This window comes from Orbicella faveolata, unplaced genomic scaffold (assembly GCF_042242905.1).
Source record: "Orbicella faveolata isolate gen_17 unplaced genomic scaffold, um_ofav_v1 contig_13, whole genome shotgun sequence".
In the NCBI taxonomy this organism is placed as follows: domain Eukaryota; kingdom Metazoa; phylum Cnidaria; class Anthozoa; order Scleractinia; family Merulinidae; genus Orbicella; species Orbicella faveolata.
Genome location: NW_028301540.1, coordinates 12,910,196 through 12,981,880, shown reverse-complemented (window position 1 = coordinate 12,981,880; position 71,685 = coordinate 12,910,196). Strand labels below are relative to the sequence as shown.

Here is a 71,685-nt window from a genome sequence, read left to right as displayed (position 1 = left end):
TGCTGTTTTGTTCTTCGAACGGTTCAGATCGTTTTCACTGTCACGCAATAAAAAATAATAATAAATCGAAAACTAACCAATGGAAAAAGCTAAGAAATTGTGATGTACGCTATAGAAGATAACTAAATAAGACACTTCTCCAAGTTTTAGGCCTGTGCGTTTCCCCAAACTTCAGAAATTCGTCGTAAATGTTTCCCAGAAATTTACAGAGCCCAGTAAGAAAACGCCATGTTGGTACACATCCGTGGTACACCAATATGGCGGCCGGAATATAATGTAAACATCTGGAAATTACTTTGGCTTTCCAGGCGACTGATCATCAGTACTAAACAAACAAGCATTTACATAAGCACTTTTCCTAATGCTCTAACTTCTAAAATGGCTCAAAATCATGAGATAAGTATATATTTTTCAACAAACTCGATCGTAGCCTTGTGTCACGCAACCTACATAACCCTGAAATTCAAAATGCCCTGGTTTCCAAACGAAGCACGCTAATTGTAAACAGATATAAATATACCGCCTCTTATACCTGATGAGGATAAAAACACGTCACGTGAAGACGATCTATTGAATTAGAAGTCTTAGAAAAACACATACTTGTAAACATTCTCGAAATCCCGGTGGCGATAGTATCACGCATCTATCAAACGGCTAACTTGTCAAAACGAAGCTCAAGCCTTAGCCTTGCTTGGTCATGAAGCTGAACTTCATAACTATAGCTTGGAATTTTGGCTTCTTAGAATACTCAAGTAGTCATTTCCGAGGAATTAAAGCCAAAATACGACCAAGGAAAAATTACAAAATAAATTTGCTCAAATTTCCAGTGCTACACACTAGGTGTTTTACAGAGTGTTGAAGCGTTGTAGGCTTGTGGGTCTACTCAGGTGACAGCGTCTTCCTTAATAGTTGCTTCAGCTTCTTGCTTAATAGTTGGTTAGATTTTAATTTAAAACTTTAGACGAGTGGCGTTAATGGTTGATAAAATGTGATTTAACTATAACACCGAAACATCAATGTTTAACAGAGGAGGATATGTAGCGTATGTTGCACTGATCAGAATTTTACTGAGAATTGCAAAGAAATGCAAGCCAAGTCGTGTTTTGATGTTTGAGTGGTGATATTCATAACATCGTAGTTAGAAACAAAATTTAGTTGAAAGTATGAAAGAAAGCAAGTTGTAAGCCATTGTGAAGGTGAATCAATCAACATGATACGAGCGTAGGACAAAGAAAAATTCTGAGTCCCCGACAGGAATCGAACCCATGACCTCCCGAACACCGGGCGGGCGCTCTATCCACTGAGCTACGAGAACTCATGGAGAGCAAGGTCATTTAACTGAGTTCATTTAAGACAGGTGCATACTGCTAGGATCAACACTATCGAAGTCATCGTGAGTAGTGATAAGTTAATAAAGATGGTGAATTTTAAGCTCGGTAATGAAATGTGAAGGTGAATTAATCATTAAGCCATTATAATTATAAGATGACTTTAATAAAAACATCGGTATTCACGTACGTCAATTACCTATCCACACCATCCCACCATCCATGTCATTCTTTATTTTTTTAGTCGCGACCATTTGCGGTCCCTATCGGGGATCATTTCCGGTCCAGGATCATTTGCGGTCCAATTTGGGGATCATTTGCGGTCCGGAATCATTTGCGGTCCTGGGATCATTTGCGGACCCGTACAGTACGTCAGTGTCCGGAGAGGATACACAAATCTCTTGCGACAAGTGCTCATCTAGTGAACGCAACACCTGGTTAGGGATCAGCAGGTGTTGCGTTCACTAGATGAGCGCAACAAAATCAAACTACATTGGATTTTGTTATTGTAAACCATGACCAGCTTGATGGTTGTGTTGCTGGAGAAGCGCGCTAATAATCCATTGGCAAACAACGTAACCAGTCTCAGCTTTTTCATAGCGTCCCATAAGGAGTGCTTAGAAGATTGCAACAGTCTGTCTTCAACAAATGCTTCAAACCGCTTTTGGCCCTTCTCTGCGTAGCACAGTATATCTTCCTTTGCCTTTTCAGGCACAAGAGCTGACGACAACGCACTCTTCAAGGGAGACTCACCTGTAAATGGGTTGCCTTCGCAGTGCAGCTCTATCGACTGGCGCAGTTTCATGGCGTTTTTCGCGTTCTTACAGCAACATCCCAAGAGAGCTGATAGTGCTCGTTGCGCTCAGAAGCTTCGGACACTTTAGTAAAGCGTTTTATTGCTTTACCATACGGTAGATATGCAGTGACGTGACAAGAAGGTGATCCAGGGCGGCTTCGTCTTGACTTAACCTGAACATGCCTCCGTGGCGCTTTAATACTTTGATTTCCTGTTCTAGCGTCTGATCTGTGAACAACCTCGTGAACGGGATCTCTGACATTGCTACAACAAAATCCTCGGACTTCAATGCCTCATACGTCATAAGGTCCTCATGCTCGAGTGCGTTCATCTGCGCGAGGTGGAATGGCATAAGCTGAGCGCAGTTGAGGAGATCGTGCGCGAAGAAGTGCTTTATCAGGCATTCCATTGCTGCCAGGTAGCCTTCCCAGTCCCCTGAGCGGCAAGCATGATTGAGCTGTAACAGGTTGTGCAATTACTTGAGGTACTCTATCATAAATCGCGCACGATTTCAATCCCTTGTTCTTCACGGTCTTGTGGTTTGACATTTTCAGAGTACCAGGGCTGGATGTCGTCATATATGTTAACCATTTCTGGACTACGCTCGTGGAGGGCCTCTTTAAAGGATACGAAGATACGAATAGAGTGTTTCATTTTATCCAGATGTTCACCACTCTCTACGTTAGCCTTGCCTAAATAATTTCCATTACAAACTTGCCACCGAAAGGAAAATACTAAACTTTATTATGTCCATCACTGTGCTTCCTTCGCTCACGATTTCGATTTGGCACATGTGAAATGCCACGTCTAAATCAAATGCCGCATTTTTTTCATTTAAAGCGACTCAAATTGGTATTTGACTCGGCGCATATGAAATTCGACGTCTAAACCAGGCCTAAGTGGAAAAAAAATAGCCGTAAAACTCCAAACTCTAGGCGTGTTTCGAAATTTTAAGCCCTGAAAAGAAAATCGTCAGTTCGAGCAGCACATGTTATCATTCGTTACTTAGGGTGCATTTCTTCGTTAAGATCATTCCCCATTATTGCACTGCGCATCCCTACTGCGCATAATTTCACACGTGATTAGCGCGTGCGCATTAAAAAATGGCGTCTTTTTCTTTACGGCTGGACCTCACCATAGGCGCAAATCGTCATTTCCTCGAAAACGAGTACGGGTACCTATCATTTTTTTCTGTTGTTTTGAATTGAGTAATAAATTTCTCTGTGTAAAATAAATATGAATCAATTCTCGGTGTGGAACAAGAAACAATTGTCGGAAACGTGAATTTCGCAAGCAATTGTGACTATAATCATGGTGCTATTATAAGGATTTATTGGGTACAAACAAGGTGCTGTTGCTCCTAAACGAACATGGGGACCCCTCATTTTTATTTCAAAATTTAAGTTCCTATAATGTAAACAATCAGTAGGCAAAGTTTGACAAAAATCTCAGTGCAGGTTCTTTTTCAGTGGAATGACCTTTAGAAAATCCAAGATTGGAATGTTAAATCCGAAAACGAATTTTGAGTTTCTTTACTAAACAGATCAATCCGAGATCACTTAGATCATGGTGCATCAAAGGAACCGAAAAATCCTTGCACAGAGTAGATTCTTCGGTCCCTTGATCCGAGAGATCTTGGGTTACTCTGTTTAGAAAAGAAACGCAAAATCCGTTTTCGGATTTAAGAATCCAATCTTGGATTTTCTTAAAGAAACGCACCCTAAAAGTTTATTTAAAATGCACTGTTTTCCTTTAGAAGTACGAGAGTTCGAAAATCCAAGATGGCGGATCCAAGATGGCCGCCACCAAAATAGTAGGTAGTTAATCCTGACGTCATCGCTGGTTGCCATGGTAACCAATCTAAGTCATACGACGAACGTCATGAAGAGCAAGCTTCGTGTAAAGTTTGCTCCCCGTACCTCGAATCTAAGACCAAAGACATTCGCAAAACCTAATTTTGCATCTACTTAGCATAAATTAGCATAAATTTAGTCATTGAGGAGCCAGAAACATGGGAAGACGGAATCGGAAAATTTGAACCCCATCGGATTCTTATTATTCGACCCAAAATTAGTGCAAAATAGCGAAAAATTTAATTTCGGCACGAAAGCCCTATGGGAGCGATTTTTCGGACATACCGGACCGCACTATTTTCTCGAAATTGACTTTTCACATAAATAAACAGTTAAAACATGGGGTACGTCTGTGCAAATACCATATGCTAATGAGGCAAATTTAACCCTGTATGGTCTCAGCTCTCGTAAGCAACCACCTCCCGTAAGCGACCACTTAGGCTTGACATTTTGGGTGGTCGCTTACGGGAGGTTCGACTGTATTTCTGAATAGCTAATTTATTTAACTATGCTCCAATTGGACTTAATAGCCACATAAGTTATTTTGTTTGGTGTAAAGTCGTGGTGTTATCAGCTGGACAATGCAGAGAATAGAATCAACATAGTTCCTTGAGTTGTCAGTGTAAACTGCAGACTGCGGACTGCAGATTGCACCGGGGGTCAAATGCAGAGTGCAGACTAAGGGGCAAATGACAGAATTGATAAACAGTTAAATAACTTTCTTACCGTTGAGATATTTGAGGCGGATCCCCTTTTACCAAATGTATAAGCTGATGCTCACTTGAGCTGCGATAATCTTTTGCCACCACCAGTTTAACTACTAAGGTCGTCAGGTCCTGGAACATGGAAGAGGTAGTAGTAAAGCTAACTTCAAGTCCAGAATCATTCCCAATATAACGAACATTTGACTGGTTTATTCCTGAGAAGGAGTCTCTTGCCGCTGTCTGTAGGCCAGAATAGTTGCCTTCGATCTCACCATAATACCAGGTGAAGTTCATCCTGGAGTAGTTACCTGGTCCAGCGACCGGGTCATAGGAAAGTGATGCATTCATCGTGATGTTTTCGTTTTGTCCTCGGATTACTTCGGTACCACCATAGATGATAGCGATGAGGTTAGGTGTTGTTTGGTAGGACTTTCCATCTACATGTAAACACCATAAAATAACAACTTTCATTAGTTTACGCATAGTGTATGTATTGCTTCAAACATAAAGTCACGTGCACCTGTAAACATTGGGCACAAGAGTCAAGATCCAGCTATTGCAACCTGCAAAGCTCTTGAAAACGGAAAAACAAAAATTGATAAAGCAAATTTTTCGACCTACATAATTGAAACATATCTAAGAAAAGAGAATTAATAAAAAAAATACAGACAAGGAAGAAGGCAACAATATCTACTTTCGATTTAGGCTGTGTTGATAAGTATCACTCAGAAAATTGTTCTGCAGGTACGCTTGAAAATTTTACCACGGACCTCTAGCTATTATGGTGCTTTTTTTACGAACAAAATATTGAGAGGATATCAGCAATGCTTTCTCTAATAAATTATTGTTCTATATCATGGATCAATTTAAAAACTGTAGAAATCAAACTTGAGCGTGAAAAATTGAGGTTTAAAGTATCATCCATCGATGTTTTGGAGCATACATGGCTTTCGTGATACCGGCGATACTCATACATGTAGTTTGATAAAACTAGACAATGAGGAAGCAGAAGAACACAGAAAAAAGGCTTGACGAAGTATGGGAAGTAATTCCTATTAGGGAGCTTAAAGGAGAACTGAAGGCAAAAATCAAGTATTTTTTCCTATTGTTTAGACCTAGTATATTAATGTTTTGAACTTTTTCTTGCCATTTCGACCTTTTTTGACTTAAAAAATAGTTTTTACTGTGATTTTAGGCTATTGGTACTGCGCCTCAGAATGGATGGTTCAGCGGTCACTTTAGGAGTCCTGACGTATGGAAAGGAGATACTTAAGGACAGAAGCAGTGTTTTGAGTGATGTTGACCTTGTTGTTTAGTGTAGTAGAAACGATTTGCGACATTTATGATGGAAAATGCCTTTAAGCAGTCCTCTACGTTTGTGATATCTTAACTGGAATGTTTCAACTTGAACATGGAAACGTAAGTCAAAATTTTCGCCCGCAATTAAAACCATCTGCGAGCGTTCGATAGAAACATCCGCCGCACGAAGTATGTTACATAGGATTATTTCCTCCAGTTATTTTAATCAAGCCTACTTATTTTGCTTTTTCTATTTTGAAATTCACCTGGTTTTGAATAATTATTTACTTAAATCGTTCTTATTATAGTAAAAGAAGTCAAATCAATTTCGACAGCTGTAGTTGGTGAATATGTTCTTAGCTTGAAATAAACATTGGACTTGCCAGGTCTATTCTCCTGTGTCTGTATTTGTGTCTTTTTAGTTAACTGCATAATTATTTATTTATTAAAATACTGGGCTCGATTTACAGTGCACGTCACGTGCCTTTCGCAACTGCTAATGTCTTATCGCATCTTTTTCGAATATTTCAGGCAGATTTTTTTGCGGTCTTGCGTCAATTGTTTTGGTATAAATAAAGCGATCTATTTTGCGTAAGACTCACTACTCACTGTATGTGCATATCGAACGTTTCCACTGCCGTTCCGTCGTAATGGTGTATTGTTGTGCTGTTGGATGCTCGAATGATTCTCGATTTTTTCGTTCAGTGTTTAATAAAACAATTATTAGCTCACGGAAGAAGCGTCCTTTCCTCTCGAATTCTTTTCCTCTGTTAACAAACTCTCTGGTCTAAGCAACAGAGGTGCTAGCTGCTGCCCCCTTCCGGCTTTAAATAGATCTCCAAAGGCTCTAACATTGGCATGCCAAGTAGTTTGAACCGTCCTTTTCTTTCTTACTTCTGTAAAACAATTCTTAAGTTTGTCACAGAGGTGTTTGGTATCTTACGACGCCAAGGACTATTCGTGAAAAGCTAATTTATAGTCTACAGTTATAACTTTTACGTTTACCTTGATCTAGACCTATTCAGTATGTCTGTCGGTGTTAGAACTATATGCTCAACTCGAAATGTGAAAACAGAATATTGACTGGTAAATCATGGTCATTTCAAAGTTCAGTTGCCTTAGAAACATGGCAAGACTTTTAATGTACTTGCAATAACCACTGTACGGAGCCCCCAATAGGACATTCACCAAAAATTTTTGAGATGGAAAAAAACAACTTATAAGACGACTTATGACTCGTCCAAGACGACTTATCCGTCTTTTACGTCTAAGGCGACCTATAAGTCAACTTATAACTTGTCTATGTCGACTTATAACTCGTCTATGGCGGCTGATAAGTCGACTTATAACTCGTCTATGGCGACTTATAAGTCGACTTATAACTTGTCCGTGGCGACTTATAAGTCGACTTATAACTCGTCTATGGCAACTGATAAGTCGACTTATAACTCATCCATGACGACTTATAAGTCGACTTATAACTCGTCTATAGCGACTTGTAAGTTGACTTATAACAAATGTGGACTTGTACCACGTGAAGGCATCTCCACGTGACCACACTTAGTCGGTTCGAAGGAGTGCATTCTGGGGTGTTGTTTACGTTGTGCTTGTAGCTTTGCTTTACCAGGTCGTGGTCGACCACAAGCCTTTGTCACATGGACCGATAACCGATATTACGTCCACTGCATTGAAGCTCTCGCTCTATACGATTTACAACTGTTGAAAGATTGGATACATGTTTCCTTCTTGTTAAACCTCTCCTTGCAAGAATTCGCCTCAACTGCCTGGAACTCAGGTTCTGGTCGTGTATCAGCAGAAGACATGAAAGATTTTCCTTTTGTTGATATCCTAGATTAAAGTAATGTTCACTGAGTTCGTTTCGGTCCTCAATCTTGAATCTTGATTTGGATTCTCAGTTCAGTCCTCCGTCAGCTACACGGCTATATAAAAGGTAAAGTCTGCATACGAGCCAAGTGGCCCATCAGGCCGGAGCTTATCCCGGTTTCTGTAGCATGAGGCGACTAGGGGTATTTCTACTCCCCCCTGGATGGGATGCTAGTCCATCGCAGGGTTACCTCCAACATTAAGTTCGCCGGTACCCATTTATACACCTGGGTGGAGAGAAGCACTGTGAGAGGTAAAGTGTCCTGCCCAAGAACACAACACAATGTCCCCGGCCAGGGCCCGAACCCGGACCGCTCGATCCGGAGACGAGCGCAGTAACCATGAGGCCACCGCGCCTCCCCACACGGCTACATGGGAAGGGACAATTTTATATAAATCGACTTATGAGTCGCATAGATGAGTTATAAGTCGACTTATAAGTCGTCATGGATGAGTTATAAGTCGACTTATCAGTTGCCATAGACTAGCTATAAGTCGAGTTATAAGTCGAGTTATAAGTCGCCACGGAAAAGTTATAAGTCGCCACGGACGAGTCATAAGTCGACTTATAAGTGGACTTATAAGTCGGCATAGACGAATTATAAGTCGACTTATCAGTCGCCATAGACGAGTTATAAGTTGACTTATAATTCGTCTTAGACGTAAAAGACTGATAAGTCGTCTTGGACGAGTTATAAGTCGTCTTATAAGTAGTTTTATTCCATCTCAAACTTTTTTTGGTAAATGTCCTATTGGGGGCTCCGTACCCCATTGTACTGCTGGAACGTTTCATTTTTATCAGACTTGTCATCTTAACCGTCACCGTGGTTACATCACCCTACATAAACATGATTTCCTCCATTAAAATTTTTTCGGTAGTAAAATAAGAAATTTCAATTTACTTAGGTAAGGTTGCACGTACCCAGGGAATGAAGGTGATAAATTTTTCATAGAGTGATTTATATCTGAGTAAACTAGATTTCTAATTAACCGCGGTTACAGTACGCGAGGTCATTTTTCCTGAGAAATACAAGGATTCCCTGGGTAAAGTCATCTTTTCACTGATGTAACTGATTTTACTTTGGGAAAATTCACCGACATATATGTTGGGTGACTGAGAACAATCATAATTACCCCGGGCAAGATCGTACGGTGTGTTGTAGCGGTGCCACGTTTCACTGATAAACTGTCTATGAGAAATTGAGTTTTAAATTTTGGACAGTGCATGCATGCACAGTGCGTGGTCGGCAAATTAACCTTCTGTCAGGTACACCGTGCATGTGTGAAGATTGGTAAGCATGGCTTCTGTTCGGCCTCGGAAGTTAAAAAAAAAGCAACAGTTAATGTAGAAAATCTCAAGTTTTCATTAATTTCTGTCCGTCCTTCCTTTTTGTAGGGTACCTTATCTATATTTTTGTTCAGGCTTGTCATATTAACTTATTCTGTCTTATTTTGTTTGACGTTCTAGGTTTCCCGGCGTATCTAATCGAACGTTGGGTAATCGAACCCAGTCGAACACTAATCGTTCAACTCAAAATGAAAATTGGTCAATCAAACAAAATAGAACGTTCGATTGCTGAACGGTCGACAACCGAACAAAATCGAATGCTCTATTTCGGAACGGTCGACAGTCGTACTCATTCAAACATGCGATTACCGAACTCCCGTTTGTTTGATTTTTATGTTTAGATTTTAACACTGATAAAAAACGAAGTAATAAAAAAAGAAATGCTTTGCCCTATTATCAAACAAGTGTATATTTTGCGGAAATTTTGTACGATGAATCGTCTCCCTAATCCCCCTCCCCCCCCCCCCCCCCTTGAATCCAAAATTTGTTAGCAATTTGATAGGACGATTGTCACATCTGCATAATACCCCATAATAGCCACGTTGGTCGAGGAAAATTTCTACTGAGCGTGGAATTACTGCTAGTTTTCAGTGAACCCTAAAATCCTAAAAAAATGTCGAGAGCGTCAAAAACCCGAAATGATATCCAGGAGACTCGGGAGGAGACTGCATGTATCGAAATGACATTTGCTGTAAAAGGTTATCAAGAATGTCGTTTTAGTGTTGATGTGGGAGAAGAGTTTCGTATTTTTAAGATCAGTTCCAAAGCAGTATATGAAATGGTGCAACTTCTGTTTGAGTATTACGGCGATATTCAGAGCAGAAGCCATTTCCTTCCCACTATCATAAAAATGTAAACAATAATGCGTTTCAGTATTGAAGGTGGTTCGTTGCAGTTTTTTCTGGGCCGTACCTAACATTTTCAATTGGCGTTTTACTAACCTTCACTTACTCTGATTGATGTGGAAATTACATCAGGTTTTGGAAAAAGATCAAAGTTTGGTTAAATGTGTTTTTTAAGGTAATCGATATTTCCATGGAAACAATAAACCAAAAATATGAAAATCGGTTAAATATGAATTTTGAACGAACCAGATCTGTTATAGAAAATCTGATACCAATTTCTGAAATTACGATGTATGGCAAGGGGAACATACAAGAATAAAAAAATCTAGTTTGATATCGAATAAATCGTCAAAACATTTCAAAACATGCTTTTTGTTTAATGAAATTACATGGACTGAAAGAAGAACGCGATTTTAATGAAATTGCTCCAAAAGACATCAGAATGTGTCTTGAAGTTTTGTTTTGAAGCCATAAGAGTTTCTCAACGTCACTTTCATAATAAATTAAGAACAATTTTCGATTTTGAGCGCTTTTTTCTAAAATCTTAAAAACGGTTCGATAGATTATTTTAAAACGCTAACCATGTATGCCTGATAATGTTAAAACTCATTTTATTCCAAAGTTTCGCTTAGCATTGACACACTGGAACACTTTCAAATTTGTGGATGAAGTAGGCGCTTAAACCCACGAAAAAGATGCGTTACAAAATTCCGATATCCAAAAAGTTATGCTAAAATGTTCAGATCTATGTGTGTAACATTCTCCCGTGGTCAATACATTTCGCTACAATACCTGAATGCAAATTTGCGGGGTTTCTTTTGAAATACGGATCAAGGGGACTTTTGGCCCTTTTTTCCATGTCAGCAAAGCTCTACCTAGAGTGACAAAGAACTGGAAGGTATTGGGGAAAAGAGTAATTTTTTTCAGGAGAAAAAGGGCTGAAAATTACGCTCAAGTAATGATCTGAATATTTTAACATATTTTCTTTTTTAGATCATGATTTTTTGACGCAGCGTTTTCGTGGGTTCGAACGCCTACTTCATCGACAAATTTAAGTGTTCCAGTGTATCAATGCTAATGAAACTTTGGAATAAAATGCTAACATTATCAGGCATACATGGTTAACGTTTTAAAATAATCTATCGAGCCGTTTTTAAGATTTTAGAAAAAGCGCTTAAAAGGGAATGTCCACTAACGTAGCGCCAGTCGTGGCACATGATGAAAAATAGAAATTTTTCATATTCCTCTCAGATATAGCCTATGGTAAGCCTAGAAACGTGGTGGGATTTTTTCTTAAATATTTTTTTTAAACCTGCCAAAAAATCAAAAATTCGTTACGGTCCCACATCTGGTCAAAAACACGCAAAATGTAGCGACTAATACCTTATCATAAACTTCGCTCTGTTCAATCCGCATCACAATAACAGTCCAGTTTGAGCCTGGAAACTTATTATTGAGGGGTTTACAAGTCTTTTGAGGCCAACTATACTTCTGTGGGTTAATTTTCAAGGTCACAACGAGCCGCTTAAAATCACCAAAATTGGCTTCCTCAAATTCTTAATTATGCACACTTTTTCAATCGGCAAATTCGCTACCCGATAAAACACCGAAACACCTAAGTTTCTGACATTTCGAAAGAAGAAATGTCAGTGTAAAACCTGGTATAAAAATTATTTCCGGGCCTTTCATCAGTGCTGAGTACTAACGCTCTCAAAATCGTGATAATCACAATACTAACCTGCTAGAAACGAAAATAATAGGCAAGTGTCTGTGACCAGATGATCAAAAGGAACGTGAAAATGTCTTCTTGCATTTGATTTCCTCGGTATCTGGACTTAAACTATGGCAGAAAAGTCACGTTTAGCTCACCATCTGTAAGATATTACGTTCAAATATTAAGTACTGGTGTATTCAGAATCGTACACGATAACCATTGCGACGCGTGGAGTTCGACAAAGAACATCATCTTCTCAATGACATTCAACTAATGACTCCGAGATAATCCACCACATTCCTATCCCTTTTTCTTAAACAGCAGTCAATAAAGTAGCGAAACCTTCCAGCAGTCAGTCCCTTGCTTGCTAAAGCAAAATACTTATGTGCTGTTGTCCTCGCTCAGGCCGCACGCCAAAATGTAAATATGACGTCCGATGTCGAATTGTCTGTCACGCAATGGTCAATTCATAGGATTCTGTCACGCGTTGCCAAAAATGGATGAAAGAAAAATTAAAAGCCAATTTATACCAAAATATAAATTATAGTTAATGTCTAACCATACAACCCAGGAGAGAGAATAAATCAGGTCACTTCTAGTCACGGATCACTTCCCACACATGAGTTTATCATGTCGGATGATCCCGCTCAGCCAATCAGGATCTACCATGCACGTGAAATCTTACACTGTATAATCACATGGTCAGCCGTGCACAACACAGTTCTTGCACTTTCTCATTCGCAGAGCCAAAATTTCCCTCCCACCCTTCCCTGTTTTATCCCTCTCTCTATGAAATGAGACAAGTAGATATGTGTTCCTTGAAATACAAGTAGCTCTGGTACATGTATTAGAATACAAAGGTATTGCAGTGAGAACTAAGGTTTAAACAGTAACTCCAAATAATGACTTTATAAAGTTTGGCAATGAAATTATACAATAATAATAAACCAGGTAGCAGGTTTGCAGAGGTTTTGTAAATAATTAATAACTGTGAGGTTATTTCCCTCATTATAGTGATAATGTCAGCTTAAAAGTATTGAGCTTTATTGGTGTTTAATAAAGATGGGTTCCTGGATGAAGTGCTCCCATAGACTCTTATTATTCCTTAACCCGGGGGATTCGACCCCTAGATAGGATTATCAACTCTCCATACCCTGGAGGATTATTACTCCCTAGAGAGGATTATCAGCTCTCTCTGAGTATTCTGGGGGATTATCACCCCCTAGAGAGCATGATCACCTCTCACTCAGTACCCTTGGGGGATTATCATCCCCTCTTGAGGATTACCACCTCGTACTGAGTACCCTGGGGGACTACCACCCCCAGGGCGATCCTTACACCCCTAGGAAAAAGTGACCTAGAATTCTTCATTGAAGTGCTTCATCCCTTACCCCTTTTCCACACAAATGTTCTGGTTGTGTTGTTTGTTTATATATAATTATAGTAGGAGTTACAGGTTAGGACAGGAGCCATAATCGGGGACGGAGACCGTAAGCGTGCGCCATTTCTAGTATTGGGGCTGTCCCCATGATATGGGACAATTTTTCTATTTTTAAGAACAAATTGCGCCATCCCCTGCGGCACACGCGCGTACATGCTGCGAGGATTTGTGCGGATGTCGCGCGGGGGAAATGGCGTCCGAAATTCCCGAAATTTTTCAATTTTTTGGCCCACAACTCAACGCGTTTACGTCTGTTGGAATTTTGCCTAAGTATTTTCGTCGTAAGCTGCTCCAGTTTGAGTGAAGTAAGACAGTGTCGAATTTAGGTATGTTCCGCTTTAAGCTCATATATATCGCTGACCAAGGTGTGTTCCGATGCTTCTTTTACATGAGCAGTACATTATTCCACTTTAAATTTCACGTATGTTGAAGATTAACAGCTTTTCCATGACACAGCAAAACACTAGCTGGATATATTGAGATATAGCAGAGTTTCAGGACTTCATAGTTTCCTAGCTCCTCTTGCCACATGCTTGCGAGGAATTTGCCAGTCCATCGCGACCGAAAAGTGAAAAATTACTAGTTTGAGTTTCGCCTGAATTGTAAGCAACGATTGATGTTTTATCAAGCCCAATAACTTTACGTCCGTAGATACTGCTCAGTTTTATTTGTGTAAAAATCTAGTAAATTGTCTACTGTCGATGAATGAGAGCGCCCGCCGATGCTTGTTTTGTACAGTCAGTAAACATGACAAATTGCACTTCGGCCGCACTTTCGTGTGAAAACGTTCATCGAACTCAAACAATAACTCAATAGTTTTTATATATGTTTACGATTGATAAATGTTTGAGAATATATTAAAAGCTAAGCTGAAAATATGTGAATAAAGCAGAAATAATCAGCAAAGTTACGATGACGCTTTCTTTAATCAACTTCGAATAACGATTTCGATTTTGTTGATCGAGTTATCAAAACTCCTTGTCTATTTTCATTTTCGCAGTGTAAAATTTCACTCTGTTGAAGAAACACGCATGATGTTAGTAGCCTTCTTGCGTTCGTTAAATTGGTTGTAGCATCTCAGCACAAAAGATAGCGAAACAAATCTTTGTCAAGATTTGTTGACAATTGAAAACACCGACTCAGACTTGAAAGTGCACGAGCTGCACTATGCAAATGAGCTAATTGTACGCGTCAGACTTTCCTTTCAAAAACTTTTGCAAACTCGCCAAACAAGCAGAAACAATAAGAAACCATCAAAACAGGTTTTGGTTATGATTAAGCATTGTCTGAGAAACCCACAAATTAACTCGATACCAGAGTGTAGAGAGTTTTCTTGCTATATTCTTAAGTCAGAACAAACGCAAAGGCATACGCGTGAGCTTACAACTAGCGCGAGCAGATCTTATTATTCATTCCCAGCGCGAGATTGAAGTTTTGTTTTCGACCCTGAAAAACCCACCTTTTCCGTTAGCTCAGAGCATAAAACTACATATAAGCGCCCTACTTCTTAGTTCCTGCCTTATTCCCTGCCATCGCTGTGAAAAATACGCATGAGAATTTCCCAACTCTCACCATTTGATCACGAAACGTGACAACATCCACGCGGGAGCCCCCGACATGTGCGTGGATCCGCGCGGATATATGACGTCAGGATGGCGCAATTTGTTCTAAAAATAGAAAAATTGTCCCATATCATAGGTGCACGCGGATCCCAAGACCTACGGTCTCCGTCCCCGATTATGGCTCCTGGTTAGGAACATTAATAGAAAGATTTAATAAGACGTTCAAAGCAAACAATTTTTTTTTCAGAGGCAGAAGGACACAAACCTGACCCGTAAAATACTGCGCGGAAATTTCCCTGTCAGAGAAACTACGTTTTTATCTGTTTTGGGCTCTGCAGGGGGGAGGGGGTGGGGTGGGTGGGATTACTCCCCTCTATGGGCTATCAGAGGCATGTGCGATCCCGAAGGGTAGGCTTTTATTTTTTGAGCTGTTTATGTCTGAAAAAGGTGTAAATTTTGACCACATTGGACTGAAATAGCGTGTGCTTTTCACCCTGGCTTGGCATTGAGCATTTTGTTTTCAAGGAACCGATTATTTCCGCATTAACATTGGCAAATTTGTAGCCCTTCCCAAATTTTTACGCAGATGGGGCCTTTTCCTGGTTTGCGACGGTCATATGTTAGAGCCGCTTACTAATTTTATAGGTCTGAAAATTGGGTATCGATTTTTCCCCCTAAGGAGTGGGTTTTGGAGTTGTGTGACGTCTTGCATCTAACTATTTCATGCGAGAGATCAATGCCGAATGACGTATCGTATACTGTCGTGATTTGTACCTATTTTGTTATATAATCACAATATTCATAACTATTAACGAAATTCCCGACAAGTTTATCACTTTCAGAAAATAATAGCGAGCTACAGAAGCACAACGCCTCGGTAATTTAAGGCGAAAGTTGTCCCAAGTAGTTGAAGGTTGAACTTACATAGAGTCATGCGTTGAAAGGGGAAACGGACTTCACGTTTACTTGCTAGTTCAAGCTAGCTGCAGTCCTGTAACGGATGACGTGCGATCAATTTGTGTTGGCTGCCAAATGGGTGCCAAATGGGAGAAAAACTTCCGCGGACTTGCCTGTAAATATTGATCTCGACCAAAGTGAATGCAGGCCGTGGGAAGCCCTTACGTGTACTAGCGACTCCTTTTGACCAATACTTCAGGTCTCGAGAAAAAAATAAAAAAAGGTTTACGATGGAACTGATCTCACTACCAGAATCGATAAAGAATATCAGAGCGGATACACAGCTACCTTAAATTTTCCAAAAATTTGAGGTGGTCCTGAATCTGCTTCCACCATTTTTTTTTTTTTTTTTTCTTTCACACTTATCAAAATTTTAAAACTTGACATGCTGATTAGACTTCGATTTAAAAAAAAAAGGTTCCAGGAGCCATTCTTGAGTTACAAACCATAAATCTAAAATTAAGGGTGTTTCAAATGGGTTATTCTTTTGCAGTAAGTAATCATTTACGTCACGAAAATGGCCACCACTTGCTCACCAATGTTTAGGCATTTGTTTGATACAATTATTGTAGCATCGATGGGAGGCGGGTGGCCACATGCCGGATCGAACGGTCCGGGTTTGAGCCCTGGCCAGGGGCATTGTGCTCTCACAGTGCCTCTCTCCGCCCAGGCGTATAAATGGGTACCGGCAAACTTAATGCTGGGGATAACCGTGAGATGGACTGGCATCCCATCCAGAGGGGCGTAGAAATACCCCAGTCGCTTCATATTATATGCACAGCAACCGGGATAAGCTCCGGCCTGATGAGTCACTAGGTTCGTCTTCACACCTAACTTTACTTTACAACTAAAAACTAATCTTGATCCATCAAAGGAAATATTCTGAAAAAATGCTGCAAAACGTTATGAGCTACATAAGTACTCTACGAAAACAAACCATGCCACTGTGGGATTCATCTCGTTATAGCGATAAAATATTCTCAAAAAGCTGAAAGATAAAATTCACGCCATGAAATGTCTCTATCTTGTAAATATATTTTTTAACAATGAAATGACGAAAAGAGAGATATTTGTTTGTTCTTTGTACACTCAATACGTGACATTTTTATCACTTTATCACTTCTCGCGTGGCGCATGACACAAAGCACGTAATCGATAGCTTGCTTTACACCGCTAGGTTACAAAAATAAGGTTACGTTCAAAGCAAACAATGTTTATTTTAAAGCTATGAGAACATACCTCTGCGACCCTTCAAGCGGAAAGCAAAACGTGACCCGTAAAATATCTCAGCCCCAGAAATCGCACAAAAACTGCACAGATTAAATGGTCATCTAACGAAAAGATATCGCACAATTCAATCATAGGCGATGCAAATAAGTCAAACAATGGACTAGCCCCGATACAGCCGCAACAACGTTCAATTTTATCTCATCTGCGACACAATGTCCACAGAAGTTTCCCCTTCAATGATGTTAACAAGGGAAACAAAAAGGGTGCTTATTCGTTTTAAACAAGTTCACTTTCCACCACAATCGTGAGCATTTCAATGCATATATGGCAAGCCGTTTGTAGCAAAATTCAATCCTTGCAATATATGTTTAATCCTTTAAATAATGGTTTTATTTAAACATATAAAAAGGCACTCAATCCAATGGCAAATAAAATTTTAGGTTCAATTCAATCTTTTAATTTTCATGATTCAATCCAATACCTGGAATATTGATTCAATCCAATACCTGAAATATTGATTCAATCCAATACCTGAAATATTGATTCAATCCAATACCTGAAATATTGATTCAATCCAATACCTGAAATATTGATTCAATCCAATTCCTCGAGTATTGATTCAATCCAATACCTCGAATATTGATGCAATCCAATACCTCGAATATTGATGCAATCCAATACCTCGAATATTGATGCAATCCAATACCTCGAATATTGATTCAATCCAATACCTCGAATAATGATTCAATCCAATACCTCGAATATTGATGCAATCCACCTCGAATATTGATGCAATCTCCCTGGGCCGAGCGCGGCCAACAGGAACGAGAGTAACTGAGCACTAGAGAGCACTGAAAACATGGCGGGCGAAGGAGAACTAGATTTAGAAGTCGAGTTTCCTAAGTTTCTTGCAGACGTCTTGGATAAAACGGAAATAATTTTTGAGAATTTTGACTCAGAAGTTGCAGAAGCGCACGCCGAAGTTCTCGATCAAACCATTAGTCTGCTTAGGTAAATGAGGCATTGCTACAACCGAGACACAAGAGACAAGGAAAATTTAGATTCCATTGCTGCCGCTTTTGTAGATGTGCTCAGTGTGTTGCGTCGCAGAGCTATTACTCCGTCAATTTTTACTGCGGAATCCATTACGATAGAAAGCGAAAAAAGAGGAAATCATGGAAGACCATTTCTTAAAATTCCTGTTGAGGTGCTTGAAAATTTTTGAGGACTAGGATTCATCTGGACAACGATAACAGAGATGACTGGAGTTTCGAGATGGACAATTTACAGAGGAGTGACAGATGGTATGGCTTAGAAGATATGAGGGATTTCGACAGCTTATTTGATAAGGAACCGAAATCAGTCGAGAGTACATTTCTAACCACGGGAGTGCTACTTGATATAACTTCATTGCAGGTTTCTTTAAGTCCGATGGGTTACGGGTTCAACGGAGAAGAATAAGAGAAAGGTTAACAAAATTAGATCCCCAAAATACTGTCTTGAGATGGGGTGCGTAAATTCGCTTTGGCATCTGGATGGACATCACTCTCTGATCCGATGGAAAATACTAATTCACGGCTGTATAGACGGATTTTCTCGGAGAATAACGTTTTGGAAATGTAGTGCCAACAATAAAGCAGAAACAGTTCTTGAATTGTTTCTGGATGCCGTTAAGAGAGACGGAGAATTTTGGCCTTTGAGAGTACGAGTATATCATGGTGTTGAAAACGTTGGTGTGTGCGATACAATGGTACGGGTTAGAAGAGAGGAGAGGGGCAGCTTCACTGCAGGGCCATCAACACAACCAACGAACTGAAAGATTGTGGAAGGATGTTTTCCGTTGTGCTTCCCACTTGTACTTTTACACTTTTTATAGTATGGAATTGTCAGGCATCCTGGACACTGATAATTTAGTGCATCTTTTCACCAAGGATAAACCAAGCTCTTTGCCAGTTCACTGAAGCTTTCAACCACCAAAATGTAAGAACAGAAAAAAAAACTGGTTGCCATACCAAATGTGGCTTATCATATGATGCAGCCTGAAAACCCCCCTTCAAATGAAAAGTCATATGATTTTGAATACTATGGTGATGATACTGATGGTCCAACTCCATTAGACAGTGATAACAATATTGTAGTTGAAGAAATTGGCCTGGGACAACATGATTCAGTGCAGTCATTTGCATTGGAAAGGCTAGATCCCTTAAGAGAATCAAGTCAAATGGGAGTAGACATCTTCCAAGAGGCTCTAGAACTTGTGACAGTTCAACTTGGGCAACTGACAATTACATAATACTACATGTGTGTGGGCTGGGTAAAGGAGATTATGGCCCCACTAAAGTATTTTTGCAACTCAGTTCACAACAGAAAACCTCACCCTGTATCAAGTAAATTATTTTCTCATCTTTCTTTTCATTGTATACAAAACTAAGAAACTGCTTGAATTACAGAATGCCCAACGTCTAGTAACACAACTAAACTGAAGAGAAATCAGGGCATTTTATAACTGCCATGTGCACTTCTCTGCCTTGTAGATTTTCAGGTGCTTATCAAAACAGATGTTAAAATGTCGCAAGGTTAATTTGTTATCTTATTTCAAAAGTACCCAGGACCCAAGACTAAATTCTTGGTCCAATGGCGTAATGGCTACTAACAGGTCTCATGTCGCTACCCAAAACTAACTTTGCACCAGCCAGCCTTTTTAATACACAGTTTCACTGACTTTTTTTATAAGAGTGGTCAATCTTGGACATTTCTTGTTGCATCTAAAATGTTAATAATAATCACTAAGAAAATTTCACTCCCACAAACACGAATCCTGCTTTTCTTGAATATGCTTGTGTTCAATCTCTGATGTACTTCTATCAGTGTTACCATTTTCTTTTATCTCTGTTTAATAGTTAAATATTCATATGCTTATTGAGGCAATTATTTCCATGCAATCCACTCATAGTTTCCCTGTTTTCATTAGTTTCTATTCTCTTCAGTTTTACTTTGTCAGGATAATTCTCAATTTTGTTTTCATCCAGTAGACCAGTACTCCATTCCATCATGATTGTCACAATGGCTAGTGAAAGTGCAAAATCTATTATTCAAAACTGAAATGTGTGGCTAGTTGGCAGTAGTGTTAGCCTTGAGCCCTGGGTATCCAATAATATTCACAACAAATTGGTGCAATGTTTGTCATAGAATATCAAGAGAAACATCGTTTTTAGGAAAGAAGTACCACAGGTGGGTTAAATAATGCAAAACAAGAGACAACAACATTGAAAAACTTAAAACACATCCCAATGTTCAATGATTGCTGTCTTGTAAAATGTAAAGGTTCTTATTTCAAAAATAACATAAAGCCAGGTTTACACAAGCAGTTTTTGTGAGAAAAATGTTTGACTGTGTATATAGCACAGCAAAAATTTTGTTTACAGTTCAAAGTTTAGTGTGCCCGTAATGATTGGACAGCAGAAATATGCACAATACCAAAGACCAATGTGGTAGCACAATTTGCCACAGTTTATGTTATTTGCCACAAAAAGCTAGCACACACAGCTTTTAATAAACAAATACGTTTGTCACATAAAAAGTGGTTAACTTACATCTACAAAAGCGACAGCAATGGAATCTAAATTCTCCGTGTCCCTTGTGTCTCGGTTGTAGCAATGCCTCATTTACCTAAGCAGACTAATGGTTTGATCGAGAACTTCGGCGTGCGCTTCTGCAACTTCTGAGTCAAAATTCTCAAAAATTATTTCCGTTTTATCCAAGACGTCTGCAAGAAACTTAGGAAACTCGACTTCTAAATCTAGTCCTCCTTCGCCCGCCATGTTTTCAGTGCTCTCTAGTGCTCAGTTACTCTCGTTCCTGTTGGCCGCGCTCGGCCCAGGGAGATTGCATCAATATTCGAGGTGGATTGCATCAATATTCGAGGTATTGGATTGAATCATTATTCGAGGTATTGGATTGAATCAATATTCGAGGTATTGGATTGCATCAATATTCGAGGTATTGGATTGCATCAATACTCGAGGAATTGGATTGAATCAATATTTCAGGTATTAGATTGAATCAATATTTCAGGTATTGGATTGAATCAATATTTCAGGTATTGGATTGAATCAACATTCCAGGTATTGGATTGAATCATGAAAATTAAAAGACTAAATTGAACCAAAAATTTTATTTGCCATTGGATTGAGTGCCTTTTTATATGTTTAAATAAAACCATTATTTAAAGGATTAAACATATATTGCAAGGATTGAAATTTTGCTACAAAGGGCTTGCCATATGCATATCACACTTTTTGCTACAAATTGTTTCTTTACATTTCGAGTCATTTCCTGTTACATTATTTTGTGGTCTCATGTTTCAGCGCCGGAGTTCTGAGTTCATGCAATGATTTCAAACAGAAAAAAAGACTGATGTGATATAATCCATATCCTACGACTACTCGCCATGCTCTTATTAAGGTTACTCCAAACCTTCGCGGGGGCTACTCTTTCCAAATTTTCTTTTTTCCAACCAAATTAAAGTTCATTATTCAAAAAATGAAAATACAATATTGAAACGCGCGCGAGTTATTGGGAAAAAGAGGTTTTTTCATAAAAGTTAATAAACCGTCAACGTGTCATAATCCCTAAGAGGCATGGACTCCTCAGCGACCATTTTCCGGCAAACGGCTTAATCCAGAGATCCTATATCAAATAGTTTCAATTTGAGATCTTGTTACATGTCACGCGTCACGCGGGTTACATTTACCCATAACACCTTTTGGTCATGGTCTAATAACCATGTGCTCAACTGATGAACATTAAATAATTCATATACGTTCATGAAGTGTGTGAGGACTTCTTGAATCTTATTACATGGTGTCAGAAGTGAAGAACCCAAAGCTTCAACGATTCAGCCTGGCCTCCCGTGACTGATTATATTCAGGCTCGTTCTATAAACGCTTCGAACTCGCCGTCTCTCCCTCATCGATCGACTCATCGCGGTTTGGACTATTTTCCGAACTCACCGATCTACCCTTCTCACCGCTCTTCGATCGACTCACCGTTGTTTGGGACTCTTTTCGCCTCCGACATCATAGGTAAGGATCGACCTGTATTTGACGCCAGCTCAGAGGATCGTCGTCGAGCTGCAAATTCTTCATTGCAAACTTCAGGGATTATTGCATCATGGAAGACTACATCAACCCCTCTAAAGATGTGGACAGCGACGACTACTGGATACAAACGAAACGACCTAAAGTTATGGCGGCTCTTCGACGAGCTTTCCCTCGGGCGGAATGGGATGTACTAACCACAACCATCGACTCCCAAATCGCCTTCAGCAGTCGACGACAGGCTACAGAGAGACATTTTTGTAATTGGGCTAAACGACACCTTCAAGCATTTTCGCAGCGACCTCATCTCACGGGAGAACCTGGCTTTTCTAACCTTTGAACAAGTCATCAATAAGGCTCGGTACTTTGAGGCTGGCCTCAAAACTGAATCAGCCATCACTAAACAACAGCTTGAGGAATCAGCCCACCAGCTTACACCCAGCGTGGTAAACGAGGAAACCACTGATGCAGCACACAAGGTCACACCCAATGCCATCAAGTCCAGAACTCCTCGCCGTCCCTTCAAACAACATGGTCTCCCTGCTTCACAGTCTCATGCTTCTCCTACCTGCTTGTGGTGCGGTCGCACACCACATGCTGCTCGTCGTGACTGCCCAGCAGCTAATGATACTTGCCATCGTTGCGGCAAAAGAGGCCACTGGCAACAAGATTGCCGAGCATCCGCTGCTAGTACAGTGTACCAGGCAGACACAGGCTTTCAGTCAAGCACCGCTTATGTCATCACTCACGACATAGCGCAGGTTCAGTCTGCACCCAAAGGTATCTTTGTCGATCTGGATCTTAGCCCAACTCCCTCGCCAGCAGCAACTCGCCGCATCCGATTTCAAGTGGACTCTGGGTGTTCATGTAACACCATACACGTCACAGAGCTACAGAAAATGTCTCCTGTCAAAGTTGAACCTTCCAGTGTTCGTCTCCTTGACTACTCCAAATCCATCATCCCAACTGGAGGTCAAACCACATTGCATTGTACTCGCCAAGGCAAAATCTATGAGGTACTGGTTCAAGTTATAACTGCACAAAGCTACTATGCACCTCTCCTGGGCCTGGCTGATAGTACTCACGTGGGTATCCTGAATTATGATGTTGACACTGTAAATTAACTCCATGTCACCTCCACACGTTCTTCACCTCCTCTCGGTGAGTTGACTTTTGATTCTATTAAAGTTAACTATCCCCATTTATTTGAGGGGCTGGGTGAACTGGGAGAACCTTACTCACTGACACTCGATCCTACTATTTAAGCCCATCCAAGCTCCGCCCCATCGCTACGCTGCACCAAAGTTACCCATCATCAAAGAGGCTCTGGACAAACTGATCGACACTGGTCAACTAGTCAGAGTCAATGAACCCACACCCTGGATATCAAACATGGTGGTAGGTGAACGCCCACCATCAGCAACTAAGCCTGCCAAAGTTCGCATTTGTTTAGACCCTTCCCAGACTATAAGCAAAGCTATTCTCAGACCAGTATATCCTATCCCGACTCTGGAGGAGAACCTTCATCGTTTTTATCAGGCCAAGATTTTCTCAACTTTTGATATTAAAGATGCTTTTCAAACAATTAAGCTGACAGAGGAGTCCTCTAAGTTGACTACTATGCACACACCCTGGGGGCGTTACCGCTGGACTCGACTTCCCTTCGGCATCAGTTCAGCTCCTGAGGAGTTCCAGCGTCGCATTCATGATGTTCTCTGTGGCTTGGAGGGGGTTGTCAACATTGCCGATGAGGCCACCCATGATCATGACCGCACAGTAATTAAGCTCCTGGACCGCTTCTCTCACCATCACTTAAAGCTCAATCCCGACAAAGTCAAGTTAAAGACCTACTCTGCGCCCTTCATGGGTCACACCCTCACGCCTGAAGGACTAAAGCCCAGTAATGAGATTGTCAATGCAGTCCTGAACATGCCTCAACCTCATGACAAAGCAGCCACACGGCGTTTCCTGGGCACAATCACTTATTTATCGAAGTTCTGCCCCCGACACAGTGGTACGTCCTCTCCGCGATCTCACCCACATTGATCAGAAATTCCTGTGGGCTGACCAACACACAGAAGCTCTCCGACAAGCAAAAGAGTTAGTGTCTCAAGCTCCATGTCTCCGTTATTTTGATGTCAAAGCCCCAGTGGTACTTCAAGTTGACGCCTCTGAATATGGCCTCTGTGCTGCACTTCTTCAACCAGCCACTTATCCCTTAAACTCCTCCGATACCTTGTGGCAACCTGTAGCCTACAGTTCAAGTTCTCTCAGTCCAACAGAACAACGATATGCTCAAATTGAAAAAGAAACTCTAGCTATCGTTCATGCATTCCACAAGTTTGACCAACTTCTCTTTGGCAAATCTGATGTGGTCGTCCATAGTGATTACAAGCCTCTGGAGACAATTTTCAAGCGGCCTCTGGCTTCCGCTCCACGCTGTCTTCAAAGCATGATGCTTACTCTTCAACGCTACACATTCTGCGTTGAGTACCACAAGGGGTCAACACTCCACGTTGCTGACACTCTCTCTCGAGCCCCTCTACCCACCACCACCCACAAGCAAGTGCATGACGAAGTGGTCTATCGAGTTGAATTTGAAACAGATACCCCTCAACTTTCTGGATCTCAAGATGCCACGCTTCAGGAGCTAAGAACAGCGGTCGTCACAGACCCTGAACAAATCGCTCTGCAATCTCTTATTGAGGCTGGCTGGCCCAACGACAAAGCCGCGGTTCCCGAACTAGCACGCCCAAACTGGGCTATCCGTCAAGAACTCACCTCACATAATGGGCTCCTGTTTAAACAAGATCGCCTCATTATCCCCTCTTCTGCTCGCCCGACCATACTCCACAAGCTACACGCTGCTCACCGTGGCTTCGAGTTCACCATTCCACACGCTCGGAGTTGTGTCTTCTGGCCAGGGATCAACAACCAGGTTTCAGACATGTGCCAGAACTGTGTCATTTGTGCACAATATAAGCAACAACACCCTCGAGAACCCCTCCAACCTTACCCTGTACCCACCTTACCTTGGCAACTGGTTTCACAAGACTTATTTGACCTCAATGGCATACCATATCTGGTAACAGTTGATCACTACATTGACTTTTATGAAATTGACCGCCCCCCATCTATCCAATCAACAGCTGTAGTGCAAGCCACCAAGCAACACTTTGGCCGACATGGAATTCCACACACGTTACTAACAGATAATGGGGCCCAATACACCTCGGACTTGTTCAAAGAATTTGCTCAAACATACAAGTTCAATCACATCACATCATCTCCATACTGGTCGCAATCCAATGGTCGTACTGAAGCAGCTGTGAAGTCTGCCAAACACATTCTCCGCACAGCTAAAGATGTAGACTTGGCTCTCTTGTCAGTACGAAACACTCCCCCTTCCGGTCACACCTTCTCTCCAGCTCAGCGACTGTTTGGCCGGGCTCTCCGCAGCAATTTGCCTCAGCCGTCGGTTACATTGGAACCATCCAAGTTTCAACGCGACACAATAGTAACCGAACATTTGTATCGCAAATTACAGCAAAAGCAAGCCTACGACAAACATGCAGGACAACTCCTTCCAGACTTCCCACCCGGAAGCTACGTCTATGCTAAGCCTCCCCCTAATTCACCTTCAAAGGCCTAGATCTCTGGACAAATCATCGGCTCTGCGGGCCCTAGATCTTACTTTATCAAAACTGGCTCCAGACAAATCAGGCGAAACCGTGTTCAAGTGCAACTGGCACCTCCCTCAAGTACCATTCCCCCCCGGTTATTTTGCATCAACGATCGCATTTGATACCCGATTAATTCGCCTGAATTTCAGTCGGTCGTTTTGGCGTTAACGGCTTCTGCCGCCTTAAGAAAGCAGTTGGCAAAAAAGAATCTAATTTTATCGAACTCTACATTTTATAAACTTTCCATTGATATATAGTTTGTGGGGGTTTCCTCCAAAACAGCGCGCGTACGAATTTTTTTTTTTTCTGGAGGACACCCGCGAAGGTTTGAAGTAACATTAAAATCTTTCGATTCAGTTTTTGGCAACGCGTGACAAATTCCTATCAATCTATTGACCATTACGTGACAGAAAGTCCATATCGGACGCCGTATTTACATTTCAGCATGCAGAATGAGAGAGGAGAACAGAACATAAGCCTTTCGCTTTAGCGAGCAAGGGACTGACGCTGGAAGGCTTGACTACTTTTATGGATTGCTGTTTGAGAAAAAGGGATAGGAATGTGGTGGATTATCTCGGAGTCATTAGTTGAATGTCATTGAGAAGATGATGTTCTTTGTCGAACTCCACGCGTCGCAATGGTTATCGTGTACGATTCTGAATACACCAGTACTTAATATTTGAACGTAATATCTTACAGATGGTGAGCTAAACATGACTTTTCTGCCATAGTTTAAGTCCAAATACTGAGGAAATCAAATGGATGGAGACATTTTCATGTTCCTTTTGATTATCTGGTCACAGGCACTTGCCTATTGTTTTCGTTTCTAGCAGGTTAGTGTTGTGATTATCACGATTTTGCGAGCGTTAGTACTCAACGCTGATGAAAAGCCCGGAAATAATTTTTATAACAAGTTTTACACTGACATTTCTTCTTTCGAAATGTCAGAAACTTAGGTGTTTCGGTGTTTAATCGATGTTTTATCGAATTTGCCGATTGAAAATGTGGGCATAATTAAGAATTTTGAATAAGCGAATTTTAGTGATTTTAAGCGGCTCGTCCTGGCCTTGAAAATTAACCCACAGAAGAATAATTGACCTCAAAAGACTTTTAAACCCCTCAGTATAAGTTTCCAGACTCAAACTGGAATGTTATTGTGATGCAGATTGAACAGAGTGAAATTTATGATAAGGTATTAGTCACTAAATTTTGCGTGTTTTTGACCAGATGTGGGACCGTAACGAATTTTTGATTTTTTGGCGGGTTTAAAAACTATTTCAAGAAAAAAACACTCACCATGTTTCTAGGCTTACCATAGGCTATCTCTGGGAGGAATATGAAAAATTTTGATTTTTTCATCATGTGCCACATATTTTCGATATGGCTCGGTCCTGTTGGACATTCCCTCTTAAAATCGAAAATTGTTCTAAATTTATTATGGAAAAAGTCTTCTCGAGATCAAGAAAACGCAAACCAACAAAACTTTCATGGCTTCAAAACAAAACTTCAAGACACATTCTGGTGTCTTTTGGAGCAATTTCATTAAAACAGTGTCCTTCCTTCAGTCCAATTAATTTCATTGAACAAAAAGCATGGTTTGAAATGTTTTCGCGATTTATTCGAAATCAAACATATAGAATTCTTTTATTCTTGCATATTCCCCATGCCATGCATCGTAATTTCAGAAATTGGCATCCGATTTCCTACAACAGATCTGGTTCGTACAAAATTCATGTTTTATCGATTTTCTATTTTTGGTTTATCGTTTCCATGGAAATATCGAATACCTTAAAAAACACATTTAATCAAACTTCAATCTTTTTCCAAAAACCTATGTAATTTCCACATCGATCAGAGTACGTGAAGTTTAGTAAAACGCCAATTGAAAATGCTAGGTATGGTCCAGAAAAAACTGTATCGAACCACCTTTACTGTCGTTTTGTTCTCTTGTACATATGTATAACCGAACATAACCGACATTTAGTTTGATATTTGGACATTTTCCTATTTATTCCATTCAATAAAGGCTGACTGTGATTACTCCTGTGCGATTTAGTTATCAAGAAATGGATCCAAATAAAATTGAATTGGATTGAGCTCGATTGCGTTCGATTTTGTTCGATTGGTTCGATAATCGAACTCACAGCAAAATAGATGTTCGATTTTGTTCGATTACCGAACTTAATCGAACGATGCGGTCTTCGATTGCCGTGAGGTCGATTGAATTTTGGTTCGATTTTGTTCGATTAGACACACCGGGAGGTTTGTCAAAATATTTCAGGCTCATGGTATATTTTGAGTCATTCAGGTTGGCTATTAACACAATTGATCAATGCAACTTACCAGCGCTGGCCTTACCACCATAGCGATATTCTGTCCTCTGTAACTCATACACGAAGTAAGAGCTGCAGTTCTTCACTTTAATGATGAAATTCAAATTACCGAAGTCGTCTATACTATAACAGACTTTACGTGTCAGCACTCCTTCAGCGACTGTCGGGTGTGCACCTTTCAGCCAACCTGGATGCTCAGTACCGCAGCGATAACTGAAAACACATTTGTCCGGCATCCGATCCCCGGCAGCCCCTTGGAAACAATACCAACCCGTAACTAGGCTACTATCGTTTCTCTCATGAGGCGGTTCTGCGTCTCCTTGAGCGCGGTCTGCTTCACTGAGGACTGTGTAATTTGTACAACCATCCACTTCAAGTAAAAACAAACCAGTTAGTTAGGGTTATGACAAAATTATATTCCTTTTCGTAGGGTATCTTATCTTTATTTTTGTTCAGGTTTGTTATGTTAGCTTATTTACTCTTATTTTGTCTGATATTCTAGGTTTGTCAACCTATTTCAGGCTCATGGTATATTTTCAGTTATTCAGGTTGGCTATTAACACAACTGATCAATGCAACTTACCAGCGCCGGCGTTACCACAATAGCGAGCGTACAAAGATGTCCTCCGTAGCTCATACACGTAGTAAGAGCTACAGTTCTTCACTTTAATGATGTTACTATCCCAACAGCAGTCACTGTAACCATTATAACAGACTTTACGTGTCACCACTCCTTCAGCGACTGTCGGATGTGCACCATTAAGCCAACCTGGAAACTTACTACCGCAGCTGTACATGAGAACACATTTGTCCGGCATCTGATCCCCAGCAGCTCCTTGAAAACGATACCAACCCGTTACCAGGCTACTATCGTTTCTGTCATGAGGCGGTTCTGCGTTTTCTTGAGCGCGGTCTGCTTCACTCAGGACTGTATAATTTGTACAACCATCCACTTCAAGTAAAAACAAACCAGTTAGTTGGAGTTATGACAAAATTATATTCCTTTTTGTGGGGAATCTTATCTTTATTTTTGTTCAGCTTTTGTTATATTAGCTTATTTATTCTTATTTTGTCTGACATTCTAGCTTTGTCAACCTATTTCAGGCTCATGGTATATTTTCAGTCATTCAGGTTGCCTGTTAACATAACTGATCAATGCAACTTACTAGCGCCGGCGTTACCACAATAGCGACGGTACGAAAATGTCCTCTGTAACTCATACACGTAGTAAGAGCTACAGTTCTTCACTTTAATGATGTTACTCAACCAACAGCAGCCATTGTAATCACTATAACAGACTTTACGTGTCACCACTCCTTCAGCGACTGTCGGGTGTGCACCATTAAGCCAACCAGGATGTATAGTACCGCAGCGATACATGAGAACACATTTGTCCGGCATCTGATCCCCAGCAGCTCCTTGAAAACGATACCAAGCCGTCACCAGGCTACTATCGTTTCTGTCATGAGGCGGTTCTGCGTCTCCTTGAGCGCGGTCTGCTTCACTCAGGACTGTGTAATTTGTACAACCATCCACTTCAAGTAAAAAGAAACCAGTTAGTTAGAGTTATGACAAAATTATATTCCTTTTTGTGAGGTATCTTATCTTTATTTTTGTTCAGTTTCCGTTATATTAGCTTATTTATTCTTATTAATTTCTCAAGCGTCTGAGCGGGCCGAAATCCTAAATCCTCGAATTTGATTGGCTAATCATACGCAGGTGACCGGTCCAGCTTTTTACGATACGGCCCAAGGGCCGGATTTTTAACCCATTGCCTAAATTTGAATTCGCTCCTAAATGTTAGCGGTAACCGTCAATCTTTTGCCTTTTTTACACATCCATCCACGATTAGTCAACGTAATTTTATCTCTGTTTACTTTAAAATGGCAAGGAAAGTCACTGTAAGTAAATTCAATTGAGTGTTTTGAAGTTGTGAGAGTTTGCTTGGTTGATTGTAGCTTGGCGCTGTAATGGCGCGTAATCCTGTGTTTCTCTCGCCGTAAAATTTGAGTGAATTTCAGTCGATTTTACCTCTCTGATCGTTGCTGTATTCAGGAGAATTTTTGTGGAATACACTTAACGAATTTCCTTGCTTTTTGCTATTCAACTTACGGTAGAAAAGTCTAATTTCAAGTGATTTTAAAAGCAATGACTGACAGAAACTTCACACGAAATTTCACACCGCAGAAACAACTTTGGAGAACTTAACTTGTGAAATAAATGCAACTAACATAAAGTAGTTAGGAAAATATCTGCTCTTTAATACACCTTTCTTTGTCTACTATCTGAGTTACTCGCTCGTTGCCAAGATTTTTTACAAATCGTTAGTAGACGGTGCGCAAGCCGATTCAATGACTAGAGCTACGTAAACAAACACATTTATAATCTGTAAAACCAATTTACTGCAGGAAAAAAATAAACATGTTATTTGCCGGCTTAGGGTCGGCCCGTATAGTGAAAAAATGTGACCTCAGGCTTGAAAATGCTGCCCTCGGCCTACGGCCTCGGTCACAGACCTCGGTCACAGTTTTTCACTTTACGGACCTCTCAGCCCGCCGGCAAATAACATATATTTATTTTGTCTGATATTCTAGGTTTGTCAACCCATTTCAGGCTCACGGTATATTTTCAGTCATTCAGGTCGGCTATTAACACAACTGATAAATGCAACTTACTAGCGCCGGCGTTACCACAATAGCGACGGTACGAAAATGTCCTCTGTAACTCATACACGTAGTAAGAGCTACAGTTCTTCACTTTAATGATGTTACTCAACCAACAGCAACCATTGTTATCACTATAACAGACTTTACGTGTCACCACTCCTTCAGCGACTGTCGGGTGTGCACCATTAAGCCAACCTGGAAATTTACTACCGCAGCGATACATGAGAACACATTTGTCCAGCATCTGATCCCCAGCAGCTCCTTGGAAACGATACCAACCTGTTACCAGGCTATTATCGTCTCTTGCATGAGGCGGTTCTGTGTTTCCTTGAGCGCGGTCTGCTTCACTCAGGACTGAGTAATTTGTACAACCATCCACTTCAAGTAAAAAACCATACCAGTTAGTTAGAGTTATGACAAAATTATATTCCTTTTTGTGGGGTATCTTATCTTTATTTGTGTTCAGTTTTTGTTCAGCAAGAGAGGTTACAGTCATAAAAAAAATAATAATAATAATTACCGGTACGATTTATTATTATAGGGTATCTCATCTTTATTTGCTTATTCTTTCCTGTTTTGTGCAAAAATATTATATTTACCAAGATCATCAGATAATCTTATATAGATTTTTCCCTCACAATTAATTTTGAGGAGTATTTTTTCTGTTACTATTAAAAGGTTTGTAGAATCACTGCAGTCTTTTGTTAGCACGAAAACTTACTCTATTCTACTCAAAACAATAAAGAAAACAAACGCTTAATAATCCGAACGAGGAAATGCAGCAAATCAAATTAAACAAAAACATTGAACAATTTCCCAGCATGAGCGGCCGAATTTGAGCAAAGGCATTACCTTTCTAGATATTTTACTTACCTCCGCGAGTGGGTGCTGCAAATAATCATAAAGTTTGGATTAAATTCAAAATCAAGCAAAGTTGATCAGTTCAGAAAAATTCGTAGTACAACCCTCAAATCTTGATACTTTTACTTAGATACTTAGATGCTTGTATCGTTCTACAGTGGAACCCCGTTAATCCGGTCACCAACGGGCCACAAACATCTACCCGTATTAACGGGGTGACCGTATTAAAGAGGTTCTTTAAATAAGACAACGACTGACTGCGCTTGAGCTCGGGCCAGAATAAAGCGGCCGTAATAACGAGGTGACCAGGCCGCATTAACGTGGTGACCGTATCAAACGGGGTGGCCCTGAGGCGAGGGTTCCGCTGTAGATATTATGCCTAATCTGTTTTATGACAACTTGATAGGAAATCAGTCGTGACTGAAAAAAGGACTTGTTTGAAGATTATCATGACATGAATGTAGACAAGCCTATATGGGTTATCTCCTTCCAATGTCTTGTCCGAGTCGCTATACCCTTTGGTTTTTGAAGGACCCAGAACCCGGTAGGGTAACCATAGAGGGCCGAAGCTTAAGTGTCGACGACCTCTTTTCTTCAAAACCTTTGTGAGAGACCCTGTTAAGCCTTTGTTAGGAGCATTTAATTATGTTTCAAAAAGTCAAAGAAGCGTTATTTTAGATTAAAATCGCTTTAACAAACCATGCACGAGTATTTATTGACAGAGACGCCTTTACATGGTCAGCTTAACTGTGTATGCTCCACAGAAAGAAAGACTCTATCCGGCAGAACTATATCGGTTGAACGTATGAAAGAAACAATTTTACGATACTACATTTTCCGTTGTATTCGTCAGAATTCTGCTTTACCACATATCTTAGGGACTGTCATGATATATGTACAAGATGTTACAAAATAGGAATGTCTACTTCATTTGCAGGCAAGACAAACATTAAAATGCAGGCGCTCAAATTTGCAATGGGCCATCAGTTTGTTACAGTAGCCGGCAGGGTGCTGCACTGAACGATCACAGCTACAGGGAACACAATGTTAAAACACAATCGCACAAAGATTAAATGAACGAATGGCTTACTTATCTGTGCTGCGCCAAAAAGAACAATGGCTTGTACAAATAACAGTGGTATCATCTTGTATATCTGCAGAAAACCACATCAAACCTGTGTTTTAATTTTGGTGTAAAATTTGTGAGTAGGAAGAATGCGAGAGGCGAAGTTGCGAGTTGAAGTCGCCCCCTGAGTTGCGAGTTGTCGGTTTGAATTCGAGTTGACTGCTACTCTTCTAAAGACGAAATTCTAAATTTTCCAATACCAGCTCTGAATCGCAAAAAGTCAAGATTATTTTACATAGAAACACAATAAATTGAATACAATACAAATTGACGTACCACTGCTCTTAGACGGTGACAGCAGGTTTTGTCTCCTATCCGCGAATTGTGACTTCCTCTTTAGGTGAACACTAGAAATTGATGGACTAGTTAAGTACTCAGTATACTCATCAAAACATCTATATTGCCACCGTACTGATTGTAGAAAACTGAATATCTAGAAATTTAGGTCCAATTTACTTGTTATGTGTTCTTTTTTTTCTTGCCAAATCAAAACAAACGTTTCGGTCGCAGCCTGAGAAGTCGAACCGCAGGAAAAGTTCCCTTTCTGTGGGGACCAAAGTTAACAACAGTTCTGTTCAACATAATAGGAGAACAGTTAATCAACGTGATAAATAATTTTTCTATCACGAGTATGATTACAGACCGAATAGGGCGACACGAAGTCTCATTACCAATTAATCATAAACATAGGCACGCAAGGCGTGCAAGAGTTATTTTTTCGTGAATTAAAAGCCCCCAGAGGTAGCAGCACTCACTCTTAACAGTAATGATAAGGTTAATCCAACAAGTTTGTTTGGTTACGATGTACAGCGTAGAAAGAAAAGAATTAGGATTTTTGTCACTGTAGGTTTAGCTTACAAAATATTCTTTAGTTCGTATTGTGTAATCGTCGATCGTCCGGGTGAGGGTAATTCTGAAAAGAACTGCTGTTGGTGACTGACGCTTCGACAAATTAAGCAGAACACATCTTCAGAGTCAAGTAAAGAGTTTGTAAGTCGATAGTGTTATAAATCTGCTCCGTTGAAAGCAATTGGTCAGTTTAGCCATGGTGGTATTGGCTGGAAGACTCGTATAAAGTTGTCATTAGTCATTGGTCGGTTTCGATTCGTCTATTGTTTGTCAAATCACTCCTACTGTTAGTCAAATTAAGTTGGTCTGTTAGAGGTCCGTTTGTTGGTCTCGTTTACGTCGCGAATAAAGTCATTAGTAAGGTGCCGGTAGTTGTTGACATCTGTTAAGAGGAGTTTGTTCTAGATTAGTGTACCAGCTTTCCAGAGTCAGTCGTCGAAAATAGTTTATACAGTAGGTTCTCTTTGAAACGCTTCTCACTTGTATTAATCGATATCATTGTGTATTGATTTGAAGTTATTTTATCGTTAACGGCAAAGGTTTGCTACAGAATAAGAACGCGCTATTCCGTGACTCTACATGTCAGACGTGACTATCCAATAATTGGATTAGTTTTGTTTATCTGTGAAATGATAATTGCTGGTTTTCAGTGTCACGCAATTCAAAATGGATCAAAATCAAAATCAAAACCGGTCAATAGATTAAGTCCAGAATCTGGGAAATGAAAGAAGGTAAATATGCAAAGACTCTCGCCAAAATTCTGGTCACAGCAATTTTTCTTGTGCGAGATACGCGGAGAAATGTTTTACCCAAATTTATAGAGATTTGTATGGAGACGCCATGCTGGTGCCCATCCGTACGGACACCAACATGGCGGCCGGAAACCAACAGAAACATCTGTCACTGAGTTTTGCTACAAAAGCGTGAATTTATCCCTCGAGGAACTCTAAAACACTAAAATAATACTTTTTCTAAGACATGAAGTGTTCAGATAGCCAAGTTCCCCGAAATAAGTCACTTTTTTAACCATCATGACAGCTCTCTAGGCCGTCATGTAGATGCCGCGTCACGCAAAAGTTTAGAAATTCAAGCTTAGTGTATCACAAAACCAAGAACCCATTCGGAGCGAAAATTTGTGTGAATATTAGTTTTTAGCTGCTCTTATACATCATTAAAGTAAAATCTCAGGAAGATCAATAGTTTTGTAGTTCGAATTTTACTGACGTCATGTGAAAACCAGCTACTAGCGTTTTGAAAACAAATCGTTATTCTTCCATTTTCACCAGATATTTAACTTTATACCAGTTTTCTCCAACAATAAAGAAAAAGCACATCACCCCGATGTTTTCGAGAAAACAAGAGTGTCGTGTTATATACCTTTACAGTGGCGGATCTAGGGGAGGGGCCCGGGGGGGCCCGGGCCACCCCCTTATTTTGGGTGAAAAAAGAAGAAATGACTGACGGACGAAAAGTCGGCAGGGCAAGTAAAACAACCTTCCCCTCCCCCCCCCCCCCCCCCGCCCCTCTTAGCTCAAAGTCTAGATCCGCAACTGCTTTATGAGGAAAACAATAGTATCAACTGAAGTTACAAACGTTGGTCAACGTATTACTTAATTTAACTCATTTTATAACAAGACCCAGTTTAGCATGGTCTTATTCTGCTGCCAGCGATGATCGCAGTTTCTTTCGGTTTTGATTTCATAGAAACCACTTCAAATTAATATCGATATCAAAACCCATTTAAACCGGAAGACATTAGCCTTACCTAACTAGAGACTTGAAACAACCAGACACATGAAAAGCTGTATTAATTTTGTAAGACGCTATGAAATATTCAGAGTTTGGGACGTTTCCCTGTCACATTTCTCTTCCCAACGCCTGAGATTACAGAAAAAGTTTTGTCTCTCTATGGGAGACTTTAAGGACTTTAAGTTAACCTTTTTGAACTGCGTAAGGAATCTGTTTCAAAACAAAAGAACTGTGTCGCATCACAGTCTAATCTAATTAATTTGCAGTTTAACTTGCCCCTATGGAGTCTTCAGGAATATTTGAAGAAGTTCCACAGACCTTTAAGAAAATCTCTGCTAAAAAATTCCGTTTTTAAGAAATGCCATTAACGGAAGATAGTAAAATGCCGCTGAAGACACTAAGAAAAGAGTCGTCCAAACATTCACATCAAGTTAAAGTTTCTGGACGTGCCGCTAGGTTGGCTTCTTGTTTGTTTATTCTGACCGTGTAAACGGAAGTCACTGATTCGTCAGGGCTGTTCCGAAAATGAGGAGTGCAGAATGCGGAGTCTAAAAAAAAATGTAAAAAAAAAAAAATTAAAAAAAAAAAAAGAAAAAAGAAAGAAATAAAAAAAATTAAAAGTGAATTTAAAGAATAATTAAATATATATGAGAGTAAACTAGAAATAGAAATTGAAGAAATAAAAATAATAATTACTAGAAAATTAACACCGCCTGAGGTAGACTGTTCATATCGCGTATATTTCATTCAGTCCAAACGGTATATTCAACTCACGATTTTCATAGTTAGCAGTTCAATTTTAGGGGAAAAAAAAGTAAAGAACAGTCCAGTTTTGACCATGTCTAGAAAATGTGAGAAATTACACCTTCGGTTTCCTTGGAAAGCCGTGTTGCCTCGAAACAAACTCAAGCTTTGTTTTCCAAAAATAAACTGCCCCTGTGAATTAACCCTTGAGCCATTCAACACCTTGTCAACGGCGCGTCCTAAAGTTCTCGTAATTGATGGATGAAATTCAAACTAAAACCAGGGTCTGTCGCATTATGCGACGTTGGAGCGGCAGCTGATTCGTACGGCGTTCTCCTCACGTGGCGAACCTAGTGCATAAATTACTGTAATGTATTTTTCATATAACGGGACTCGTGATTGGCTCAAATTTGAGTGGCGTGACCAGTCGTGCATGAAGTTCAAAGTCGTCACTAAAAATAAAGACAAGAAAATACCAGTATGTCTTCTTCGATTTATGAGAAACGGGACTGTATAAGCGAGTGCCTTTAGCGCAAATTCATTTTTTGCTTTTTCTTCGTGATAATAGTCAAACTTGAGAGATTTCCCTTTAACAAGTTGAATTAACCGGGAGAAAACCTGTCTAAATACAAACACTGAACCTTGAGTTTGAATTTGCTTCCCTAAATATTGCTATAACAGCGAAATGTTAGTCACAGCTTTCTATTTGGACAGAGTTCTTGAATTCAGAACGCATATTTTCTCGTCGAAAATTGTTACCACCTGCTTCCCCAATTAAGTTCGACGCAAGTACGCCGTCTGAACCAACTATCGCTCCAAAGTCGCTCTAAAGTCGAACTTTATCAAGTTTGGTTCGGCACATGAGTGGAGCAGCGTTTGGACCGGGCCTTACTTTTTTTCCTAAAAGTGAACTGCTAACTATGAAAATCGTGAGTTGAATATACCATTTGGACAGAATGAAATATACGCGATATGAACAGTCCACCTCAGGCGATGTGAATTTCCTAATAATCATTATTTTTATTTCTTCATTTTCTATTTCTAGTTTATTTACATATTTAATTATTCTTTTAATTCACTTTTAAATTTTTTTATCTCTACTTTTTTTAATTTATTTTTTTATTTTTTTATTTTTTAATTCTCCCCACTCCGCGTTTTCGGAACAGCCGATTCGTTAGTTTTAATGGCAACCACTCGTGCGTGAAAAACAAAAGTGTCAAGTTACCATTTGAAAATAACAAATAGAAATATCGTGTTACATTTACCTGCAACAAAAACAGATTTCAAAATTCAGCAGTGTTCTAGTTCATAACTAGCCGTCCGTAATTTCTTTGGTTTTGACAGAGAAAACCACTTCAAGTGAGTATCCCAGTATCGATTCCAAGGAACGTTTCAACGAGAAGAAAGTATTACTCCGTGAACAGCGTTACTTAATTGAAACATTTTGCGCAGATATAAATGGTTTGGACTCGATTCGTTTTTCGTGAACTGCACGTCATGCAAATAATATTGATGGGAGCCTGGCGAATACCATCATGGACGAAGACCCCCTCACCATCCCAATAGTGCATTTTGCACTAAAACCAATCTTTCCTGTCCTAGAATTCACCAAGTTACCGAGCGGCTAAGACTCATTTCATTCGAAATTTGTAGGGGCAAGGTCTTGATAACATGTTAGTGTATTGCAAAGACTATGATTCTTCGGCTGATTATCGAATTCTGAACTCTTTTGAAACCCATCCACAAAGTCCTGAGCTCAACCATAGTAAACGAAGCATCGAAAATGTCAGAAGAATACCTGTTTCTGTTAGAGAAACAAAGATGGCCGTTCTAAAATCAGGATGAAATCTACACACACATGATTCACCTTAACAAGCGGCAATTTGATTGGTTGTTTATAGTAGCTCCAATCTGATGGGTGTGACATACATACATATCCCACTCATCCATTGATCCGTTGACCCACTCATAACATACCCCAGACCCGCCTACTAAGAGGTTTTTTTTTTTTTTTTTACAAAAAAAATGACTCAAAAATTATAATTTCCGAGAAGAGAAGAATAGCGAAGTTATGAAAAAAAGGGAAATTTCAGGGTTGGTCTTATTTTAAATTTGAAAAGAGCGAGAACCTGACAGCGGAATTAACGCCAACAGCAGCAAAGTGATTGTTCAATTAAAGATCATTACAGTAAACTAAAACTTAAAAAGTTGTCTCTGTAATTGTTCCTCGCTTCGAAACTCTTTCTTTGCTCATATACCGCAAATCCTCGAATAAGCGTCCGGGTAGCCTGCGTGGCAGGCGTCCGAAGTGGAGGGAAAGCGGAAAGACGAGCGCGCAAAGCGCGTGAGGGTAGGGGACTTCTACAAGGACGCCATTGTTAATTATGCAAAACCCACTCAACTGTGGAATGTCTGGCTGTCACAATTATCCAATCAGAATCACGCCGCTTCCTTGGTGGTTAAGTCTGTATGCGCCAACGGGTTCTCGTATTTCTTGTTTTTATTTTTGCGCGAGAAAATGGAATAATTTGATCATGATGACCTACGGAGTTTGGAAAAAGCGAGAAGAGGCCGGCTCAAGAGACAAGACAATTGTAACAATGTTTGTAGAGTTTGCCGGGCGAATCTAAAAGTAACATATGGCAACTGTGTGTCAAAAGCTTGTCTAAATATATATAAACCGTCGGCGAGCAAAGAAATATTCCATCTCAGAAGAACGTTGGGATAACAGCGATTGCTTCTAACAACGATTCGCAGTTGGTCTGCAATGCCTGTTCATGTTTCAACTGTATGCGACTCATCTACAACACAAGCAACTAAACTGATAGTGAAAGTAGAGTTCTTCTTCAGTCATTGTAGAAATCGCTTATCTGTAGTACTTTCCGCCAATGCGCGCATAGACAATATCAAATTTGCCTCCTTCGATGTCTTCCAAACTAACTAGCTTCTGAGCCAAATTGGAGGCAGTCAAATTCATGGCCTCGACTTCCATAATCTGGTCGTTAATAATACTGACAAGAGGCGTTATGATTAACAAAGATGCATAATTTCCAGCTCTTTTCGCGAGCAACACAAGAAGCTGAAAAATGAGACTCCTTCCATAGCCTGTGGGTAAAACGGCTAAAAGATCCTTTTTGCAAATAGTTGTTCAATCCCCTTCTTTTGCTCTGTTTCCAGCACGAATTTGATACCATTTTTTTCCAAAGATCGAAGCGTTTCCTCTAGAAATAGTTCGAAACGATCCTTTGAGTTATCCGCCCCGTTGAATGCCTTAAATGTGAATGTGAGAAGACCCTAGTGCTCTTGATTGACAGGTCGCTGACCAATCGGAACGACGGATTGAGTAATTCACTAAATCTGACCAATCAGGATTTTTACGTTCGTCTGGTGGACGAAAAAAAAAAAAAACGAAGAAAACAATAGCGTGGATCATCTGAGTCACTCAAGGAACTGAAGAAACTTCAGCTTGTGTCAAACCTATCTCGCTTCTCCATTTTACTGTATTGTTATGCAGATAGCCCAAGTTAATCGTTGTTTTTTTTTTTTTCGCTGTTAGTTAAGCTCTAAACTGAGAAGGATTCGCCAAACAAGGAATTTTCGCAGACGTAGTTTCCAAAATGCTAAGTGTTTTAAAGCGCATTCTTATTTATCGTAGCTTTGGATGATGTTCTTTTAAATTAATGAATTATTCCAGACAGAATAAACTAAAATAATTAAACGACTCTGATGTTTAAAATGTATGGAAGGGACTCACGAGAGAACCTGCCGTCAAGAACCAACACCAGTTATGGAGTCAACCTCATCCCAATGTTGGGGTTGTATGTGTGCTCCAAAGAATGGCGCGTGAGAAAATCGTTTTCCTCTACAATGTTAACAAGTAAGTGGAAATAATCGACAAGCTCAAAACCCAAGGACAGTGAACCCACTCCGCCAATTTACATCTTGGCGAGAAATGTGCCCGATCTTCACTGAACGAGATCTGTTCAATCAAGTGGAAAAGACAACATTGAGTATTTGATAATTTCGACCCATTTACCTGTTATGTTGTGTTCTTTCTCGGAAGCAAACTTTTCGGTCTCAAACTGAAACGTCCTGCTGCACGATAACTTCCTTTTCTGTGAGGACCAAATTGGACAAGACACAGTCTGTTTAATTTGAATACGCAAGGACAACGCGATCAATAATTAATGATATTTTTCTTTTTTAACCTCACAAGCGAACGGTAAATTCGCTGTAACAGCATAGTCATTGTTTGAGGAAATTTAGTTCTTGTTCGTCTTAATATATCTTTACTTACATACAGTTCCACGAACTGAAGAAAACTGTTGCCTGTCTCAATCCAGGGTTTTACTGTATTGTTATGAAACTATTATTTACTCAGTACTATTCTTCTAACTTCCAAGCCGTCTAACTAAGCCGAGGAAAACGGTATTCTGTTATTTCTTAAATGCTAATATCATAAAGTGTCAAGCACTAGCCCAAACAAGACAATTTCCTCAGACGTAATTTATAACATACGCACGCAAGGCGTGCAAGAATTATGTTTTTCTGAATTAAAAGTCCCCGGAGGTAGCAGAACTCACTCTTAACAGTAATGATAATGTTACTCCAACAAGTTTGTTTGGTTACGATGTACTGCGCAGAAAGAAAAAAAAAATAGAATTTGTTTCACTGTAGGTTTAGAGCAGTTTTCAATTGAATGTCGTAAAACGAAAATCAAAATAATCACTCCAGCCAATCATAAGGGACATAGACAATACAGTGAACCAATCAAAACTCAAAGTAGTTACATGTAGTTGACGATTGGTTTAGGTTTTACTTCTGATTGGATGAAAAAGTGGCGCGAGTTTTTAAAGGCTAATCGTGTAGAGTAGTTGAAGCAAAACCAATTACTTTTCGGCACTCAAATGAAAACTGCTCTAGCTTACAAAACGATCTTTAGTTCGTATTGTGTAATCGTCGATCGTCCGGGTGAGGGTAGTTCTGAAAAGAACTGTTGTTGGTGACTGACATTTCGGCAATCTGAGCAGAAGTCATCTTAAGAGTCAAGTGACTAGTGTTTATCAGTCGATGGTGTTATGAGTCTGCTCCATTGAAAGTAATTGGTCAGTTTAGGCATGATTGTATTGGCTTTGAGACTCGGGTAAAGTTATCATCAGTCATTGGTCGGTTTCGATCCGTCTATTGTTAGTCAAATCACTCCTACTGTTAGTCAAATTAAGCTGGTCTGTTAGAGGTCCGTTTGTGCGTTTCGTTTACATCGTGGATAAAGTCATTTGTAAGGTGCCGGTAGTTGTTGACACCTGTTAAGAGGAGTTTGTTCCAGGTTAGTGTACCAGCTTTCCAGAGTCAGTCGTTGAAAATAGTTTGTACTGTAGGTTTTCGTTGAAACGCTTCTCAGTTGTATTAATCGATATCATTGTGTATTGACTTGAAGTGGTTTTATTGTTAACGGCAAAGGTGGCAACAGAATAAGAACGCGCTATTCCGTGACTCAACATGTCAGACGTGACCATATAAAAATTAAATTAGTGTTTGTTTATCCATGAAATGATAGTTAGCGTTTTGAAAACAAATCGTTATTCTTCCATCTTTCACCAGATGTTTAAATTTATATTATTTATCTCCAGCAATGAAGAAAAAGCAAATCGCCCCAATATTTTCGAGAAAATAAGAGTTTCGTGTTGTATACCTTTGTGAGGAAAGCAAAAGTATCAAGTTACAAACTTTGGCGTGAAAAGTAAAATTGTGACGTTTGCTGGTCAACGTATTATTGAATTTAACTAATTTTAAAACAAGACCCAATTTAGCATGGTCTTATTCCGTTGCCAACAATGATCGTAGTTTTTTTTTTTTCGGTTTTGATATTCAAGAAAACCACTTCAAATTAATACCGACATCAAAACCCATTTAAACGGGAAGACATTAGCCTTACCTAACTTGAGACTTGAAACAACCAGACACATGAAACGCTGTATTAATTTTGTAAGACGCTATGAAATCTGCAGAGTTTGAAACGTTTCCTTGTCACATTACCCTTCCCAACGTCTGGGAGTTTTTTTGGTGACAAAAAGTCACTTTATGGGAGACGTAAGTAGCCTTTTTGAACCGCACAAGGAATCTGTTTCAAAAAGAAAGAACCACTGTGTCACCTCAAAGTCTAATATAATTAATTTGCGGTTTAACTTGCCGCCATGGAGTCTTCAGGAATATTTGAAGAGGTTCCATACCACAAACCTTTAAGAAAATCTCTGCTAAAAATTTACCTGCAAAAGCAAATTTGAAAACTTAGCAAAGTTGTCATTCAAAGCTAGCCGTCCGTAGTTTCTTTGGTTTTGACAGAGAAAGCACTTCAAATCGATTCCAAGAAACGTTTCAACGAGAAGGTAGTATTACTACGGCGGCCCACAGGGGACATGCTGAAATTTTTAATAATTTCTGCTGCAAATTTAAGAGTGTGCTACAATTTTTAGTAATTTCTACTGCAAATTTAAGGGTTGCTGCTATTTTAAATAATTTTCTACAAACAAATAAGACTTGCTGCATAATAAAGATACCTGCTGCAATTGCTTTTAATTGCTGCAAATAATTAAAAAAAAAGTTGCAGCAAATATAAACAGTTTGTGCTGCAAAAATAAAAGTTGCTGCAAAAATAAAACATGCTACAAAAATACAGTTGTGCAAAAAATAAAATTTTGTTGTAAATAAAAAGAAGTTGCTACAAAAATAAAAGTTGCTGCAATTTTAAATTAAAATATGATGCGCGCGCATCATGGCTGGGGAGGTCTGGACCCACTTTCGTCCACAGAGACCGAGATCTTTTCGGTCAGCATGGAAACATGACCTTAAGGAAGCCATAGTCGAAGCGATATTGTTTCCCGGAATGTTCTGCTGTTCTTGTGGGGAAAACTGTCCGCTTGAGGCCAAATATTGTCACCAATGCGGGGATCCTCTAAAACAGAACGTCACCGAGCGAGAAGCTAGTGTCGATGAGCTAATTAAGGGGTACTCTCATCGTGGGTATCCTTACCAAGCAATTGTGAGCTTGTTGGAAAAACAAGATAGTGTGCGAATGCACGTCAGAACACTGAAAAGGAAACTGAGAGATTTAGTTTTAAAGAGAAAAGCAGCTAACCATGACGAAGATATCGGGCAAGAGCTCATAACGATAGAGGTGCAAGGGGCTGGTTCGCTGGCCGGGTATCGCTATATTTGGCATGCTCTTCGATTAAGGCATCATGTGAATGTTCCGCGCAGCCAAGTTGCAAGCATTATGAAAGAAATTGATCCAAAAAGGTCACGGCGGCTGAGAAGAAGGGCTTATGTGTCCTATGGGCCAAACTTGTGCTGGCACATAGATGGTAGGTGTAAGTTAGGTGACAAGTCGCATTATCCCAGTTTACGTTTACGCAATCTGGGTGATCTCGAGGCATGTTATAAAATTGTGTGTATTTAGGACCTTGGAAATGAAGTTCTATTTTTATGATGTATATTTTGACACCTAGGGTATCAAACTAAAATCACATGGCTTCCCAATCCACGGCTGCATCTGTGGGTACACCACAAGAATAATCTGGTTGGAAGTGGACAAATCTAACAATAATCCAAAGATACCAGCCACATTTTTTTTAGATGCTGTCCAGAATGTAGGAGGTTGGCCAAGAATTGTACGATCTGATTGTGGTACTGAAAATGCAGTTTTAGCTACAATGCAATGCTATTTTAGAAATGTTGGGAACGATGAATTTGCAGTTGAAAAAGCTCACCAGTATGGATCTTCGCCCTCAAACCAGCGGACTGAAGGGTGGTGGTCTTCTTTTGCACAAAGCAGGTCAAATTGGTAATCAATTTCTTCAAACACATGTGCGAGTCCAGAGCACGTGAGCTAGGAAATGTTTTCCACTTGAAATTTTTATGGTTTTGTTTCACAAAAGTAATTTAAAATAAACTTGACAAAGTAAGAGATCACTGGAGCAGTCATTACATTAGGAGGTCACGTCATGATACATTTGCAGGGGTTCCCGACATCCTTCATTACCTACCTGAAAATTCGGGTGCTGTCCATTGCCTTGTACCTGTTTCCCAAGCCCAAATAAGAGAAGTAGAATCACAGTCCGATATGGAAGTAGAGGAGGATGACTACAAGGAGTATTTTGAATACATAATCGACATTGAAGGCTGGAATTATCCTCTTAATGAGAGAGATGCCTTGACCTCTTCCAAAGTTTCAACCAACTACAGCTTGATGGTTGACTTAACAGTACACATAATTTCAATAATCCAAATGAAATAACATGATCACAATAGAACTTAATGTTTACTTGATTACAAGAGCTGTTATATGACCTCTACGTTAAATTTTGAACTACAAGGAGTGTATAGTACGGTGGCCCAGAAGAGTAACCCATGCAAATTAAAATTATTACAGCAAATTAAAATTTTGCTGCAAAATAAAAAAAATATTACATGGCATTTGAATGTGGAAAACAATGACAACGAAGCTGACATTTACCAAGAGGGTTACCATTATGTTATTAATCACCAAGGCCTGCAGCTTCCATCCTCAATTGAGGAGGCTTTTAATCTCTTTCAACAGTTGAAATCTCTATGTAAAATATTAAATACATGTATGAAATGGAAGCTTTACAGTTCTCTATAAGAGTATAAGGAAAATTCATTCATTCTCAACTACAAGGTCTAAAGAGTTGAACATTCAGTATGAAACAAGTCCAGTTGCTCTCCCCTATAAGGTCTCTTTCGAGGCTTTTGTAACTTGGTTGAGAATTGGAGAAAATGACGTCATTTTCTCAAAAATATCACACGGGTCGAAATTATAATAACAATTACCACAGCAATTTGCATAAAGAATAACAAAAACTTTGGCTCATATATTCGTGCAATTTTCTACATTAATTCTCCAGTGGCCGCTTACGAGAACCATTCTCGTAGGCGACCAGCTCCCGTTACGGGCACACTTTTTTCGCGTACGGTGGGCGTCCGCTTACAAGAGCTTCAACTGTAAATATAAATAGCAGGACAGAAAAATAATGTAAATTTGAGTCTGGAGACTGCATTGAAGTAAACAGAAACCCGAAATGAATGTTATGAAGGGCCTGTGATACAACAGGGAAATCGATTTACTTGCAAAGAACTACATGTGGAACAGATATGTCCCAAACACTATTATGTTGATGCAAGGGAAGATAGAATAAGTTTCACAGGAAAATTAAATACGAGGTAATAGCTTGAACCAGCTTGGACAAGCATGGACCAGCTGCTCTTCATGTTTACTTCAAGATGCAGAGTTGCGACGAGGGAGGGGCTGGGAGGGGTATAGCAACACCACTTTTTTGTTTGATATGATATTTCAGGGCTACAGATCACATGGATAATGTATGAATTTTACCACTTAAAGGAACAAAACGGAGGAAGAGTGACCCCTGATGCTTATTTGCTTGTTTGTTTTTGCCAGTTTTTTATCCCTAATTGTCTCGGATGCCTGTTAATTTTGGGCTTTCTGTCGCGAATAAAAGCATCTTTTAATCATGCAATGCGGTATTAAAACATTACCGATGTGTTGTGATAAGACATAAATGATAATCTCATCAGTTTGCATTGTGCATTTCTCTTATTTCGAAGAGAATCCCATGCACTAAGCTTGAATAAGTAAGATAACAATCATTGTTGTAACGCACTGAATTTTCAAAAAGTTTCAAACATTACTGATGCGAGAAAAAGTCAAGCTTTTGTCATGCATGCGTAGTCCTGTACTTGTTTTCGTCGACTGAGAAACTTGCTTGTTTTAAGATTTGGGTTACACTTGGTAGCTACTTCCCAGTAAATATGTTGTTTTTTTTAACCCTCGCCAAAGGGGCCATTCCCGACAGGAAAAGCAAATAAGCTCATTTCGTGCCACACTGCGGGTCTGGGACTCCGGGACACATCGTAATGATAATATTATTCTAAACAATAAAATTTCCTCCAGGAAAACAGGTTAGAAAGATAATTGACTGGTTTTTTTTTTTTTTTAATTCAACTCCATAATTTTCTTTTTCCACCTGCGAAAGCGATTGTATGTTTTCGAGCTGTTTACTCAAATTAGAATGCCGTGAATTGTCTAGTACTTTTGATGCCAGACTGAAGAAAATAGAGTCTCTTTACTCCGTGGATTAACGCCGTTAAGAAATAAGTTTGGGAACCGCAACTCGCAAAAGACCCCAGATGCAAGTAGACTGCGAAGGTAATAATGTGCGAGACGACGATATGCGGCCGGTAAATTATAAACGCGGCTAGATTTTCCTGTCCTCTCCTAGCCACACGTACTGCTAACGACGTGCAATTAATCCCCATCGAAAAACTCTTTTCCAACCGAGACCCTATCCTTAAGGCCAAGAAAGCTTTTTTAATTCAAAAGGGCGGAACAATTGATCCCGATGGTCTGAACATCCGCGAAAAAACCTTTTAATTGCTTCCTTTTATTATGTTATTTCATTATTTACGTATTTCCGGTATTACGAAAACATGCTACATAAAAACACGTTTCAATGTAAAATTCTCATTGTACCTGGAGAAGGCCGGTTTGGCCAGCCGAAATATAGTACATCCTAGGAAATCATCCTACGCTGTGTCGGTTTCTGCTTTTATATTTTTCATTTTATGTGTGAAGCCCATTAGATCACTATTGATCCAACGTATATTAGCAGGATCAGCGTTCCGGCTGCTTGCTTAAACATTTTATAGTCATTGTGGATTTGTACATCGCAACGAAGTTGCATTGAATGTAACTCAAGCCGGATCCAAAACAAAATATTACTGTTTCCACGGTAATACGGTTATTCTTCAGCCAGCTATCTAAAGGAGATTCCATAACTTAAGATGAGCATTAGCTGCTGTCGTAACCTTGCTGCTCAAATTCAGTCGGTCTTGCATGACCTTAAGTTTTGTTTTTATTGCATTCAGGTGGTTGATGACATTCTTAATAAAGTTTCTATCTATCTTCAGCCACGAGTCTTCCTTCTCCTTTCTAACGTCTATATTCTGCGAAGTCTCACTCTGTCATTTTTCAAGTTCTCTTTCTTTACTTCGTACTACTTTTTGTTTCGAATTTCTTTGGAATATAGACAAGTTTGAGGAATAACTCAGCATTGTTCAATTTGCATTTTGTTTGCACAATCATGACGCACATAAATCTGAATAAATCTGTACATCCCACCAATCCGTCTGTGCTGGTAGGCTAAAAAAATCACCTCTTACGAGAATTGTTTCGTCCTCGGCATGCTCAGATAAATGGAAGCAGATAGCTCTTCGAAAGCAGGTGTCTGCTTTGCTATTTTAGTTGGTGGCGAAATTTGAATGTTCCATGAACTGACTGCCGAACGGACGAAGAGAATTCATCGTTTTTGTTCTTCGAAAGGCATCTTCTAAAGGGTCAATACAAGTTTGTTTGTCACTGTATTTTTATTATCTACTATGTTTTACTCTACATACATAACACCGCTGTTTTAACAAAAAACACTTTTTCTTCACAACTTCTACCGTTGTGCCGTTATTTCGGCTTTCCACCTTTACACAAAGAAAGCCAACAAAGTGCTTCAATGTTAGCGTCTCCTTGCCTTTTTGTAGGCTCGCTCCGTGTTCAAACATTAAAACCGATTTCGTTTTGAACAACTTTTTCCGATGCCTTCTGCAAAGAGGAAATTCATCATTTTCAAGAGTTAAGTCTGAACACTTAGGCAACAATCAATTAATATGAAAGAATACCACTGGAAACATTACATATAACTCTGAATCGAAAATAGTCAAGATTGCTTTTTTCACCAAAAACATATTACAATTATGCAATACATGGAAGGGCTTACAAGAAGGGTTTATCTTGCCTTTGCAAACTGCGACTTCCTCTTGTGGTAAACACTGAAAAGTAAGCCAGGACTGGTAAGAAACTGCTACATATATATTAAGACATCAACGATACATTTCGTACAGCAGAAAATTGAGTATTTGATAATTTAGGCTCATTTTATCTGTTTTATTGTGTCTTTAATTTTTTTTTTTTCTGGGAGCAAACGCTTCAGTCTCAACCTGTTAAGTTCTGCTGCAGGATAAACTCCTTACTGGTTGGACGAAAGTGGACGAGAGACAGTTGTTTAATTTGAATGCGCACACCTGCGTGATGAATAGATAATTAAGAGCAATTCTCCAGGAAAGTGAAGCAAAGTTGGAAATGAAAAATTTTAACCCCCCTTCATTTTTTGTGTGGAGGTAGGTTACTTGGGGGGATGAACAAAAACAGCCATATTTGGATCTTTTATGACTATTTTAATACAGTGATGAATAAAGAGGACAAAAGAAAAGCGCGTCACTGATCGTTTTACGTAACCTGATTGCCTCCATTGGCTTTACTACATTGGATCAAGTTTGTATAAGAGAGGATACCATTTATCGTCTCTTGGTTTAGCTACAGTAAATCAAGGAGTACTGACAGGTGTTAAAATATGTTCAGGTTTTCGTTAACAACAAATGATGTGCAGGCTTGAATGAGAACAAGGAAGTTAGTTTTTCTCAGAACTCCTGGACGTTCGAACTCTGTTTGTCTATACAGGTATGCAAAAAAGGGAAATTCACGCTGTGCGTGCCAAAAATGCAGATTGCACTTGTACCCATTCAACAAAAAATAAAATTCAACACGGGGCTCTGCGGTGCGTATGAATCTGAGTTAGACTTTCCACCCAAACATTTCAACCTTGTTCCTAGTTTCCCAGGGTATGAGATTGCTCAACGTTTAATTTTTCTTTGATGTTTTTATTCGGTTCTTCGGTTTTCGTTTTTTTTTTTTGTTTTTTTTGTTTTTTGTTTTGGTTTTCTTCGCCATTGCCACTGTAAAACAACCCCATTACAAGAGGATATCATTAAACTTGCATCCGGTGTTACATCCCATTACATTGTGTTACATCCGGTCAGTAGTCGTGCTTCTCGGACTTTTGGCCTACGCGTTCAGTTATTCACCATTCTTGACTTATCGACTATCGCAATATCTGACTCGATTTTAGCCAAAGACGTTACTTTGGATTGTTCAATGGCATGCATTTGTTTTGTACATTGATCTCGACACATTTACTTTACTTCCTGGTCGGATAATATTGATGAATTTAGGTGCTCGGCGGCAGAAATCGCAAGTATTACGACCATGTTTTGACCTTTCAACTATTCTTTGTCAAGTATATGCGGGCTTCTTGTATCATCATCTCTGGTCTGAGACACGGCAAACTGGATATTCGATGGGAGTAACCGTTAGATTAGAGTTAGCCCTAGATTTGGTCAAGAAAATGGAGCGAGCGAAGGAGAGACACTGGAGAGAACCACGCGACGAAAGCATCCTGAAGAAATTCCCAAACCATCAAGGTAGGGTTTGTACCAATTTATATTTCATCAAATTCGTTGGCCAAAACCCTATTAACTAAATGTAGGTGACAGACAAGATGATAAAAGATACTTTTGAAGCTGATTTTCTCTCTCCAATGCCTGTTTGAGCCAAATACTAGAGCCTTCAAAATTGCCAATTTTGCATTTTTTTGTAATTTGCCCCAGGTGTCTTCAGTACCCATGGCCAGAATATAGTTTTCCCCAAATTGATTTTATGGTATTTAGAAACGTCAATATCTGTGTTATCTCTGCTGCTAGTTTGGTTTGTGTGGAAAGATTACTTTCGCAGAAATTACGAATATGGTTGTGCTTGTTTTTCTTGCTTGTCTAAATGGCTGACAGGGAACATAGTAAGATGCGCATTTTCTTCTTGTTTATAAAACTCAAAATACTTTAACGGCGAATTTTATAAACTGGGAGAGTGGTTCTACTATCTGAACGAATTTCATTTGAATTGGCTTACATGCACCCGAGAACCAGACTCGTTTACTTTTACTTTTTGAGAGTGGAACTTTTTCTCAAAACATGGTCCTGAGGCCGACGTCATCTAGTGCGGTTACCATGGTAACGATAATCTGCTGATCCAAATATGGTTGCTTTTGTTTATCCCCCTAGGTAACCTACCTCCACACAAAATTGAAGGGGGCGTTAAAATTTTCCACTTCCAACTTTGCTTCACTTTCCTGGAGAGTTGCTCTTAAGTGCTGTAGAGTAGGTATTTCCTCAGGCAACTAAGCCATAATTAAGGAAGAAATAAACTATGGAAAACTTTTCTCGGGTCAGAAAACTATTGAAAAGAATCCTTTACAGTAAAATAAACCATAATTGTTGGTTTTCACTGGCATGCCATCAAAAATAAAAATCGTAAACCTTCAATAAATAACGTCAAGAATCTGGGACATGATAGATGATTGATACACACAAATCCCCGTCAAGATTTAGCCCCGTCCAGTTTTTCCGTGTACGCGTGTTGTTCAGAGAAATTTTTCACCCAAATTTATAAGCGAATCGTCGTTTACAATATTTGCCTTATAAGCATAATCGATGCAGTTTCTGATTGAGCTACAAAAATACTAGTTCTGAATATTGAAAGGGCATAATACGATTAACTGTCCCGAAGAAATTTGAGCCCGATGCATTTAACACTTTTTGCGCGACATGGGTTCAGACACGAACGCATCGGCGCTTTTGCCACCCAGAAATTTTGCAGTTTTTGAAAGCAAAATTTCTCCTCGAATATTACACCGATAAAGCCAAAAATATTACCAATTACTAAGTTTCACAAGCTGTTTAAATGTTTGTAGTCAATTTGTGTTTGGCGTGATGCGGTTTTGGCGCAAAGATTCTCTTTTTGCGCTTTGATTCGCCTTTCTTGAATGGCCATTGATTTTGAAGCTCAAATGCTAACGCTCAAGATGTTGGATGTATTCCGCTGTTGCTTTTCCGAAAGTGAACTTAAACGGGAAGCCGAAGCCATGTTTGCGAAACACAAACTCAAGTTCAAGCTGGCGCTGATTTCAAGACCGCGCTTCTCAGCAGCCATTTGAGTGCTTTGCTTTGATTTGCGAAGTGATTCTACTCTGTACAGTGATTGGTCATATTTTTCACATGTGAAGAATGCTATACGCGAAGCTGATTGGACGTATCGCTCTTTTCACATGTAAAAATATAGCACATATAGAATTCTATTTGCAAGTTTTATTGCCTAAAATTCTCGCTATATATACAACAAAATAGCTTTCTGGCGGTCTGCAACTGGGCGTTTAAAGTTTCCATAATGCTAAAAGTGAGGTTTCTCTTTTACTTTTGGTTTTTCCATTCGTTCCTTAACATACCGTCCCAATTAACTGGTGTTATTGGCGGTTAGTGGTTGGTTTTTGTAAGTGTTTCCAAATATCTCAATAAATGGACGAACAAAAGTAAATGCCACTTTGATCAATCAATGATATACCAAAATTCAGTTACTTTTTCGGCGACATGCCAGTTAAGTTAAAATTCAGTTGTCTCAGTACTCTTTCACAGTACTTTTCAACAATCTACAAAGAAGAACAGCTCATTTTTCTACTCCAATTAGAAACAACTTGCTCTGAGTCACGACTGCTGCTGCAAGAACCTCTGCAACCTTTTTGTTTGTATATTTCAGAATTTCCTATCAACGGGACTGGGGAAAAGCTTATGGCAAACACTACTTTTTAGCCATCCACGGGCTTTTAAATTCGGATTGTCTCTTCTATGGTGTGCTGTTTAATGTGTAATTCAATTGTCTCATCAATCTTCCACAGTAATTTTCAACAATCTGTACATTTGACGAGCTCATTCTTGTCCTCCAATTAGAAACAACTTTCTTTGAGTCACGACTGGTGCTGTAGGGACCTCCTCTGCGACCATTTCGTGATGTTGTTGCCTCTTGCAGCCATTTCTTGATGGTATCTAACATTTCAATTCCTGTAAAGTTGTACAGATCACTCACCACTGGCAATGGATTCAGAGCAACAGCTTCAAACCGGATTAAGTTGTAACCATCAGGTAGAAATGTCCTAATCAACTTCCCAATCTTTAAATCAAACTCCTTTTGATGGTAAATTCTCTCCACATACCATGATAATTCACGTTTAGGCTCATTTGGTTGCCTGAAAAAATTCAGAGACTTCAAGGACTCAACAACTGCTCTTGGATCTCTGACCAAATGAATTATTTTACATTCACTCGCACCGTTGGAAGAACAACTTTGCAAAACATTTTTGTTCCAGTCATTATGAGAAATTGATATTCTAGGTGTGAATATTTTCGCAGCAAACACACTGTAATTATTATTACATACGGTTTCAAGTTGTTGTGGTGTTAACTTGTGACACACCGTAGATTTTCCATTTTTGACACAAAATGGAGGAGAGTTTAGGGCAAGGGTACGTTTACGAACTTTCGGGACAAGGTGACGGATAAAGAGGCCACTGTCAACTGAAACTTGCAGTTCATCATGTCTGAAAAATTCAAATGCCTTCTTTTGATGAGATGGCGATGAATGCTCAAACTCGAAACCTGCAGCTTTGGTTAAACTGTTTTGCAAAGGACCTAATGGCTCAAAAAGGTAGAAAACTCCTGGGTGCTGGTGGAAAATTGCGCCCAGAAATGAAGATCCCGATCGTGGAAAAGACATCAAAATGATATTCACTCTCTTGGGATGCTGTAATGATTGTTCGTTCTTCTTTGAAGTGTTTTGGAGTTTTAATTCAGGGGAAATGGCCTGGAAAATTGTTTTGTTTGTAAAAGCATGATAAATTCCACTCCGTAGTGGGCTCTTGATGGTGTACATGAAAGTTAAAGAGAAGAATACTAAACCCATTGAACAGGACATGAAAGATATCTTGGGAACGAAGCAGATGCGCCATGTATCTCTCCTAGCTTGTTGACTCGTCGTCTGGAGTGCTAGTGGCAGCCTGCAGGAGAGATATAACAGATGATTCTATCAATCCTGAAAATGTTCAATTAATTTGAAATACTCTACTTGATTACCCTTGAGACGTCAACTTAAACTGACCGTAGGTGAACACAAAGATTAATTACCTCTAAGCTATTTTACCAAAAACGAAAGTGAAACCAACCTTATGAATAGCTAAAAAACTTTAAAAAACTAAAAACCGGGCAGAGGAGTCACCTTTTATTTATTTATTTTTATTTATTTATTGTTACCACTAGTTTTATCGTTTGTTGTTAAACCTGTTTTAGGTATTTTAATGTAAGTAATTATGTAGCTTTTTTGTACGTTATTCTGTATGTGAACAAATAAATGGATAAATGAAAAAAAAACCTTATGAATAGCTTATCGAATTTAATTCTGAAAAAAAAACTTCCACGGCAAGGTATTTTTAAAAATCGCTTCGTGGCCTCAATTGCCCCGAGAAGAGGTCAAAAAAAATTAAATAATAATAATAATAATAATGAAAATAATGATAATAATGAAAATAATGATAATAATGAAAATAATGAAAATAATAATAATAATAATAATAATAATAATAATAAATAGCATTTTATTCTCTTCTTCTACTTTCGGTTCTAAAACATCTGAAGACAATTTGTAACCAGAAAATTAAAACAAAACATGAAACAAACTATGGATTAGTGCTAATGTTCGCTTTCAAATATGGCGCCACATCTAATGCGTCTACTACATTTCTTCTATAATTAACCACTTCATTCAGTGACATCTTAAGAGCTTCTGCTTGAGAGACCCGGGCAGACTCGTAAATGAAGGTTGGCTAATTTCCCTAAGAATCCACACACAAAGTCTTTATGCAGACTTCTGTAAAATGTCAAAGTTTTAGATTCATTGACCGTTTTCCAACTGAGTTCTGGATATCAGCCCCATGGGGATCCTGTGAGGTGAGGTTATTTTTTTTAGTATGGCTGCCATGTTGCGCGACGTAGTCGTCCGTCGACGTCGCCCTAGGGATCACGCGCCCGCTATCCATGCCGCTAGCCATGTTGACCATGAAAAAAGAATTGCATGGTTTTGTATTTTTACGCATGCACGTGGTTCTGTTTCCTATAGTTATGGTGCTCCGCTAAAATACAATACAGTACAATACAATACAATGCAATGCAATGCAATACAATGCAATGCAATGCAATACAATGCAATACAATGTCATACAATGCAATGCAATACAAGGCAATGCAATACAATACAATGCAATAAATGCAATACAATACAATACAATGCACTGCAATACAATACAATAGAATGCTATGCAATGCATTGTAATACAATGCAATGCGATGCAATACAATGCAATGCAATGCAAGACAAGTCAAGAGACTACAGTACAGTACAGTACAGTACAGAAAGTCAAAACAAGAAGAAAACTGTGTCGCGCAAAGTTTGTTAGATAAAGAAACTTAGTAAATATTCATGTTATGAATATTTACCAAGTTTCTTTATCTTACAGTACAGTATAGTACAGTACGGTGCAGTACGGTATGGTACAGTAGAGTACAGTAGAGTACAATACAGCACATTGTACTAAGCTTAGCTTTGTGTGAGGTGTGACATCACATGTAAAATAAAATGACACACTAATTAATTTGCTGGTGTTTCAAAATCCTTGCGTCACCTAGAAAATGATGTTAGGAACATCGAAACGTCAGACAATTGTAATTTCAAAATTCCACAAAAATTAAAACTAGAACCAAATTTTATAAACTAGTGTAAACAAATAAAAAAGTATAGGTCAGGATGATGAAATGAAATCTGAAATAATGACTCGTTATGCTAGAAAGTAAAAACGAATCATATGATAACGCCAGTGCTCAGTGGACAGTATGATAAAAGCATACACAGTACATTTTCGTCCACACGAGTCTAGCGTTCGTTTACGGATGTTATACAACTCTCCCCCTCGTAATTTATGCAACAGAGTGGAATTCGTATGAAGACATGATTAATCATCGCAGTTATATAAACAACTTAACGAAGCTGTGAAATTAAAGCCTGTTATTTTTATGCCTGAAGGCTAAATTTCTAGCCCTTTTAATTAGCGGCTAACAGTAATCGCCATTGAGACCCTCTATTCACTCTCACTACTCCCAATTGGGAAGTTCTTGATTCGATGATTCAAACAAGACAAACTAAATATTATATTATATTGTTATACCCATGAGATCCATGGTTAAACCTCTTTTAACCAAAGACTAGCCAATTAGGAAGCAGTCCACAAGGTGTGAGATAAACATAATTATGCAAAGCCCTAAGCCACGAGTGAAAATAGCAGTTTGACCATATTTCTTAAATTTTGAAGACGGTTATGACTTAGAGTGCGTTCCTTTGGGGTGATCTGGATCAGGATCAGTGATCCAAGATCACTCGGATCATAGTTCATCAAAGGAACCGATGAATCCGCGACCAGAGTGGATTCATCAGTTCCTTTGATGCACCATTATTCGAGTGAACTTGTATCACTGATCCTGATCCAGATCATCCCAAAGGAACGCACCCTTACTTATGATCCACTTCGACGATGTGGTGCTATATCAACAATTTATTGTAATTTTGTGTTTACAAACTCGCGTATGTGCTTATTATGGGCATGATAAATCGAGAGGATGGGAATAGCGTGACATCGTCGAAGCGGTCCATTAGTCTTCCATAACATTTCAAATTCTTGATTTTAATATTTCAAGGCGCTGTAGTAAAAACTACGTGATATACGCTTTATTTGGAACCCATCTTGACGAGTTTAGGCAAAAGCGTCAGAAACTACAGTGTTTGGATGAGAATCCGGAGGAAAATAATTTTCTTAGAAGCCGAATTCGAAACAATTTTTGAATAGCAAGCATGTTAACTATGTATATTAATAAAATTTTTAGCAATAGCTTTTGACCCTATTTTAACGTCCACATTCATAAGTGAGATTGATCTCCAGTTCGACAAGTCCCGCTTGTCTTTGTCCCTTTTTTCAATTAAGGTGATAAAAGCTTCCTTCTGGGAATTTGACAACACGCCAAAATCATAGAAATAGTTTAAGCTGTCTAGCATCAGATTTCCTAAAATGTGCCAAAAAGCTCTACAGAATTCGACTGGCAATCAATCATTGTCCGGTAACTTGTTGATTTCAGATAGCTGAAGACTCTTGTAACAATAGTCAACTGTTAATTCTCCACTCAGGTTTGAGCCTCATTATTAGTTAATTTCGGGATTCCAGAATTGTTCAATAAAGAGTTTAACATTTCCCCTGATGGTCTGAGGGGATCACGTTTACAGAGATTGGAATAAAATCTTTGAATCTCCTGCAGAATTTTTTTAGAATCTGTGATTAACACTCCTTCATTGTTAAAAACCTTGCGAACAGAGCTTTTAGCTTTCTTATGCGTTTCTAGCTTTAAAAAATAGTTATTGCATTTTTTGCCTTTCTCGTACCAAGTGGCTTTTGATCGGATAATGGAGCCTTTTGCGATCTGTTCGTAAATAGAATTATATTCCGTTTTCAACATTTCAAGCTCCTCCTGATTCTCAAAGGTTGGTGATTCGTTGCACCTTTCTTCGCGAATCCTTAGAGAGGTCTCAATATCAGACACTTGTTTGTTTTCTCTTCTAACGCGCTTTTTCTTTGCTGTATTTTAATGAAACTTGTAAAATCCTGTACTTGATTAAATCGCATGCACAACAGTCTCTTATCAGTAACTTCACTGATCGAATTCATTTAACCACATAGGCACTCTTTCATTTATTGATGTAAGAAAATCGTCTTCATCGGTTAGACTAGCATTAAATTTCCAGAAAGAGGGACCGTCCTCCTGTTTGTCTGAGCTATTAAAATGAAGAAAAATAGTCGAATGGTCAGAGTTGATCGAAGGAATAATATCAGATTTATCGATATCATCCTGGCAAGCATCGCTGATTAACCAGTAGTCATGTCTTCTCTGAATGAAAGGATGTTTTTGCCTCCACGTAAAACGTTTAGACTCCGGATTTCGTATTCGCAAATGTCTACCAAGTCAAAATCGAGACATAGATCTTGTATTTGTTTGACAGAGCCTATTTTAAATGGTTTCCAGCCAGAACAATCAAGGTCAGAGCCGATTATGACATTGAAGTCTCCCCCGAGAATTATCTTATGCTCTTTGTTATCAACGAAATCTTCAATTTTCTTATTTAGATTGCCCAAAAATTGGCATTGGTCTTGAACCTTCTTGGGAGCATAAATATTGACAAACAAGAACAATGAGCCTTGTAAAGGTAGGGTTAGACACCTTTATTTAAAAGTAAAATCTAAAGGTAACCTCAGCTTCCATGATTATTAAATTTCCAAAATGAGGGACCGTGCTGCCGTTTGTCTAAGCTATTAAAATGAAGAAATATTGCCGAATGGTCAGAGTTGATCTAAGGAATAATATCAGATTTATCGATATCATCCTGGCAAGCATCGCTGATTAGCCAGTAGTCAGTAGTCACTGCAATAATAATAGCTGTACCTCAGCGTCCATTATAATTGAGCAGCCTTCACAATCCAAATTAACAGATTTTATGCTAAAATCAGGGCCACTCCTCACTAAAATCATCACCCCACAACTGTGATTAGAACCATGTGCAAACTGAAGCTTACATTGCCATTGCGTCTTCCAGATATCCTCAACATCTACAGTACTATAAGTTTCTTTTTTTTTTTTTTAATAAATTTATTTATAAGTTTCTTGAAGGAAAATGATTTCATACTTTCGCTCATTAAGCCAGGTCAACAGGGCTTTTTTCTTTATTGTAGAACGAATCCCTCGAACATTTAAAGAAAGTGATTTAAAATTTTTACATTCCTTCTCGAATGGAACATTTAAAACCCGTTGTGCATACGGGTAACTCGCATTGCAGCTGCGCATAAATTAATATGTGGTAACGACTGAGGCCACAAGAGGTTCCTATACAATAAAATAAGACATAATAAGCAAAGGAAACAACACATAACAGACATTACACGGCAACGTTTTACACAAAGATAATAAATGGCAGCGGAGTAGCCTAAAGCTGCCTCAGAGATTGGAGCAATTGTTTGGGTTTAAATGATCTTACGCAATAATCCCAATCTGTAGGGAAATCGTTTTTATAAAGTCTAAATGTTTGCCATATTTCGGGATACATACCGCTTTAACAATATAACCGTTTCTCCCATACAAATCCTGATATTTCCACTGTTCCGGGAATCCGAGTACTCTATCTGCACTAATGCATGTACTAGGGAGCCCGACACTCACTTGGCATCCTGTGATTGCATTTATTATTTTCAAAGTCAAACCAACCGCCACACAAATGCCCAATGTCCCTTGATTTTCAAAAGGCCGCGATTTTAGCGAATTTTTCATTTTGTCCCAAGAAAACAAGTCTCTCGCATAGGGAGACATCTTAAGCCAGTGTTAAAATTCGGGCAACAATTTTTCAATTTGCTATCGGTTCGCTGTTTTTTCATACCACCGTGGCTTTGCTGCAAAACATCGCAACAAAAACAAGCTTTCTTTCCCCGGCCTTGGTTTAACAAAGAAGAATATAGCCGTTATTCGGATTTCGTTATTCGTTTTTCGTATTTCGCCGTGTTAAAACATCGCGTGAACAGCCTGGAGCTATGGTTTGTTGTCGTGTTGACCTCTTTTGCTTGTGCCGTTTGTTTTCCCATTGCAGACCACGTGATGATACTCTTGTGAAATCTTGCTTCCAAATTTTTGAATAATCGCATGTATATGAATGAATAATTTTAAGATGGATAAAAGAAAAATTCTCAAGAGAATATCACGTGGTCTACAATGGGGAAACAAACCACCCAAGCTGAAGAGGTCTATCTAACAATTACACCCGTAGCCCGCAAGGAAAAGCAACTGAATTTTAATATTTCCGTAAGGGCTATTGACCCGAAGAAGGGCCAAATTGTTTTAATATCACCCAACTAGTCGGACAGAAAAGGCAATAATAAAGTTAGCAAATGCAAGTTGAAGAAATATTTATCTGGGAATAAAACGAACGAAAGCGTCACGATCGATTGCGCCAATTTCGCTGCTCAAGGACTATTACTATTACTAATAGTCCTCTAGTAGCGTAGCCAATCAAAATGCAGGATTTGCATTAGTCCACTACTTGGGTGATACTAATTAAGACTACCTATTTTTTCTGGATTTCGAGACGTATGCACGTGCCTTCTCATAGATATGGTCACCACGCATCTTATTTTGGCGGCCTTTTTTTTTTTTTCTTTTTTTTTTCTTTTTTTCATTTGTGGAAACAGTTTTGGCAATTCCAAACGGCTGTGAGAGTTTGTGGTACGTGTTACGGGGCAAGGATTGCGAGGAAACAGTGTCGGGCATGGTGTGTACGGCTTAAAGATAATATCAGAATAATAGCTTTTCCTTTCTGTTTACCTTTATTTTAACATCCATCTCTTTAAATGCCGCCCGATTTGCAAGTGTTTCAAAATATATCAATAAATAAACGAACAAACGAACGAATGGAAAATACCACTTTAATCGATCAGTGAAATGTTAAAATTCAGTTGCTTTTTCGGCGACATGCCAGTTAATTTATAATTCAGTTGTCCCATTACTCTTGCACAATACTTTTCAACAATCTGCACAGAAGCAGGGCTCATTTTTCTCCTCCAATTAGAAACAACTTGCTGTGAGTTACGACTGGTGCTGTAGGCATTTCCGTGACTAATTCGTGTCGTCTCGTGCAGCCATTTCTTGATGGTATCTAACATTTCGATTCCTGTAAATTTGTAAAGTTCATTCACTACCCGTAGTGGATTGCGAGCGAGGTCTTCAAACCGGATTAACTTGTACCCATCAGGTGAAAATGCCTTCATCAACTTCCCGATCTTGACATCAAACTCCATTTGATGGCAAACTTTTTCAACATACCATGATAATTCGCGCCTTGGGTCATGTGATCTCCTAAAAAACGCCAGAGACTTCAAAGAATCAACAACAGCTCTTGGATCTCTGACCAAATGAATTATTTTACATTCACTCGCGCCGTTGGAAGAACAACTTTCGAAAAGGTTCTTGTTCCATTCTCCACGAGAATTTAGTATTCTGGGTGTAAGTATTTTCGCAGCAAACATGATGTAATTATTTTAACAGACGTCCTCAAATTGTCGTGTTTTTAGTTTCTGGCAGACTGTAGACGTGCCGTTTCTGAAGCAAAATCTAGAGTTTTCTTTTTTTTTTTTTTTTTTTTTTTTTTTTTTTTAATCGGTTTATTTACTGCCACGTTCTATTTCTTACATTGTGTGTAAACCACGGCTGCTTAGTCAATAAAGGTTTTTGGTGGCAGGGAAGTGCAACCCAGGCTGCACTTTGCCCCACAGTAAGTGCTATGGCCACCCTTGGAAGTAGGTCCGGATCTCTCCAGGATGGTACCATCGTACCATCTGACCTATTGTCCTCCCAGAAGGGCACCCCTCTTCTGGTCCGTGCTATGTTACCCCCTAACATAGGTTCCCCTAGAGGCGCTACTACTCAAGGGGAGATAGGCTCTGTCTTCACTGCCACCCATGTTTTGCCACTATGATTAGTGTTTTTTGTTTCTGTTTTTTGCATTTACCCAGCAAGGGGATGGGGGAGGGTTACCATGTCGTTACCCATAAAAATTTATTTCTAGTGTGGCCAAGAAGCAATATTATCTTCGCTGGTACTGTTAGATCTGCCCCTCCCCCTGCATGGGTGTGGCTTCAATATATTAAACTGCACAGCAACAGGGTCTGTACGGGTCCGCAAATGATCCCAGGACCGCAAATGATCCCGGACCGCAAATGATCCCCAGATTGGACCGCAAATGATCCCGGACCGGTTAACAGTGATTCCCATTGAGACCCTCTATAATTCACTCTTGCTACAATTGGGAAGTTCTTGTTTCGATGATTCAAACAAGACAAACTAAATATTATTTTGTATTGTTATACCCATGCTAGATCTGTGGTTAAACCTCAGTTAACAAAAGATTAGCCAATTAGGAAGCAGTCTACAAGGTGTGAGATTAACATAATTATGCAAAGTCATAAACCAAGAGTGAAAATAGCAGGGTGGCAAAAATAAAATCAAAACAAAGCATTATGTACGCAGCAAAAGTTGGACCACATATCTTAAATTTCGAGGACGGTTATGACTTTCTTATGATCCGCAATTTACAGTATTTTGTGTTTACAAACTCGCGTATGTGCTTATTATGGGCATGAAAAATCGAGGCAATCGGAACAGCCGTGACATCGTCGAAGCGGGCCATTAATCTTTCATGACAGTTCAAATTCTTGACCTCTTTTCTTCAGTGGTTTCGATTCTAATTTTTCAAGGCGCCATAGTAAACACTTGGTGCTATACGCTTTATCTGGAAGCCATCCTGATCATGACGAGTAGGCACGAGCGTCAGAATCCGAAGGCAAATAATTTTCTTAGAAGTCGAATTCTAAACAATTTATGAATAGCAAACATATTAGACCGTGGGTCGCATTTTACAAATTGCACACGGCTGACTCAGAAATTCGATTTACTAGTTCGCCCCGGGGAAAAAAAAACAAACAAACAAAAGTCTGAAAAATTAACAACGCGGCTTTACGCTTTCAAGCACAGCCCGTCCTTGTCCCTCAAATGTGAATGTAATCCCCCATCTATTAGAGTATTTTCAATTGAGTGTTGAAAGTAATCAGGCAATTACTTTGGTTTTGGTTTTGGTTTTGGTTTTACTTCGGTTTAAGATTGGCTCAATAGTCTAATTAGTGATTGGTTTAGTTTTCGTTTTACAACACACAATTGAAAACCGCTCTATCGTAACTTTGTTAATTATTCATTGTTAGAATTCGATTTTTGAAACAGTAATTTGCCATTGGATTTCATGATAGACCATGATACAAGCACTGCAAAAGGCTTCCAAAACCGAGCCGATAAGGTATATTAATCCCCACAAGCCTATGGAGAACGTTGACGACCAAAGGTCACATTTTAATTTCAAAGAAGGAGCAATGTAAATGCGTCAAGTACAACGCAATAAAACAGGCGGAAATTGCAGACCTTATTCAGTTGTTTCAGCCCTTATTTGCTTCGTGAACATTCTTGTTTCAGTTCGTTATGTTAGAGTTTGCTAGCTCAAGGTATATGTCGTGTTAGGTATATAATGAATTCGGACTTCATATTACATTCACCTATGACGTGCAGTGTTGGGTATGTAAATGCCTCGATTGTACGTAGGGCTGACAGCTCGTTTAAAATATTTTGACTTTTTTGTTTCACTTAGAGTCTGTGGATGGCAGAATTGGAAACAAAAGGGTCCGCTGATCTTGTATTCACGTTGCTGTTGTATTTATGTAGGGTAAATGCAACAACCAATAAATACGCAACCAGTAGTGTAGTGTCGCTGTATTGCGTTACGGTCATGCGCACTAGGAGTCAGTCAAGTCAGTACTATCGAAGATTACTGTAATTTACTGTTAGGGAATAAATAACAAGTATTCACAATCAAGGACTCCATAACTGGCGACGAGGATAACTCAAGCGAATTCCACTACAGTAACACTTCACTTAATCGTCACTTTGGATCGAATACACTGGATAAACAATGGCTAAACATGTTCAGTTCTCAACGCCACGTGCGCTGACCGCCATTTGAGTAAGGCGGGAAACCCAAGTTGAACACTCATATATTGTCGTCATAATATTACATCGAGAGATTACATCGAAAAATTACCTCAAAAGATTACACGGGACGATCACACAGTTGCCGAAGCGGAATGGCGAATGTCTTACCTCCGTGTCCTTCACTTTCCGTCCACTAAGACAACGCTTCAGTCGGCCCACGTTGGAAAAAATGGCTGAAACGTTTGGAAATGTATCTCGCCGCTCATGATGTGAAAGATCCAACACGCAAGAGAGCGCTGCTACTATACTCCGCTGGTGAAGAGGCCAGCGACATTTTTGAAACACTTCCAGATCGAGGAGAAGAGAAGGACTATGCGAAAGCAGTGACTGCTTTGAATGCTTATTTTCAGCCAAAAGTAAACAAGACCTACGAAATTTACATGTTCAGAAATGCTTCTCAGAATTCCGGTGAATCGCTAGATTCTTACTGCACACGGCTGAGGCGTCTTGGTCAAACATGCGAGTTTACCAACGAAGATGAAGAAATCAAGTCACACATAGTCGTGTCCTGTTTATCTTCACAATTACGGCGAAGAGCTCTACGAGAAGACATGGATCTCAAAGCCTTACTCGACTATGGCCGTGGTCTAGAAGTGTCTGACAAGCAAGCTAAAGGCATCGAGGAACAGGAAAAGTTAGCCAGAGTAGCAGAAGTCCAAGCGGTGAGCGAGGATAGCCAAAGTCAGAAAACAAGAAGTGTTACAGGTGTGGAGAAAATTACCTTCATAAAGGACGACCTTAACTTGTCCAGCACTGAATGAAACTTGTAAACATTGTCGCAAGAAAGGCCATTTCACCAAAGTATGCCGAAGCAGATTAAATTTCAAGAAAGTCAATACAGTGGATGAGAGAGATGGCGATGAATCCACCGACGAAGAGTACACTTACCGCATCACTCTCCACTCCATGCGTGACAAGATACAACCGTTTACTGCAGTAACCATTGGAGGCAAGAGAGTGAAATGTCTTATTGACTCAGGAGCGGGAGTGAATGTCATCGACACATATTCTTTCAATCAGCTGGAAAACATTTACATTACACCTACCTCGAAGAGGATCTATGGCTACAGATCTTCTGAGCCCTTACCAGTCATTAGCAAGTTTGAAGCTAAAATCATGTCGGGAGTAACAAGCAAATCGACAGTCACGCAATTCTGCGTTGTTGATGGATGTGATGGAAATTTGATAGGTTATGAGACGGCAACTGATCTCGGGCTGCTATACATAATTAACACTGTGTCGACACCCAAAGTCGATAACATCATCGAGAATTACAAAGATTGCTTTGAGGGGCTGGGAAAGATGAAAGGTAGAACTGCAAAATTACATGTTAATGACCGCGCAAAACCACTGGCCCAGAAGTACCGCGGACTACCATTTCACATCCGTGATCAAGTCGAGGCTGAGCTCAAGAATCTAGAGGAACTTGACATCATAGAAAGAGCTGAAGGTCCAACCCCCTGGGTCTCTCCGATAGTTGTGGCCCCCAAAGAAGACAGAAATACGCATATGTGTGGATATGAGAGCAGCCAATCAGGCTATAGAACGTGAGTGACATCCACTACCCATTGTAGAAGACCTGATCGTTCATCTGAACAGAGCCACTGTTTTCAGCAAGATAGACTTAAACCAAGGATACCACCAACTTGAGCTGGACGAAGACTCCCGGAGCATTACTACTTTTGCCACGCACATTGGCTTGTTTCGTTACAAGCGACTGAGTTTTGGATTTAACTCAGCAGCTGAAATCTTTCAGAAATCCATAGAAGAACAAGTGCTGCAAGGAATTGACAGTGTTAGAAACATTTCTGATGACATAATAGTGTTTGGCAAGAACCAATCCGATCATGATGATGCTTTACAAGCTATTCTTCAGAGAATGAGAGAAAACAGTCTAACCGCAAACCCTGCCAATTGTCTGTTTAACCAATCATCCATTGACTTCTTTGGTCATCACTTCTCTGCAGATGGCATCAGTGCAGATTATAAGAAAGTTGCATCCCTCATGAATGCCAGTCCCCCCCCAAGAATGCAACTGAGGCACACAGCTTCCTCGGTTTGGCACAATACCTCGCACGTTTCATAAAGAACTTTGCGTCCATCTCTGCTCCAATCCGTCAACTCACGCATCAAAATGCGAAGTGGGTGTGGGGACCAGAACAACAACATGCATTCGACTGCCTCAGAGCCAGCATGGCAACTCCAGAAATCATGAAATACTTCAACCCCTCACTCAAAACGGAGCTGATTGTTGATGCCAGTCCAGTCGGCCTGGAAGCAATTCTCACGCAAGTAACAGCAGATGGAGGAACAAACATTGTAGCGTATGCCAGCCGCTCACTCACGGATTGCGAAAGCCACTGCAGCCAAACCGAAAGAGAGGCTCTTGCAGTGGTCTGGGGAATTGAGCACTTCCACCTATACCTCTATGGGTCATCCTTCCAAGTTATCACAGACCACAAGTCGTTAGAAACAATCTTCAACAACCTCACTTGCAAAGCAACTGCGCGAGTTGAGAGGCTACAGCTACGCCTACAGTCATACAAAACCAAAGTTGTTTACAACCCAGGAGCAAACAATCCAGCTGATTACAGGAGTCGCCATCCGGATCCCACACAATCGCAGGCTTCCAACCATTTATCAAGAGTTGATGCCTATATTAACTTTGTAACTAATAATGCTGTGCCCCATGCCGTTACGCTTCCAGAAGTAAAGGATGCGACAGCAGCTGATGAAGCATTGCTGAGTCTAGCAAGAGTGATAGCAACTCAAAAGTGGCACGAGGCTGGAAGAGATGTCAGTCAGTATCAGCAGATCAAGCAGGAGTTTTCAGTATCAAATGACGTAATTCTGAGAGGGACCCGAGCTTCGAGATCGAATGATTATGCTGGCTCACAGAGGACACCAAGGAATTGTCAAAACCAAGCGTCTTTTGCGAGATTCAGTCTGGTTTCCAGGGATAGACAGAATGGTCGAGGAAGTTGTCAAAGGGTGCCTACCGTGCCAAACTGCGATCCCTGATCCAAAGCCAGTATGCGAACCTCTGCAAATGTCCCCCCTACCACTAAGCCCATGGCAAGAGCTCTCCATAGATTTCTGTCGCCCCTTTCCAAGTGGAGATTACTTGCTCGTCGTGACTGACGACTTCAGTCGGTATCCAGAAGTTTAAATCTTGAGGTCAACATCAGCAAAGGCAGTGATCCCTCACCTTGACAGCATCTTTGCCAGGCAAGGGATCCCCGAGATAGTAAAAACAGACAATGGTCCACCATTCAATAGTGAAAGTTTTCAGATGTTTGCCACTCAACTTGGTTTCACACATCGCAGAATAACTCCTGAATGGCTCAGAACAAATGGAGAGGCGGAGAGGCTGATGAAGACACTGGAGAAAGCAATTAGGACAGCTGTCGTTCAAGGCAAGAACTGGAAACAAGAGTTGTCCACCTTCCTTCGACAGTACAAGGCCACCCCTCGTAACACCACAGGGAAGTCTCCTTCAGACGGGCTGATGCTAAGAGAAAGGAGAAGATGAAAGAGTATGCAGACAAGTGCAACCATGCCAAAAACACAGACCTGAATGTTGGTGACAAAGTATTGATAAAGCAACAAAAACTGAACAAGACGTCTACACCATTCAAGCCTGAGCCATTTGAGACCACAGACAAGAAAGGAAGCATGATTACAGCCCAAACTGCAGAACACACCGTAACAAGAAATCCGTCATTCTTTAAAAAGCTGCCTTCTAACATACCTGTACATCCCGAGGAAGAACAGTCTACACCCTTCATTGATGCAGCAGAAGCAGTTGAACCAACTGAGACAGTCGAAGCGCCTACAGTTACACCAGTTGAATCACCTAGCTAGAAACGCACCAGTAGCACCACCTTGAAATGTATCAGTTGAAACACCTACAGTTACACCAGTTGAATTACCCCCAGTTCGTAGATTAGCAAGAGCAATACGAGTGCCTGATCATTTCAAAGACTATGTTACTTGAACATTGCTCAAATCAATGGTTTAGTGAAAAGCAACATTATTGCGTGAACATTATCTGAACTTTTCAAAGACTGTGTTACTTGGACATTGCTTAGATCAACTGCTTAAAGGAAATAACTTGTTTGAACATAAACAGGACTGATAGATTTAGGAAGTAACATGTTGAGTTTCGTTTTTAAGTTTTACCTAGCTCATTATTTAGAGGAAAGGAGAGATGTAGTGTCGCTGTATTGCGTTACGGTCATGCGCACTAGGAGTCGGTCAAGTCAGTAGTATCGAAGATTACTGTAATTTACTGTTAGGAAATAAATAACAAGTATTCACAATCAAGGACTCCATAAGTAGCTATCGTAACATTTGATTCCTGATTGCATCACAGGTGACCCAAGCTCGCGAATGAGCGTCCTTTATACATACATTAGTACAGATGGTACCCAGGCTACCCAACAATCAAAATATAAGAATTTGTATGGGAAAATGGTTATATTCTTAAGCTTAAAAATACGAAGGAATATGAATAAAAATTAAACCTACCTCGCTTCAAGTGCATGTTTCCTTAGTTCCCGTGAGGTTTCTAGGCCGATTTCTGACAATGTAGGCGGCTTTGAGCTTCACTGACATAGAGGACAAAGTAGTGAAGCTAAAAACCACCTAAATTGCCATAAACCTATCGGGAATCAAGGAAACACACTCCAATCTAGATAGATTTATTTGTAGTCACTTTCATTCCTATTTTCTAGGCTTAAGGTGGTATGGTAACCTAAAAGGGGCCAAAGAGTTTGTTTAAATATGGTGAACAAAGATCAATTGTGTGCGATTGCACTCATAAAGAGAAAATCAGTTTTACAGGTTTACTTAGAATGGCTGCTATGTAGCCATTATTCGGATTTCGTTATTCGTGTTTCTTATTTCGCTGTGTTAAAACATCGTGTGAACAGCCTGGAGCTATGGTTTGTTGTCGTGTATACCTCTTTAGCTTGGGCGTAGTTTTCAAGCGGCGACCTTCACTGGAGAAGTCCATTTATTCAACTAACCGATCAAATGTTATACACCCAAATTATGAAACTGATTAGCATTATTACACACATTCCACACACATACATTCACACGCTCGTTCCACACGCACAGATTCTCACGCTCGTTCCACACCTCCCTTTGCAAGTTAAATACATGCAGTTTCAGCGAAGCGAATAACAAAGAAAGAGAAAGTGAAAAAGGGCAGTTCATAAGTTAATGCTTTATTGTCAGGCCTCAAAGTCTCGGAACTTTGGATTTGGTTTAACCGTCCTTCCATATTTCGTGACATATCCCTCTGGGCCACTGGGTCTTGTTGGAGTCTTCACGGGAGACCTCTGAGGAATCAGCTCGGGTGGACTACTAGCTCCGGTTGGCGTGTTCACAGGAGACTGCTCAGCTGGAGACTGGGAACTAGGTGGTATCACATGGGAGGAAGGAACATAGGGTACGTCGTAATCGGTCGCTGCAGGGCAAGTAAGTTTAGCAGGAGCCGGTTCTGGAACGGAGCGGAGATGTCTTCTGTTTCTACGGTAATCCTTTCCTTCAGCTTCCGCAATGTACGACCGTGGCTGCGGAGCGGGTTGCTTGACAACGCCTACTTTCTGGTACCCTCTGTCAGTCTGAAGTCGCACGACTTGCTGTGAACGGAGAGGTAGGAGAGGTTTGGCGTGCTGATCGTGGTATGACTTTTGCTGTTGGCGTTTAAGCTTCAAACGAGGGGAGACGTGCGTGGTGTTGATTACTTTCGGAATGAGGAGCTTCCTCGCAACAGGAAGGACACGTCTGGTACACCTCGACATCAACCACTGAGCAGGAGAGCCTAGGACTTGATCCCTTGGAACATTCCTGAGGTTAAGAAGGCCAAGCAAGGGGTCGGAACCACCCTTCTTACACTTCTCAAGCAGGCTCTTGGCTTGTTTGACTGCATTCTCCGCGAAACCATTGGACTGAGGAAAGTAGGGGCTGCTAGTAACATGCTCGAAGCTCCATTCGCTGGCAAAGCTTTTGAATTCCCTACTTGCAAATTGTGGACCATTGTCCGTTAGCAACTTGGATGGAATGCCGTAAACAGCAAAATGTTGTTTCATCTTCGTGATCACCCTTTTAGACGATAAGTCGCTGAGAGTGCTCATCTCAAACCAACCGGAGTAAGAGTCGACGAGTATCACGTACCGCAGTCCACTCCAGTCGAATATGTCTGCGCTCACAAAGGACTAAAGAAGGTCTGGAACCGGGTGAATAAGAAGCGGTTCCTTCTGCTGGTGGGGTCGAGCACTGTTGCAAGGCTGGCACGACGCTACGTCAGAATCGATATCCAGCATCAAAGAACGCCAATACACGGTTTCTCTTGCTCTCCTCTTTGTAACGTCCATTCCAAGATGCCCCTTGTGGAGCTGCTTAAGGTACTCCTTACGCAAGGTCTGTGGAACCACAACTCTAAGGCCTTTCAAGATGACTCCATGGTCCACGATAAGCTCATCTCTGATTGGAAAGTAAGGCTGTGCCTCTGGGGGTACACTCTTGGACTTTGCTGGCCAGCCATTAGAAATGAAATGGGTAACTTTCTGCATTACAGGATCTGCAAGAGTGTGTTTCTGAAGTTCGGCCATACGCGCTGGGGAAATTGATGTAAGGGACAGTATTTTAACCTGCTCATCCACGTCTGGATCAGATTTTTCCTCGATGTAGGAGCGTGACAACGTGTCTGCGACGTAAAGTTCGGTCCCTTTCTTGTAGATAAACTTCAAATCATACTTCTGAAGCTGCAGAAGCATACGCTGAAGACGAGCGGGGGCTGAATGAAGAGGCTTGTTTACGATTGCTGTGGGAGGCTTGTGATCGGTCTCGATAGTACTTGCCGACCATAGATGAAATCATGGAACTTTCTGCAAGCAAATGTGGCAGAGAGCAGCTCCTTCTCGATTTGCGCATATCGATTTTCGGCCTACGTTAGGGCTCGTGAGGCATAGACCACAGGGTAACCATCCTGTAAGCACGCAGCACCAAGAGGCACCGACAGACAGCGTGACAGGCTTTGAGGGGTCGAAGTACCTAAGGACCGGAGGTTGGGAGATGTCTGCCTTGAGGGCGTCGAAAGCTTGTTGCTGTGCTGGCTCCCAACTCCAGTGTACGTCATTCAGCAGCAATTCGCGTAGTGGCGCTGTCTTCTCACTGAAGTTGCTAATGAACTTGTGGAGATAATTGGTCATACCAAGAAATCGACGCAGTGCCTCTGGCCCATCTGGTGTTGGCATTTCTTTAATAGCTGCAACTTTGGCTTCATCGAGCTTGAGACCGCAATTTGTGAATTGATGGCCAGCATAGGATACTTGGTTGAGGCGAAACTTGCATTTCTTCGGAGCTAGTTTCATGCCGACTTCTCGCGCTCTTTCTAGCACCTTCTTCAAGTTAACATCATGGTCTGCTGTTCCCTCGCCCCATACTAATAGGTCATCAACGATGATAGCACAAGAGTACCCAGCAAACAGCTCTTCCATCGCGCGCTGGAACACTTCTGAGACAGAAGTGATGCCAAACGGCATGCGCAGAAAGCGGAATCTTCCAAGTGGTGTGCTGAAGGTTGTGAGTAGTGAAGATTCATGATCAAGTTGTATTTGCCAGAAACCACTTCTCGCGTCAAGGGTGGAGAATACTGTGGCATTGGGCACACGCGATACAACATCTTCAACCGTCCTCATAGGGTGATGGGGCCGTTTAAGGGCTTTATTGAGATCCCTCGGGTCGATGCAGATGCGAATACTGCCATCCTTCTTCTTCGCTGCTACCATTTGTCAGACCCACTCAGTTGGTTCGGACACGGGTGTGATCGCTCCAATCCTGACCATCCTATCAAGCTCTCTTTTAACACTCTCCTCCATTGCGAGGGGTATTCTGCGCGATGGTCTGATCACAAGGGTTACATTGGCATCAAGCCTCATTTTGTAAACAACGGGTATATTGCCAAGATCGCCTCGAAATAAGTCTTTGTATTCGTCAAGTATTGCTGCGCGGAAGGCATCAGTGGTATCAACCTCATGGACCACGCTGTGGAACTGAATGAGATTCAAGCTTAAAGAGTCCGTGAGACCAAGCAATGGTGTTACTGGTTTGTCGATGACGTGAAATTGCAGGTTACGGGACATCGACTGTAAATGAACTTCGAGCTTCACACTGCCCAGGGTAGTTAACGTGTCCCCGCCATAGGCAACCAACTGCAATGCTTCCGTCTTATCAATCTTCTCATTGCGGCTGATCCTTTTGAATATATCGAGTGTGATCACATTACATTTAGCGCCAGTGTCAATTTTAATTTCAACTGGTTGGCCGTTGATTTCCATTGTGCAGTAGATTTCACTTTTCTTTCCTGGCTTGGACGTAATCGCATCGATAACAAATAAATTCTCATCTTGTTCGATAGGACACTGTGGATTGACTGTTTGGACAGAACGCCTGGGACGCCGTGAACGATCTCAAGTGCTTGAACGCCCACCATCACGTTTACAACGGCAAACTTTTTCGAAATGATTGGGCTTTCCGCAATGAAGACATTTCTCGTCAAACATTGGACATGATTTCTGCTTGGCTGCATGGCTACCACCACAATTCCTACAATTTTCGAGACCTGGTTTGGAATCTTTCTTCGATAAACCTCCTTTGTCGAGACCATGGACCTCTTCCTTTGGATCGCTGACTTGGTTCGACGAGAGCTCGGTGTTGTCTCTCGCTGATAATTCGTTGGCAATGCCAGTATCAATAGCGCGATCGAGTGTGAGATCCCGGTCTTTTAAGAGTTGCTTTCGCACGTGAAGAGAGCTGAAACCACATACAATTTTATCCCGAATAAGCTCATCTTTCAAAACGCCGTACTCACATGTATTTGCTAGGATTCTGAGATCAGCTACAAATGACTGAAACGATTCACCTTCTTTCTGGACTCGGGTGTTTAATTTGTGCCTTTCCATAATGACATTTCCACGAGGGTCGCAGAGTTCAGCAAATTTTCTTTTCAGCACTTCGATAC

General features: G+C 40.1%; 7 protein-coding genes, 1 long non-coding RNA gene and 2 pseudogenes across 8 annotated transcripts in view; 2 read left to right on the top strand and 8 right to left on the bottom strand.

The window, feature by feature from the left end:
- Positions 1-5,314, bottom strand: part of LOC110048819 (polycystin-1-like protein 2) — a 23,315-nt gene extending 18,001 nt beyond the window's left edge. The window contains exon 1 of the mRNA XM_089285839.1: positions 4,704-5,314. Coding sequence (XP_089141965.1) covers positions 4,704-5,164 — 461 coding nt within the window. The 5' untranslated portion in view covers positions 5,165-5,314. The remainder of the gene's footprint in view (positions 1-4,703) is intronic.
- A 22,758-nt stretch (positions 5,315-28,072) lies between these two features.
- Positions 28,073-28,894, bottom strand: LOC149115061 (pancreatic secretory granule membrane major glycoprotein GP2-like). The gene is made up of 2 exons (XM_089285636.1): positions 28,660-28,894; positions 28,073-28,446 (listed from the first exon to the last, which is right to left on the bottom strand). Exons 1-2 carry the CDS (start codon positions 28,892-28,894, stop codon positions 28,073-28,075), a joined length of 609 nt encoding a protein of 202 aa, XP_089141762.1.
- Positions 28,895-29,058: 164 nt separating this feature from the next.
- LOC149115060 (pancreatic secretory granule membrane major glycoprotein GP2-like) lies at positions 29,059-32,491 on the bottom strand. The gene is made up of 4 exons (XM_089285635.1): positions 32,470-32,491; positions 31,616-31,630; positions 30,752-31,120; positions 29,059-29,611 (listed from the first exon to the last, which is right to left on the bottom strand). Exons 1-4 carry the CDS (start codon positions 32,489-32,491, stop codon positions 29,229-29,231), a joined length of 789 nt encoding a protein of 262 aa, XP_089141761.1. The 3' UTR covers positions 29,059-29,228.
- Positions 32,492-39,602: 7,111 nt separating this feature from the next.
- On the bottom strand, positions 39,603-40,203 carry LOC149115059 (uncharacterized). The gene is made up of 2 exons (XR_016206235.1): positions 40,108-40,203; positions 39,603-39,933 (listed from the first exon to the last, which is right to left on the bottom strand). It is a non-coding gene; the product is annotated as an uncharacterized LOC149115059 (long non-coding RNA).
- A 2,707-nt stretch (positions 40,204-42,910) lies between these two features.
- On the top strand, positions 42,911-44,531 carry LOC110054639 (uncharacterized; annotated as a pseudogene).
- A 6,652-nt stretch (positions 44,532-51,183) lies between these two features.
- Positions 51,184-53,385, bottom strand: LOC110054640 (carbohydrate sulfotransferase 5-like). The gene has a single exon (XM_020760991.2). It carries the CDS (start codon positions 52,843-52,845, stop codon positions 51,721-51,723), a length of 1,125 nt encoding a protein of 374 aa, XP_020616650.2. The 5' UTR covers positions 52,846-53,385; the 3' UTR covers positions 51,184-51,720.
- Positions 53,386-57,640: 4,255 nt separating this feature from the next.
- LOC110054645 (carbohydrate sulfotransferase 1-like) lies at positions 57,641-60,202 on the bottom strand (annotated as a pseudogene).
- A 5,977-nt stretch (positions 60,203-66,179) lies between these two features.
- LOC149115058 (uncharacterized) lies at positions 66,180-66,973 on the top strand. The gene has a single exon (XM_089285836.1). It carries the CDS (start codon positions 66,180-66,182, stop codon positions 66,513-66,515), a length of 336 nt encoding a protein of 111 aa, XP_089141962.1. The 3' UTR covers positions 66,516-66,973.
- A 3,483-nt stretch (positions 66,974-70,456) lies between these two features.
- On the bottom strand, positions 70,457-71,002 carry LOC149115057 (uncharacterized). Its single transcript, XM_089285634.1, has one exon. The coding sequence runs from the start codon at positions 71,000-71,002 to the stop codon at positions 70,457-70,459; it is 546 nt and encodes a 181-aa protein (XP_089141760.1).
- Positions 70,902-71,685, bottom strand: part of LOC110054646 (carbohydrate sulfotransferase 3-like) — a 6,405-nt gene continuing 5,621 nt past the window's right edge. Inside the window, exon 2 of the mRNA XM_020760996.2 lies at positions 70,902-71,685. This exon is cut by the window's right edge and continues 2,291 nt beyond it. The gene's annotated coding sequence lies outside the window, so the exon portion shown is untranslated.

What these genes read in the sequence shown, in the direction of transcription:
- LOC149115057 (XM_089285634.1), bottom strand. Translation starts at nt 71,002, where the DNA reads ATGGAAATCAACGGCCAACCAGTTGAAATTAAAATTGACACTGGCGCT.
- LOC149115058 (XM_089285836.1), top strand. Translation starts at nt 66,180, where the DNA reads ATGAAAGAGTATGCAGACAAGTGCAACCATGCCAAAAACACAGACCTG.
- LOC149115060 (XM_089285635.1), bottom strand. Translation starts at nt 32,491, where the DNA reads ATGACAGTCCCTAAGATATGTG. An exon ending in TTGTGGTAACGCCGGCGCTA is followed by an intron (nt 29,612 to 30,751) that starts GTAAGTTGCATT and finishes TTTTACTTGAAG; the next exon opens with TGGATGGTTGTACAAATTAC.
- LOC110054640 (XM_020760991.2), bottom strand. Translation starts at nt 52,845, where the DNA reads ATGTCCTGTTCAATGGGTTTAGTATTCTTCTCTTTAACTTTCATGTAC.
- LOC149115061 (XM_089285636.1), bottom strand. Translation starts at nt 28,894, where the DNA reads ATGCCGGACAAATGTGTTCTCATGTACAGCTGCGGTAGTAAGTTTCCA. An exon ending in TTGTGGTAACGCCGGCGCTG is followed by an intron (nt 28,447 to 28,659) that starts GTAAGTTGCATT and finishes TTTTACTTGAAG; the next exon opens with TGGATGGTTGTACAAATTAC.